We start from the raw sequence: 72,089 nt of genomic DNA, 5'->3' as shown, positions 1-72,089 counted from the left end.
ATCAAAAATTATAGATACGACGGAGACCTATCAACATCCCCAAGCTTAATTCATGCTCATCCTCGAGTAGGTAAATGATAAAAAAAGATAATTTTTTTGATGTGGAATGCTACCTAGCATAATCTTGATCATATAACCTAATCATGGCATGAATATTAAGACATGAGTCGTTCAAATCAGTAGTCTATCATTTGACATTAAGACAATGATACTTCAAGCATACTAATAAAGCAATCATGTCTTCTCAAAATATCATGCTAAAATAAAGTTATCCCTACAAAATCATATAGTCTGGCTATGCTCCATCTTCATCACACAAAGTATTAAATCATGCACAACCCCGATTTTAGCCAATCAATTGTTTCATACTTTAGTATTCTCAAACTTTTTCAACTTTCACACAATACATGAGCGTGTGCCATGGGTATAGCACTATAGGTGGAATACAATATGGTGGAGGTTGTGGAGAAGACAAAAAGAAGGAGATAGTCTCACATCAACTAGGCATATCAACGGGCTATGGAGATGCCCATTAATAGATATAAATGTGAGTGAGTAGGGATTGCCATGTAATGGATGCACTAGAGCTATAAGTGTATGAAAGCTCAAAACAACTAAGTGGGTGAGCATCCAACTCGCTTGCTCATGAAGACCTAGGGCAATTTGAGGAAGCCCATCATTGGAATATAAAAGCCAAGTTCTATAATGAAAAATTCCCACTAGCACATGAAAGTGACAATATAGGAGACTCTCTATCATGAAGATCATGGTGCTACTTTGAAGCACAAGTGTGTAAAAAGGAATAGTAGCATTGCTCCTTCTCTCTTTTCTCTCATTTTTTTGGTTTTCTGGTTTTTTTCTCCTTTTTTTGGTGGGCTTCTTTGGCTTCTTTTTTTCATAAAGTCTGGAGACTCATCCCAACTTGTGAGGGAATCATAGCTTCCATCATCCTTTCCTCACATGGGACAATGCTCTAATAATGATGATCATCACACTTTTATTTACTTACAACTCAAGAATTACAACTCGATACTAGAACAAAAGATGACTCTATATGAATGCCTCCGGTAGTGTATCGGGACGTGCAATGATCTAGCATAGCAATGGCATCAAAAACCATGAAAACACCATGATAGCTATCTTACGATCATGCAAAGCAATATGCAATGATGGTATGTGTCATAATAAACGAAACGGTGGAAGTTGCATGACAATATATCTCGGAATGGCTATGGAAATGCCATAATAGGTAGGTATGGTCGCTATTTCGAGGAAGGTGGGTTTAATGCACCGGCGAAAGTTGCACGGTACTAGAGAGGCTAGCAAATGTGGAAGGGTGAGAGTGCGTATAATCCATGGACTCAACATTAGTCATAAAGAACTCACATACTTATTGCAAAAATTTATTAGTCATCGAAACAAGGTACTACACGCATGCTCCTAGGGGAAGGGTTGGTAGGAATTAACCATCTCGCGATCTCGACCTCCACACAAAGGATGACAATCAATAAATAAATCATGCTCCGACTTCTTCACATAACGGTTCACCATACGTGCATGCTACGGGAATCACAAATTTTAACACAAATATTTCTACCAATCCACAATTACTCACTAGCATGACTCTAATATCACCATCTTTATATCGCGAAACTATTGCAAGGAATCAAACACATCATATTCAGTGATCTACAAGTTTTATGTAGGATTTTATGACTAACCATGTGAATGACCAACTCTTGTTAACTCTCTAAATAGATATAAGTGAAGCATGAGAGTTTAATTCTTTCTACAAAATATATTCCCACGCTCTAACAAATAAAAGTGAAGAAAAAGAGCATTCTACAAATGGCAGTTTTCTATGTGTAGAGAAACATGCAATCCAAACTTCAAATGATATAAGTGAAGCACATGAAGCATTCTATAAATCCATACTCAAAAGATATAAGTGAGGTGCAAAGAGCCTTATATAAATGAACCAAGGAATTTCTCATACCAGCATGGTGCATTATTAAAATAAAAATAAAAAGCACACGACGCTCCAAGAATTACGCATATCATGTGACGAATACAAATATAGCTCCAAGTAAAATTACCGATGGTTGTTAGAAGAAAGAGTGGATGCCTTTTGGGGCATCCCCGAGCTTAGTTGCTTGGGAGTCCTTGAATATTACCTTGGGGTGCCTCGGCATCCCCAAGCTTAGTCTCTTTCCACTCCTTATTCCTTCATCCATCGTGATCTCGCCCAAAACTTGAAAACTTCAATCACACAAAACTTAACAAAACTCTCGTGCGATCCGTTAGTAATAATATAGAAAATTACAACTTTAAGTATTATTTCCAACCAATTCATATTTTGTCTTTGCATTGTATCTACTGTAATATAACTTTTCCATGGTTTATACCACCGATACAATCGATAGTTTCATCAAAACGAGCAAAACAATGCATCAAAAACAGAATCTGTCAAAAACAGGACAGTCTTTAGTAATCTGTACGTTCACCATACTTATGTAATCTAAAAATTCTTAACAATTAGGAAGAAATAAAAAAATTGCATAGCAGTACTGTGTAGAAATTTCAGAAACTTTTGACATTCCGGTAAAAAATGTAAATTCACGCACTACAGCTAAAGTTTTTGTTTTTGCACTGCACACACCAAACAAGCAATATAATCATCCTAAAGGCAAATCTTGGCACATTATTTTTATAATACAATGGATTTATACAAGGGGATAATTATTTTTGTTGAAAAGTTTCTGTAATTAAGATTCACAAGGTTTCCATGGGCATGAACAAAGTTCAAGGCATGCTCCCATTTTTAACAATGCTCGTCTTTCTCAGTTTCACTTTTCTTTAAAAAAAAATTAGGTTCCCCTCTTTTTTAAAACTATATAAAAGCACACAACAGAATAAAATGACTCTCTAAAACTTCTGGGTTGTCTCGCTGGCAACGCTTTCTTTAAAGCCATTAAGCTAGGCATAAAGTGCTCAAGTAATTGATCCACCCGGATCCCAAGGTATATCAAAGCCAATTTTAATTAACAATGATTTGTAATTTAGTAGTGAGCACAAAGTAACATATATCACACAACAACAAAGTCTAAGTCTCTTCCTATGCATCGGCATGTCATACAAGAACAATTCATGCACACAAAGTAAAGGGCAATGCATAGTATAAACAATTTCTTGCAATTTTATCGTATTGGAAACATAGAGAGGCGGAGATGTAGTTCCTCTCTCATTATAATTGCAAGTAGGAGCAGCAAGCACATGCATATTATATCTATCAAAATCATCATGTGTAATAGTAAAAGGCAACCCATCTATATAATCCTTAATAAGTGCAAACTTCTCCAATATAGTGTAGTTGGGAGAATTCAAAAAGATAATAGGACTATCATGTGTGGGTGCAATAGCAACAATTTGATTCTTAACATAAGGAACTATAGCAAGTTCATCTCCATAATCATCATTCATATTGGCATCATGGCCACAAGTACAACAAGCATAAAGTTCATCAAAAAGGATATTGCAAATGAATCTAAGGGATCATAACAATTATCATAGCATTCATCCTTCGGTAAGCACGAAGGGAAATTAAACAATGTATGAGTTGAAGAGTTGCTCTCATTAGAAGGTGGACACGGGTAGCTAATCCACTCTTCCTCCTTGTGTTCTTCGATCTCCTCCTCATCTTTTTCATCCAATGAGCTCACAGTGTCATCAATTTCTTCTTCCATAGATTCCTGCAAAATATTAGTCTCCTCTTGGACAGCGGAGGAGTCCTCAATATATGGCTTAACATAAGCATTAGAAGCATAGTTTTCATAGCAATATTTAAGTATGGCAAAACTTTCAGATTTGTAAAGGGTAGCATCATACTTCTCAATCAAAGAAGCAATTTCATAGGCACCCTTAAAAGCAACAAATTCTTTAGTTTGCTCAATATCATAGTAATTATAAACACCCTTGGCATAATATGATACAATTCCATTATCCTTAAACTCACATTGATAGGGAAGGTGTTTTCTAGAGTCTTCAGAACAACAAGTAAAATCATAAAATTTGCATAAATTCCAAGCATAACATTGCAAACTATTAATATGATGCCATAAAAGTTTCCCTTTTGAGATAAGTGGTGTCGCACATAATAAGCATGCTCTTTTAATGATTTGCCCTCAACTAAGCTAGTTGGGGTTTCAGCACGAGCACAAATGGATCGAAGATGACCCAAGTAATATTATTCGGTGGTACGGCACACTAGAGGTTCCTCAACTTTGGGAGCAGCAAGTACATCTAATTTTTTTGGTATTTTTCATTTCCTACCCATATCTAAAGATAGAAAACAAGCTAAACAGCAAATAAAATCTACTTAGTGATAAGGCAAACAAGCACACACGAGAATATTCACCCCACGCTATTGCTCCCCAGCAACGGCGCCAGAAAAAGGTATTGATAACCCACAAGTATAGGGGATCAATTGTAGCCTTTCTCGATAAGTATGAGTGTAGAACCCAACGAGGAGCTAAAGGTAGAACAAATATTCCCTCAAGTTCTATCGACCACCGATACAACTCTACGCACGCTTAACGTTCGCTTTACCTAGAACAAGTATGAAACTAGAAGTACTTTGTAGGCGTGATATGATAGGTTTGCAAGAAAATAAAGAACACGTAAATAAAAACTAGGCGCTGCTAAGGTAAAGAAACAACTAAGTTGGTCTTAGTAGAGATCTTTTTGTCACACGAAGGTTATTTGTCCCTAGGCAATCGATAACTATACCGGTAATCATTATTGCAATTTTATATAAGGGAGAGGCATAAGCTAACATACTTTCTCTACTTGGATGATATGCACATATGATAGGAACTCTGGCAAGCATCCACAAATACTAAATATCATTAAGGTAAAACCCAACCATAAAATTATAAGGTATCAAGTCCTCTTTACTCCCATATGCATCAACCCACCTACTCGGGTTTATGCTTCTGTCACTCAAGCAACCCACCATAGGCACATCATGAACACATTGCAACACCCTACATCAGGGATCCCTCATGCTCGCGTGACACGGAGAGCACCATAGGACAGCACCAATAATAAAACAAGCAACTCAAACCAATCATGATCATCAATCAACCCATAGGACAAAACGGATCTACTCAAACATCATAGGATAGCCATACATCATTGGGAATTAATATATAGCATTGGGAATCATGGTTAAGTAGAGGTTACAGCGGTGAGAAGAGGTGTTAGACCGCTACATAGAGGGGGAGAGAGTTGGTGATGACGGCGGCGAAGTTGTTGGTGTAGATCGTCGTCATGATGATGGCCCCGGCGGCGTTCCGGTGCCATCGGGAGAGAGGGGGAGAGAGCCCCCTCCTTATTCTTCCTTGGCCTCCCCCTAGATGGGATGAGGGTTCACCTCTGGTCCTTGGCCTCCATGGCTGCGGAGGGGCGAGAGCCCCTCCGAGATTGGATCTCTCTCTGTATCGTTTTGTTTCTGTGTTCTTCTTCGTTCCCAGATTATGGCCTTTCACCGTTTCTTAAATTCCCGGAAATCCATAAGTTCGATAGAGCTGAAATAGTAACACAATTTTTATCCGGATATTAGCTTTCTTGCGGCGAAAGAAGGGCACCAAGCGCCTTACGGGGTGGCCACAAGACAGCCTGGCATGCCCTACACCCCACGTTGCGCCCCTCTGGCTTGTGGGCCCCTCGGGCACCGCCTTCTATTGATTCCACTTCCCAAAGTTCACATATATTCTAAAATAATCTCCGTAAGTTTTTATCCCGTTTGGACTTCGTTTGATATGGATTTTGTGCGAAACAAAAAACATGCAACACAAAGGAACTGGCACTGGGCACCGGATCAATATGTTAGTCCCAAAAATAGTATAAAAGTTGCCAAAAGTATATGGAAGTTGTTGAATATTGGCATGAAACAATCAAAAATTATAGATACGATGGAGACATATGATATCCTAACGACAAATTTACATGTTCATCGTGCTAGGGCGCGTGAGAGATAAATGAACAACGTAATTAGATTCGTTGGATTTTTCTAAGCAACTTTCATATATAAAATATTTGCATACAAGCTATGGATTATTTTATATGTTTTTACAAAGTTTTATTAATATTGCAAATTAAACAGTCTATTCTAATACAAAAAACCTTTTATTGCATCAGCATGACATCATGATGACATCATGTGTCAATAGTTAGTTGACTGGTCAAACTGACCAGTGGGGCCCAGCTGTCATAGACTTACGGTTAATTGAGTGTTTAAGTTTATCTAAAACAGATTATTTAGAAGGGGGTCCCACCTATCATAAACTTATTAAAAAAATAAAGTAATTAACCAATTTGGTTAACACGGGATTAGGGCGGGGGTGGCCCATGCTACCTCTTGAGCTTGCGTTGGTTTTTCCCTTGAAGAGGAAAGGGTGATGCAGCACAGCAGCAGTAAGTATTTCCCTCAGTTTGAGAACCAAGGTATCAATCCAGTAGGAGTATCAAGGCAATTATACAAAGTACGTGCGCAAAAACAAACAAGCTTGCACCCAACGCTATAAAGGGGTTGTCAATCCCTTCACGATTGATTGCAAGGTGAGATATGAAGGCGGAAAGTGCAACGAAGTGAATGTGTAGAGCTGAAAATATGATGTGAAGTAGACCTGGGGGCCATAGTGTTCACTAGAGGCTTCTCTCATGATAGAAAATATTACGATGGGTGAATGAATTACTATCGAGCAATTGATAGAACCGTGCAGAGTCATGATGATATCTAAGGCAATGATCATACATATAGGCATCACGTCCGAGACAACTAGACCGATACTTTCTGCATCTACTACTATTACTCCACACATAGACCGCTATCCATCATGCATCTAGTGTACTGAGTTCATAACAAACACAGTAACGCCTTAAGCAAGATGACATGATGTAGAGGGATAAATTCATGCAATAGATATAAACCCCATCTTTTTACCCTTGATGGCAACAACACGATGCGTGCATCGCTACCCCATCTGTCACTGGGTGAGGACACCGCACGGTATGAACCCAAAACCAAGCACTTCTCCCATTGCAAGAATTATAGATCAAGTTGGCCAAACAAAACCCACAACTCGAAGAGAATTACAAGGATACGAAATCATGCATATAAGAGATCAGAGGAAACTCAAATAATAATCATAGATAATCTCATCATAAATCCACAATTCATCAGATCTCAAGAAACACACCACGAAAGAAGATTCCATCGGATAGATCTCCATGAAGATCATGGAGAACTTTGTATTGAAGATCCAAGGGAGAGAAGAAGCCATCTAGCTACTAGCTATGGACCCGGAGGTCTGTGGTGAACTACTCACGCATCATCGGAGAGGCAATGGTGTCGATGAAGAAGCCCTCCGTGTCCGAATCCCCCCTCCGGCAGGGCACCAGAACGGTCCCTAGATGGGATCTTGCGGAGACAGAAGTTTGCGGCGGGAGAAAAGTATTTTCGTGGCTCTCTCTCGTGGTTTCAGATTTTTTGGGAATTTATAGGCGGAAGAAGTAGGGCAAAGGAGCTTCAGGGGGCACAAGCCTGCTAGGCGCCCCCCCCCAGGCCGCGCCTAGGGGGCTTGTGGCCTCCTACGAAGTCCTTTGCCTTGGTTCTCAAGCTCCCTGCGTATCTTCTGTTACGGAAAAAATCATTCTGAAGATTTTATTTCGTTTGGACTCCGTTTAATATTCTTCTCTCAAAAGGGTCAAAAACACGGAAAAAACAGGAACTGACACTTGGCACTGAGTTAATAGGTTAGTCCCAAAAAAGATATACAATGCATACAAAACATCCAAAGTTGACAAGATAATAGCATGGAACCATCAAAAATTATAGATACGTTGGAGACGTATCAAGCATCCCCAAGCTTAACTCCTGCTCGTCCTCGACTGAATTTTTGATGTGGAATGCTACCTAACATATTTTTCCTTTGCAACTTCTTTCATGTGACATGAATGTTCAGATCCGTAAGATTCAAAACAATAGTTTGCTATTGACATGAAAACAATAATACTTCAAGCAAACTAGCAAGGTAATCATGAACTTTCGAGATAACAAGGCCAAAGAAAGTTATCCCTACAAAATCATATAGTATGGCTATGCTCCATCATCCCCACACAACGAATTTAAATCATGCACAACCCCGGTATTGGCCAAGTAATTGTTTTCGCACTCTTACTTTCTCAAACCTTTTTCAACTCTCACCCAATATATGAGCGTGAACCATGGATATAGCACTATAGGTGGAATAGAGTGTGGTGGAGGTTGTGAGGCAAAAAAGGAGGAGATGGTCACATCGACTCGGCGTATCAAAGGGCTATGGAGACGCCCATCAATAGATATCAATGTGAATGAGTAGGGATTACCATGCAACGGATGCACTTAGAGCTATAAGTGTGTGAAAGCTCAAAAGGAAAATTAGTGGGTGTGCACCCAACTTGCTTGCTCACGAAGACCTAGGGAAATTTTGAGGAAGCCCATCATTGGAATATAGAAGCCATGTTATATAATGAAGATCCCCACTAGTATATGGAAGTGTCAAAACGGGAGACTTTCTATCATGAAGAACATGGTGTTATTGTGAAGCACAAGTGTGGAAAAAGATAGTAGCATTGTCCCTTCTCTCTTTTTCTCTCTCTTTTTTTGTTTGGGCTCTTTGGCCTCTTTTCATTTTTTTGGTGGGCATATTTGGCCTCTTTTTTTTTATTTCCTCACATGGGACAGTGCTCTAATAATGATGATCATCACACTTTTATTTACTCACAGCTCAATGCTTAGAGCAATGATGACTCTATAGGAAATGCCTCCCGCAGTGTACCGGGATGTGCAACGATCTAGCTTGGCGTGTGACGTTGAAACATCTCGCTAGCTATCTTACGATCATGCAATGGCAATATGAAAGTGACGCCACAAGTCATGAGACGGAACGGTGGGAGTTGCATGGCAATATATCTCAGAATGGCTATGAAAATGCCATAATAGGTAGGTATGGTGGCTGTTTTGAGGAAGGTATATGGTGTTGGAATTATGCCCTAGAGGCAATAATAAATATGGTTATTATTATAATTCCTGTATCAAGATAATAGTTTATTGTCCATGCTATAATTGTATTGAATGAAGACTCATTTACATGTGTGGATACATAGACAAAACACCGTCCCTAGCATGCCTCTAGTTGGTTAGCCAGTTGGTCAATGATAGTCAGTGTCTTCTGATTATGAACAAGGTGTTGTTGCTTGATAACTGGATCACGTCATTGGGAGAATCACGTGATGGACTAGACCCAAACTAATTGACGTAGCATGTTGATCGTGTCATTTTGTTGCTACTATTTTCTGCGTGTCAAGTATTTATTCCTATGACCATGAGATCATATAACTCACTGACACCGGAGGAATGCTTTGTGTGTATCAAACGTCACAACGTAACTGGGTGACTATAAAGATGCTCTACAGATATCTCCGAAGGTGTTAGTTGAGTTAGTATGGATCAAGACTGGGATTTGTCACTCCGTGTGACGGAGAGGTATCTCGGGGCCCACTCGGTAATACAACATCACACACAAGCCTTGCAAGCAATGTAACTTAGTGTAAGTTGCGGGATCTTGTATTACGGAATGAGTAAAGAGACTTGCCGGTAAACGAGATTGAAATAGGTATGCGGATACTGACGATCGAATCTCGGGCAAGTAACATACCGAAGGACAAAGGGAATGACATACGGGATTATACGAATCCTTGGCACTGAGGTTCAAACGATAAGATCTTCGTAGAATATGTAGGATCCAATATGGGCATCCAGGTCCCGCTATTGGATATTGACCGAGGAGTCTCTCGGGTCATGTCTACATGGTTCTCGAACCCGTAGGGTCTGCACACTTAAGGTTCGACGTTGTTTTATGCGTATATGAGTTATATGGTTGGTTACCGAATGTTGTTCGGAGTCCCGGATGAGATCACGGACGTCACGAGGGTTTCCGGAATGGTCCGGAAACGAAGATTGATATATAGGATGACCTCATTTGATTACCGGAAGGTTTTCGGAGTTACCGGGAATGTACCGGGAATGACGAATGGGTTCCGGGAGTTCACCGGGGGGGGCAACCCACCCCGGGGAAGCCCATAGGCCTTGGGGGAGACACACCAGCCCTTAGTGGGCTGGTGGGACAGCCCACAAGTGCCCTATGTGCCAAGGAGAAGAAAATCAAGAGAGAAAGGAAAAAAAAGGGAGGAGGTGGGAAGGAAAGGGGACTCCCTCCCACCAAACCTAGTCCAACTCGGTTTGGGGGGGAGAGTCCTCCCCCTTGGACTCGGCCGACCCCCTTGGGGCTCCTTAGGCCCCAAGGCAAGGCCCCCTCCCTCCAACCTATATATACGGAGGTTTTAGGGCTGATTTGAGACGACTTTTCCACGGCAGCCCGACCACATACCTCCACGGTTTTTCCTCTAGATCGCGTTTCTGCGGAGCTCGGGCGGAGCCCTGCTGAGACAAGGTCATCACCAACCTCCGGAGCTCCGTCACGCTGCCGGAGAACTCTTCTACCTCTCCGTCTCTCTTGCTGGATCAAGAAGGCCGAGATCATCGTCGAGATGTACGTGTGCTGAACGCGGAGGTGCCGTCCATTCGGTACTAGATCGTGGGACTGATCGCGGGATTGTTCGCGGGGCGGATCGAGGGACGTGAGGACGTTCCACTACATCAACCGCGTTCTCTAACGCTTCTGCTGTACGGTCTACGAGGGTACGTAGATCACTCATCCCCTCTCGTAGATGGACATCACCATGATAGGTCTTTGTGCGCGTAGGAAATTTTTTGTTTCCCATGCGACGTTTCCCAATATATGGTGGGTTTGTGCACCGGCGAAAGTTGCACGGCGCTAGAGAGTCTAGCAATGGTGGAAGGTGAAAGTGCATCTACACCATGGACTCACATTAGTCATGAAGAACTCATATACTTATTGCGGAAGTTTTATTAGTAGTCGAAACAAAGTGCTAAACGCATACTCCTAGGGGAAGGGTTGGTAGGTGTTAACCATGGCGCGATCCCGACCGCCACACAAAGGATCACAATCAATAAATCAATTATGCTCCGACTTCCTAACATAGCGGTTCACCATACGTGCATGCTATGGGAATCACTAACTTCAACACAAGTATTTATAGATTCACAACACTCTACTAAGATAACTCTAATATTACCCTATCCATGTCTCAAAACTAATTGAGAGGAATCAAACTTCTCTTCACTAATCGATGCACATGAATATGGAAGTTTTTATTGTATCCTCTTTGGATGCCTATCATCTTTAGAACTACTTTCATAGCACAAGCCAATTACCAAGTTACTCAGAGAGAGCACTCTCAAAAAGATATAAGTGAAGATCGAGAGTTCTTCTTTCTCCAAAATATGACACCTCCGTGCTCTAAAAAGATCTAAGTGAAGCACTAGAGCAAAGTTATCTAGCTCAAAAGATATAAGTGAAGCACATGCGAGATAAATTGCCTAACTCAAAAGATATAAGCGAAGCTCAATGAGTATTCTAGCAAAATCACGATGAGTGCATGTCTCTCTCAAAAAGGTGTGCAGCAAGGATGATTGTGACAAAAAAAGACTCCTATAATACATGACACTCCAAGCAAAACACATATCATGTGGTGAATAAAAATATAGCTTCAAGTGACGTTACCGATGGATTGAAGACGGAAGAGGGGATGCCTTCCCGGGGCAACCCCAAGCTTAGGCTTTTTGGTCTCCTTGAATTTGGCTTGGGATGCCTTGGGCATCCCCAATCTTGAGCTCTTTCCACTCTTTATCCCATTGTCCATGAGAACATCACCCAAAACTTGAAAACTTCACAACACAAAACTTAAACAGAAACTCGTGATATCATTAGCACAACAAAACAAACCACCACATCTTTAGGTACTGTAGCAACTTGATTTATATTTATATTGGTGTTATATTACTGCATTCTCACTTTTCCATGGCTAGTACCCCCCCTATACTATCCATAGTTTCATCAAAATAAGCAATCAACACAACAAAAACAGAATCTGTCAAAAACAGACCAGTCTGTAGCAATCTGTATACTTCGTATACTTCTTGTATCTCAAAAATTCTGAAAAATTATGACAATTAGGTAAATTGGCATATCAACCAGCAGCAAAAAGAATAAACTCAAAATCTCTTTCTGTATAGGAACTAAAAATAATTTCGTGAGCGCAAAGTTTCTGTCTTTTTCAGCAAGATCAAACAACCATCACCAAAACTAGTCATAAAGGTTTTACTTGGCACAAACACAAAAGTAAACACAAAGAACACAATCGTAACAGAATTATGATGGTGTGGACACAACAAAACAGAAAGTAAAAAGCAAAGATAAATTCATTGGTTTGCCTCCCAACAAGCGATATTGTTTAACGCCCTTAGCTGAGCATTGATAATTCAATGATGCTCACACAAAAGACAAGAACTCAAGCACAACGACAGCATCATAAAGCATGTGAAAATCACATCTAAGTCTAATATACTTCCTATGCATAGGCATTTTGTAGGAAAACAAATTGGCAAGACAACCAATAGTTACCAAATGCAAGGAAGAAGAAAGAGACAATAGCAATCTCAACAAAACGAGAGGTAATCTGGTAACATGAAAGTTTCTACCACAATATTTTCCTCTCTCACAGAAATTACATGTGGGATCATAATCAAATTCAACAATATAGCTATCACAAAGGATATTCTTTTCATGATCCACATGCATGCAAAGTTGACGCTCTTCAAAAATAGTGGGTTTATCATCAACTAAGTCATGACTTCTCCAAACCCACTTTCAATATTATTACAAATATCATGTTCATCATGAGGCTTAAACAAATTTTAAAGTTAATAAGAAAAATCATTGCCCCAATCATGATCATTGCAACAAGTAGTGGACAAAGCAAGACTAGCATCCCCAAGCTTAGGGTTTTGCATATTTTTAGCATGATTGACACTAATAGAATTCATAGTGAAACAATTGCAATCATGCTTTTCATCCAAGGAGCCCTCGTGAATCACTTCATAAATTTCTTCACCATGATTTTCAGATTCACGCATCTCGAGCAAAACTCCATAAAGATAGTCAAGTGCACTCAACTCACTAGAAATTGGTTCAACATAATTGGATCTCTTAAAGAGATTAGCAAGTGGATGAGGATCCATATCGATAGAATTTCAGCAAGCGAAGATGCAAGCATATTGAAGGCACATAGCACACAAGCAAACGAAAGGCAAACGAAAAAGGCAAATATTTTTGTAATTTTTGTTTTTCAGAAGTGGGGGAGAGGAAAACGAGAGGCAAAAGGCAAAAAAGGTAAATGCAAGAGATGAGTTTGCGACAGTTACTTGGATAAGATTCACTCAGAATAGTCCCCGGTGCCAGAAATTGACATGTTGAAGGAAGACTATTCTTGACTTGATACTCCCCGGCAACGGCGCCAGAAATTGGCACGTTAACGGGAGACTATTCTTGACTTGATCCTCCCCAGCAACGGCGGCAGAAATTCTTCTTGCTACCTCTTGAGCTTGTGTTGGTTTTCCCTTGAAGAGGAATGGGTGATGCAGCACAACAGCAGTAAGTATTTCCCTCAGTTTGAGAACCAAGGTATCAATCCAGTAGGAGTATCAAGGCAAGTTTCCAAAGTACCTGTGCAAAAACAAACAAGCTTGCACCCAACGCTATAAAGGGGTTGTCAATCCCTTCACGATTGATTGCAAGGTGAGATCTGAAGGCGGAAAGTGCAACAAAGTGAAAGTGTAGAGCTGAAAATATGATGTGAAGTGGACCCGGGGGCCATAGTGTTCACTAGAGGCTTCTCTCATGATAGCAAATATTACTGTGGGTGAACGTATTACTGTCGAGCAATTGATAGAACCGCGCAAAGTCATGATGATATCTAAGGCAATGATCATACATATAGGCATCACGCCCGAGACAACTAGACCGATACTTTCTGCATCTACAACTATTACTCCACACATCGACCGCTATCCAGCATGCATCTAGTGTATTGAGTTCATAACAAACAGAGTAACGCCTTAAGCAAGATGCCATCATGTAGAGGGATAAATTCATGCAATAGATATAAACCCCATCTTTTTACCCTTGATGGCAACAAGACGATGCGTGCCTCGCTACCCCTTCTGTCACTGGGTGAGGACACCGCACGGTATGAACCCAAAACCAAGCACTTCTCCCATTGCAAGAATTATAGATCAAGTTGGCCAAACAAAACCCACAACTCGAAGAGAATTACAAGGATACGAAATCATGCATATAAGAGATCAGAGGAAACTCAAATAATAATCATAGATAATCTGACCATAAATCCACAATTCATCGGATCTCAACAAACACACCGCAAAAGAAGATTACATCGGATAGATCTCCATGAAGATCATGGAGAACTTTGTATTGAAGATCCAAGAGAGAGAAGAAGCCATTTAGCTACTAGCTATGGACCCGAAGGTCTATGGTGAACTACTCACGCATCATAGGAGAGGCAATGGTGTTGATGAAGAAGCCCTCCGTGTCCGAATCCCCCTCCGGCACGGCACCAGAACAGTCCCCAGATAGGATCTTGCGGAGACAAAAGCTTGCGGCGGCAGAAAAGTATTTTCGTGGCTCTCTCTCGTGGGTTCAGATTTTTAGGGAATTTATAGGCGGAAGAAGTAGGGCAAAGGAGCTTAGGGTGGGGGGGGGGGGCACAAGCCTTCTAGGCGCCCCCCCAGGCCGCGCCTAGGGGGCTTGTGTCCTCCCCCGGAGTCCTTTGCCTTGGTTCTCAAGCTCCCAACATATCTTCTGTTATGGAAAAATCATTCTGAAGATTTTATTCCGTTTGGACTCCGTTTAATATTCTTCTCTGAAAAGGGTCAAAACACGGAAAAAACAGGAACTAGCACTTGGCACTGAGTTAATAGGTTAGTCCCAAAAAAGATGTAAAATGCATACAAAACATCCAAAGTTGACAATATAATAGCATGGAACCATCAAAAATTATAGATACGTTGGAGATGTGTCAGCCCATATGTGAGTAATTGACCATGGTCAACTGGTCAATAGGGGGCTCGTGGGTCCACCCGCAGTGACCCTCGGGGTGGCCCCGGTCCAACCTCGCTTGTAGGCGGCGCCGAGGCCGCTTCGTCGACCTCAAAGTGCGGTGGAGCGCTTGGCCAGATGTCGGGTTTTTGCTAGAGGGCACCATTTCGCGTGGGGTTGGTCGGAATCGAACGCACGGAACGACCCGCATCGACATGTGGTGGTGATCGAGGTTGCAGTCGACGGATTCATCGCGAGCGACAAGCCGAGCGGACATGGACGTTTGGGTGTGGTCCGTATCGAGGCTAGGGGCTCGGGAGGGCACATGTGTAGGTGCATTGGCTTCCTACGAGCTCCAAGAGCTCGATGTCGTGCTCGGACTGGGGTTGTGGTGGCTCTGGCTGCATCGACGGCGAGCACGGGCGACACAGAGCTTCGGCTTCGGCGATAGGGGAGCTACGGGGAAAGGATCACGTGAGAGAGAGGGGAGGAGGAGTGGGGGCTCGCCGGGTCGTGTAGGTGTGCAAAGCATGCTCGGGGAGGGCTCGGTGCGACGGAATTTGTCGACGGTGAGCGGCGGTGTCCGAGGAGGAAGAAGAGGGCGGTGGCGACACTCTGGAAGCTCCAGGCTCGATCTCATGGGTGAGGACGACGTAACACAGCACGACGGAGCTGGGCAGCACGATGGCGAGGCGTGGGAGGCTCGGCGGCTACGCGGGCGAGCAGGCGACGATGATGGCCAAAGCGGTCATGGCGTTAGGTGGGAGGAGGCGACACAAGGGGGAGAATATGAAGGGGCTAGGGTTCCTGTACGTCGGGGAGTGCCTTAAAGGTGCCGACATGCGGGCGGATGGCCGCCACGACGATGACATGGTTGGTGGTGAGCATCGGCTCTCCCACGTCTCCCCTCGGGAGAAGTGGGATTGGGCTGGCACGCACGCCTAAGTGCAGAGTGCACTTAGGCCTTTTTTTCCATTTCCTTTTTTGGGCCTTTTATTTAAAATTAAAAAGCCATTCTTTTGATTTAATCTCATAACCAAAATGACTTATCCAAAAATGGAGTATGCCCCATTATTACTAATGCAATAATAGGCACAACCACAAAAAGTTTGGGGGCATTTTGAAAATGTCTCCAATTTACATAAATTAAAAGGGGATATAAACAATATTTTGACCTCTCTTATTATTGTTTAGAGGCACTTAAACACGTTGTAAAAAGTTGGCTTCAATTTTATAAATGCTTAGGGAATATTTGTAACCCAACATTATTTTAGTTTTTAGGTTGCAACAATATTTAAACCACTTTTTAAATGAATTTTGAAAAATCATTAGGAAATTCCAATGATATATGATTCCATTGTGACCAAACATGGTTTAACAAAAGCATTAGCTTCACATCATGGTTTACTGTAGCTTAATTACATTCATCATTGTAGCTGAAATCCACTGGTGTTACAACACACAACCAAGAGCAAGAGTATTAAACCACTTCTTAGCATCACCCTTTAATTAGAAAGGAAAAGGCTTAAGTATGTAGGAGTAGCGGATTTTTTCTTCGTGAGCAAATAGGGTGGCAATATTATTTAGTTTGGTAAGGTGTGCCAAAATAGTTCCAGTTTCATAACCATGGAAAGGATCAAATTCTACCAAGGTAATTAATTCAGGATTAATAGAGAAATCATAATCCTTATGAGTAACACATATATGAGAAGTGGCAAACTTAGGATCATATTTCATTTTCTCCATCATAGATTTTCTTTCAGTTTACTCGGTAGTTTCTTAAGATCATCTCTATCATTACAAGCAAGAAAGTCTTTAGCTATATCCCTATCCATAACATAACCATAAGGTATTTTAGGCATATCAACTCTAGTAGGAGAGATAGGCATAATGGGTGGATCATAGTTCTCATAAATTTTAGTATTTCCAAGTTCTTTAGATCTAGCAATATGAGCATCAAGCAATTAACTTAGTGACACAATTTAAATTTCATCTAGAATGGTAGTGGCATAATCATGAGTTTCATCAATAATAGAAATAGTATCATCAAGCACTTGCGACATATCAGATTGAATAGCATATGGTGGTGTTGCAAGCTTACGTCAAATAGAAGGTGAATCAAGTGCAAAGCTAGACGACAGTTCCTTACCTCCCCTTATCTTAGAGGATACACTTCTAGTTGTGGAGTCATTCAGTCTATTCATAGTTAACAATATAAATCCCAAGTGACCTCAATAAATAGAGCTATGTGATATGTCTCCATCGTATCTACTTTTCCAAACTCTTTTGCCCTTGTTTTGGACTCTAATTTGCATGATTTGACTAGAACTAACCTGGACTGACGCTCTTTTCAGCAGAATTGCCTTGGTGTTCTTTTGTGCACAAATGAAAGTTCTCAGAGCATCCTGAAAATTTACGGAGAATATTTCTGGAAAATATGAAAAATACCTGCGCAAAGATCCACCGGAGGGGATGGGCCCGTGGGCCACAAGCCCTGTAGCTGCCACCCCCCTGGTGGCGGCTAGCAAGCTTGTGGGGCCCACGTGGCTCTGCTGCCCCCAATCTCAGATCTATAAATTCACTTTCATCCTAGAAAAAATAAAGAGAGAAGATTTCGTCACGTTTACGATACGGAGGCGCCGCGACATCCTGTTCTTCATCTGGAGGGCCGATCTGGAGTCCGTTTTGGGCTCCGGAGAGAGGAAATCGTCGCCATCGTCATCATCAACCTTCTTCCCTCTCCAATTCCGTGAAGCTCTTCGTTGTTCGTGAGTAATCTATTCGTAGGCTCGCTGGGCGGTGATGAGTAGGATGAGATCTATCATGTAATCGAGTTAGTTTTGATGGGGATTGATCCCTAGTATCCACTATGTTCTGAGATTGATGTTGCTACTACTTTGCCATGCTTAAAGCTTGTCACTAGGGCCCGAGTGCCATGATTTCAGATCTGAAATTATTATGTTGTCACCAATATATGTGTTTTAGATCCGATCTTGCAAGTTGTAGTTACCTACTATGTATTATGACCCGGCAACCCCGGAGTGACAATAACCGGAACCACTCCCGGTGATGACCATAGTTTGAGGAGTTCATGTGTTCACCAAGTGCTAATGCGTTGGTCCGGTTCTTTATTAAAAGGAGAACCTTAATATCCCGTAGTTTCCTTTTGTACCCCGCTGCCACGGGAGGGATGGGCAATATATGTCATGCAAGTTCTTTTCCCTAAGCACGTATGACGAAACACGGAATGCATGCCTACATCACATTGACGAACGGGAGCTAGCCACATATCTCTCCGTGTTATAACTGTTGCATGATGAATATCATCCAAACAAATCACCGACCCATTGCCTACGAGTTTGTCCTACTTCTGCTGTTACTTGTCTTGCTCTGCTGCTACTGATGTTACTTGTCTTGCTCTGTTGTTACTGTTGTTACTACTGTCGCTTGCTACTGCTGTCACTACTGTTGTTCCTTGCCACTGCTATTACTCTTTACACTGCTACTACCTGCTACAATTTTGGTACGCTGGTCGTTGACGGGAACACACAATTTCCGTCAATGGACAACTTATGGCGCCATTGATACAATCGTTAGGAATAGTCTGCCGTCAACTGATCGTTTCTGACACCGTTGTTATCATACTACTTTGCTGCTGACTCTTTGCTTGCAGATACTAATCTTTCAGGTGTGGTTGAATCTGACACATTCAGCTGCTAATACTTGAGAGTATCCTCTCACCTCCTTTTGGCATATCAACAAATTTGGGTCGAATACTCTACCCTCGAAAACTGTTGCGATCCCACGCGTTGGTGGGCCGTCAACAACATTCTTCTAGTTTCGTTGCCAGGGAGTGCTAGCAGCATTCTTCTGGTGCCGTTGCAGGGGAAGGTCTGTTGTCACAGAGTCAACATTTTTCTGGCGCCATTGCCGGGGACGTATTGCTATATTCTCTGAGTCACTTGGGATTTATATCTGCTGATCACTATGAAGAATCTGAAGGATCCGAGAACCAAAGTCTTGCCCTCAACTACGAGGGGAGGTAAGGAATTGACATCTAGCTTTGCACTTGATTCACCTTTAGTTATGAGTAAGTTTGCGACATCACCTCCTGATAGAAATCTTGATATGTCACATGTGCTTGATGATGCTTATGATGCTACTGCTAGAGATGCTATGCTTGATACTATGCCTGATACTGCTAAAGATGCTATGCCTGATACTGCTAGAGATGCTTTGCCTGATACTGCTAGAGATGCTTTGCCTGATACTGCTAGAGATGCTACTTTGCCTGATGTTCCACTAGGGGTGTTCCTTGATGCTCATATTGCTAGAGTTACTGACAATGCTTGTGATGCTTCTGAAACAGCCGATACTATTGAGATAGAACCTGCTTTTGCTCCTGCTAGATCTAGCTCTCCTAGATATGAATTGCCTGATATACCTGATGGTTACGTTATGGAGGGAGAGATAGCTGAGGATTTTCTTGCGTGTAAGGATGCCTATGACGCTGAGAAATTACTTCTCAAGTGGAAGGAAAAATCGCTGAAAGCTAGGATGAAATACGACCCGAAGTTTGCCACTTCACCTATCTTTATCACCGATAAGGATTATGAATTCTCTCTCGACCCTGAGATAATCTCTCTAGTCGAATCTGATCCTTTCCACGGTTATGAGTCTAAGACGGTCGTAGCCCATCTTACCAAACTACACGATATAGCCACCCTTTTCACTAGTGAGGGGAAGATCCGTCACTACTACATCCTTAAGTTGTTTCCTTTCTCTCTAAAGGATGACCCTAAAGCCTGGTTCACCTCTCTTGCTCCTGGATGTGTGAGTAGTCCCCGGGATATGGTCTATTACTTCTGTGAGAAATATTTCCCTGCCCATAAGAAGCAAGCTGCCTTGCAGGAAATATACAACTTTCCTCAACTCCAAGAAGAGAGTCTCCCACAAGCTTGGGGGAGGCTCGTCCCGCTACAGAATGCTTTGCCCGATCACCCTCTTAAGAAGAACAAGATACTTGATATCTTCTATAATAGACTTACTAATGCTTCTAGAGACCACCTAGATAGTTGTGCCGGTTGTGTTTTTCGGGAACGAACTGTAGAACAAGCTAAGACCCTACTGAATAACATCTTGATCAACGATAATGCTTGGACTATTCCCGAACCACCTCCTAAGCCAACTCCTAAGAAAAGAGGTATTCTATTCCTCAGTCCCGAAGATATGCAAGAAGCCAAGAAATCTATGCAAGAGAAAGGCATTAGATCTAAAGATGTAGAAAATCTACCACCTATCGAAGAGATCCATGGTCTCGATAACCCGATACAAGTAGTAGAAGTGAATTCTCTGCGTAGGTTTGACGAGAGTGATATTCCTTTTGACAAACCTGCTAGTCTATGCTTTGATGAATTTGACAACTTTGTTGCCAAACAACAGAGTTTCAATGATTATGTTAGCAGACATTTGGAACAAAGTGCTCGTATGCTTAGCCATTTAAGTGCTTGTGTAGACAGAAATGTCAATGATCTGAAGCTTCTGAGTAAACATGCCTCTATGATTACTACCGAGGTAGAACAAGTACTTAAAGCTCAGAATGACTTGCTCAATGAATTAAATGACAACTCTGTCAGAGTCATTACTAGAGGAGGCAAAATGACTCAGGAACCTTTGTATCCTGAAGGTCATCCTGAGAGAATTGATCAAGATTCTCAAGGAATTAATGCTGATACACCCAGTCATCCTAAGGAGAAGAAGAAGGATGATAGAAACCTACATGCCAGTTCACCAAATACTGTCACACCTGAAGAACCTAATGATATTTCTGCGTCTGATGCAGAAACACAATCTGGTGATGAACATGAACCTGGTGACAATATGGACAGTGATGTTCATAATAATGCTCAACTAGCAATGATGAGGATGTGGAGATTGAACCTATGGTTAATCCTCACAACCCACAACCTAAGAGATACGATAAGAATGACTTCACTGCTAGGAAGCACGGTAAAGAAAGAGATCCATGGGTTCACAGACCTATGCCCTTTCGTCCTAAGTCATCCAAGAAAAAGGATGATGAGGATTTTGAGCGCTTCGTTGAGATGATAAGACCCATCTTTCTGCAGATGCGGTTAAGTGATATGCTCAAAATGTATCTGTATGCCAAGTACATGAAAGATATCGTGACTAATAAACGAAAGATACCCGATCTTGAGATCTCCACCATGCTTGCCAATTACACTTTCAAAGGTGGAACTCGTAAGAAACTTGGTGATCCCGGAGTGCCCACGATACCTTGTTCCATTAAAGGAAACTACGTAAGAACTGCCTTATGTGACCTTGGAGCCGGTGTTAGTGTTATACCGCTCTCTCTCTTTATCGTAGACTTGAATTGTATAAGTTGATACCCACTGAAATTTCTCTGCAAATGGCTGACAAATCAACTGCTTTCCCTATCGGCATTTGCGAGGATGTGCCTGTTGCGGTTGCTAACACCACTATCTTAACAGACTTTGTTATCTTGGATATTCCCGAGGACGATGCCATGGTTGTCATCCTCGGAAGACCCTTTTTAAACTCTGCAGGGGCTGTTATAGATTGCAACAAAGGCAATGTCACTTTCCATGTCAATGGTAATGAGCACACGGTGCACTTTCCGAAGAAACGATATCAAGTACACTGCATCAATGCTATCGAAAAGACTTCATCGATTCTTATTGGGATCTTTGAATGCCCTATTCCTCGTGTCAAGATGAAGTATGACTTGCTTGTTGGGGAGATACATATCCCCATTGAGGTGACTTAGTGGCTATTTGAAAATTCTCCATTCTCTCTTGCGATTCGAGAAGGTTTTGTCATAAGGACTTGATCAATCCCATTGACGGATTTCTTTCGATGACCATGAAACGGATGAATCAGAGAGTCACATACCTCTGTTTTGAGTTTTCCTTTTCTGTTGCTTAGAAGAAAAATGATATAGTTAGTTTAGTATTTCCTGTTTTCTGTTTTAGCGTCCCGGAGAAAAATACCCCGAAAATAAAAATTCTCCGATGGTCCTGAAAATTTAGTATGATTTTTTCTGGAATATTTGAAAAATACTAGGCCTGAGAGCTGGCATGGGGGCCTGACCAGTGGGCCACAAGCCCTGCAGCCGCCACACCCCCTGGTGGCGGCTAGCAAGCTTGTGGGGCCACAGGGACCCCTCCACTCATTCCAGCTCCCATCCTCTCCTTCCACCTCCAGAAAAAATTGTTTCGCACCTCAAACCCGTGTTCTTGCTCATTTGGCTGTGATTTTCGATCTCCTTGCTCAAAGCACCTTTCTCCGAACCGTTTTGGGGAAATTACTCCTTGGTAAGTGACTTCTCTATTGGTCAAATTAGTTTTTGCTCTAGTGCTTTATCCGGCGCGTATTCTTGCTACCTTGGTGACCGTGTTCTTGAGCTAGAAATGTTGATTTTAGCTGGTCCCAAGTAGTTTTAGCGCGTGATACGGTCTCTAGGCACTAGTAGGAGTAGTTGCTACAAGGTGTGGTTGGTCTTCATTCACTTCTCTCTTGAACTTCAAAATTTTTAGCAAAAGGAAATTATGTCCAGAAGGAAGTTTCATGGTGGTTCCTCAAGTAAGAAGGGTCCCCGACTTTCTTTTCGGGAGCCCGAACCTTATCAACTAAGGGACGCACCGGTACAACCTTGTTAATGGCCTTCCGATGAATTCATGATCGAAGCGGGCTTCAAGGATGAGTTTGATACACTTGTCCGCAATGCCGGGTTAGAAGAATTCCTCTCAGATAAATGTGAACAGTATGCTATGCTCACTGCCTCTTTCGTGCGTAGATTTAAATTTTCAGTTGGCCGTGACTCATCCATACTATTTGATCTGTATGATAAATCCTACGCCTTGGATTTGGAGGATTTCAATAGGATTTGCAAGATACCCGATGGGGGTAGTATTAATGATCCTTCTAAGTCTTCGATCAGAGACTTTGGCTCTAGTATAACTATTGGAGAAACCAGAGATATCACGCAACCACCATAGGAAGCATCCATTTCCCTGCCTTGCACTACTTTGCCCTCTTCATTGGTAGGTGCATTAACGGCAAGGGTGCACATTGTCACCTATGTGCTTCCGACCTTAGTATCCTTAAGAGCGCAGTAACAGGTGACAAGAGCTTCAATATGGGAGTTATAATAGCAAGGAGGCTGAATAATAATACCATTGAGGGGGATTTATTTGGTGGAATTTATGCTACACGCTTAGCAAACTTTCTTGGAGTATCCATCCGTTCAGAAGACCCTCCTCTCCGTACAGCCTACCTTGATCGTGTCGCTCTAACACGCTACCAATTCCTTGAGAGAGATCATGGATCCCTCCTATACCGCTTGATATTAAATCGGCAGCGTGTTTTCCATATTACCCTTCCTGATCCTGCTTTCTTTGACTTTCAGGTAAAACGAAGATACTACGTAACCATAGGACAGGCAGAGAAGTATGAGAGGGCGGCGATGGCTGCTCGACTACGTGAGGCAACTATTCAGGCAGTGGTTGTAGCACTCCCGTATAACACCCATTATGATTTTGGGTTCCGCGAGGACCATCCTTGGGAGTAGACCAAGCTAGGCCAAAAGCCTAAGCTTGGGGGAGTACGTGTTCTCACCGATCTTACATTCATGCTTATGCTTTCACTTTGTTAGCCGGTGTTTACACTTTGCCACTGTATTATCCATGCTAGTTTATTTTCGTTTTCTTGTTTTGTGTCCTTCTGAGAAAACCCAAAAAGATTTTTCTTTCTTCTTTTGCTTGTTGGGAGCTTTCCCGTGTAAATAGTTTTCTTTTTCTTTGGGTCAAGGTAGAAGATATTGGTTACAATGTTTAGTGGTTCTTGCATGCTTACTTGTTTAGCTTTCAAAGAGCCATATTACTTTGTCTTCTCCTTTGTGTTTGCCTGCAGATTCAGCTTAGTCTATTGCACGAGCACGCTTATTATTGTTCACATCGTTCGATCGTGCAAGTGAAAGGTAATAATGATGATATATGATGAAGTGACTGAGACTGGAAAAGCTGGTATGAACTCTATCTATTTTGTTTTTGTAAATATGACTAGCTTGTCGTCCCAGATTAAGCTTTGTTGTGAGAGAACCATGTTTGCAATCACAACTTAGAGATCATAGTTTCTGATGCCATGCTTATTTAGCTAGGAGCTTATAATGGTTTGTCTTGAATGCCAACATAGATTTTGAGATGACTATGATGTAGTATGATAGGATGGTATTCTCCTTTGAATGATTCAAGTGGCTTGACTTGGCGCGTGTTCATGCATGTAGTTGAAACAAAATGAACATAGCCTCTATGATGTTCATGTTCATGGTGATTTATATCTTGTTCATGCTTGCATTCAATGTTAGTCAAACTCATTGCATCTTGATGACTGTTGTCGCTCTCTAGTTGGTCGCTTCCCAGTCTTTTGCTAGCCTTCACTTGTACTAAGCGGAATACTGCTTGTGCATCCACTTCCATAAACCCAAAAGTTTTTCCATGAGAGTCCACCATACCTACCTATTTGCGGTATCTACCTGCCGTTCCAAGTAAATTTGCATGTGCCACTCTCTAAACCTTCAAGAAATAATCTGTTTTGCATGCCCGAACCGCTCATGTGGTGACAGGGGGCTATTGGTATCTCCCATGCTAGGAGTGTTATCCTCGACATGTGTTTATTCACTGTCATTCACGAGAATGGGGCTGGTAATTGGAATGCCCAGTTCCACGCTTAAATCAAAAACATAACTGTAAAACAAGACTCCCCCCGGATTGATGTTAGTATGGACGGTACCCGAGGATTCGGCTAGCCGTGGAGTGTGATTGATTGGTGGTGGGGGAGTTAAAACTTTACTTTTCTGTTTGGGAACCACCTATAGCATGAGTAGCATGGAAGATATTGAGAACTCTTGGTCATTGCGTTGAGAATGAAAGCATGCCACCCAAAATTATTATCTCTGTTTTCAAAGCTTGAGCTCTGGCACCTCTACAAATCAATGCTTCCCTCTGCGAAGGGCCTGTCTAATTATTTTCCTGTTGAGTCATCATGTTCTTATATAAGCACCAATTAGAGAGCACCTCTGTCATTTTTATGCTTTGCTTTTGATTGATATTGAGTATGACTATGACTGGATCTTCGTTGCTATGAATTACAACGTTTAGTCAGCCCTTGATCTTTGAAAGTGCTCTGCATTTATGTTTTGCGGTCTCACAAAGAGCTAGCGAGATACCACCTATTCATATTGCTTCATGCTTGTTTTGATTGAAGTGTTGGTATTTGAAACTCATTATTGTTTGCTCGTTAGCTGATTATGCCATTGATATTAGTTTACCGTGAGACCTTTGTGTTACTTGCTTATGTGGTTAACTTGTGATCTTGCTGAAATTCTGGTTATGAGTTAGACATAGTTGCAACAACAAGATCAAACAGAGTTTGTCAAAGTTTTTCTTCCTCTCTCAGTTTGTCAACTGAGTTGCTTGAGGACAAGCAAGGTTTTAAGCTTGGGGGAGTTGATACGTCTCCATCGTATCTACTTTTCCAAACTCGTTTGCCCTTGTTTTGGACTCTAATTTGCATGATTTGAATGGAACTAACCTCGATTAACGCTGTTTTCAGCAGAATTCCCTTGGTGTTGTTTCTATGTAGAAATGAAAGTTCTCAGAACGTCCTGAAAATTTACGGAGAATATTTCTGGAAAATATGAAAAATACCTGCGCAAAGATCCACCAGAGAGGATGGGCCAGTGGGCCACAAGCCCTATAGCCGCCACCCCCCTGGTGGCGGCTAGCAAGCTTGTGGGGCCCACGTGGCTCTGCCGCCCCCAATCTCAGCTCTATAAATTCACTTTCGTCCTAGAAAAAATAAAGAGAGAAGATTTCATCGCGTTTACGATACGGAGGCGCCGCCACATCCTGTTCTTCATCTGGAGGGCCGATCTCGAGTCCATTTTGGGCTCCCGAGAGGGGAAATCATCGCCATAGTCATCATCAACCTTCTTCCCTCTCCAATTCCATGAAGCTCTTCGTTTTTCATGAGTAATCTATTTGTAGGCTCGCTGGGCAGTGATGAGTAGGATGAGATCTATCATGTAATCGAGTTAGTTTTGATGGGGATTGATCCCTAGTATCCACTATGTTTTGAGATTGATGTTGCTACTACTTTGCCATGCTTAATGCTTGTCACTAGGGCCCGAGTGCCATGATTTCAGATCTGAAATTATTATGTTGTCACCAATATATGTGTGTTTTTTAGATCCGATCTTGCAAGTTGTAGTTACCTACTATGTGTTATGACCCGGCAACCCTGGAGTGACAATAACCGGAACCACTCCCGGTGATGACCATAGTTTGAGGAGTTCATGTGTTCACCAAGTGCTAATGTGTTGGTCTGGTTCTTTATTAAAAGGAGAACCTTAATATCCCGCAGTTTCCTTTTGGACCCCGCTTCCACGGGAGGGATGGACAATAGATGTCATGCAAGTTCTTTTCCCTAAGCACGTATGACGAAACACGGAATGCATGCCTACATCACATTGACGAACGGGAGCTAGCCACATATCTCTCCGTGTTATAACTGTTGCATGATGAATATCATCCAAACAAATCACCGACCCATTGCCTACGAGTTTGTCCTACTGCTACTGTTAACTGTCTTGCTCTGCTGCTACTGCTGTTACTTGTCTTGCTCTGCTGTTATTGTTGTTACTACTGTCGCTCGCTACTGTTGTCACTACTGCTGTTGCTTGCCACTGCTATTACTCTTTAACTGCTGCTACCTGCTACAATTTTGGTACGCTGGTCGTTGACGGGAACACACAATTTCCATCAACGGGCAACTTCTGGCGCCATTGATACAATCGTTAGGAATAGTCTGCCGTCAATAGATCGTTTCTGACACCGTTGTTATCATACTACTTTGTTGCTGACTCTTTGCTTGCATATACTAATCTTTCAGGTGTGGCTGAATCTGACACATTCAGCTGCTAATACTTGAGAGTATCCTCTCACCTCCTTTTGGCGTATCAACAAATTTGGGTCGAATACTCTACCCTCGAAAACTGCTGCGATCCCACGCGCTGGTGGGCCATCAACAACATTCTTCTAGTTTCGTTGCTAGGGAGTGCTAGCAGCATTCTTCTGGTGCCGTTGCAGGGGAAGGTCTGTTGTCACAGAGTCACTATTCTCCCTGGCAACAGTGCCAAAAAAATGTCTTGATAACCCACAAGATAGGGGTCCGCAACAGTCTTTGAGGGTAGCATTTCCCCCAAATTTATTGTTCGACACAAGGGGAGCCAAATAATATTTATGAGTCTTAGCAGTTCAGTTGTCAATTTAACCACACCTGGAATATCTTTCTGTAGCAAAATGTTTAGTAGCACAACAACAATAGTAACAAGAGTGGTAACATTAACATTTTGTGATGTTTGTAAGAGCATCATTAGTAGTAGTAAATTAGCAAAGATCAATATGAGAAAAGCATAGGCATTGGATCAACGATGGATGAGTATGTTGGATGACATTCATCATGTAACAATCACAACCTAGAGCGACATTGAACTAGCTCCAATTCGCCAATGTAATGTAGGTTTGTATTCCCTATATGCATACGTGCTTATAATAAGAACTTGCATGCCATCTTTTTATCCTACCTTCCCGTGGCAGTGGGGTCCAAAGGGAAACTAAGGGATATTAAGGCCTCCTTTTAGTAGAGGACCAGAACAAAGCATTAACACATAGTGAATACATGAACTCCTCATACTATGGTCATCCCTAGAGATGATCCCAATTTTTGTCACTTTGGGGTCTACGGATCATAACATAATAGGTGCATATAAGTTGCAAGATCGGATCTAAAACAATCTCATATTCAAAGAATAAAAATAGGTCCAAATCTAAAATCATGGCACTAAGGCCCTAATGACAAGCATTAAGCATATCAAGGTCATGGCAACATCAACCTCGGAACATAATGGATACTAGGGATCAAGCCCTATCAAATTAACTCGATTACATGACAAATCTCATCCAACCCCATCACCGTCTAACAAGCCTACGAAGGAATTACTCACTCCCGGTGAATCCTCATGGAATTAGTTGGGGAGAAGGGTTTGTGATGATGATGGTGACGAATCCCCCTCTCCTGAGCTCCAAGCAGACTCGAGCTCAGCCATCTTGAGGAAGAACATGAGGTGGCGTCGGCTCTATCTCGTAAAACGCGATGAAAGTTTCTCATTGATTGTTTTCTCTGCATAACAGTACTTATGGAGTTGGATTTAGGGAAACCGGAGGCTCAAGGGGCCCATGAGCTCAAGAGGCGCGCCTAGGGGGTAGGTGCGCACCCTAGGCTCGTGGACTCTTGGTGGGTCTTCTCCTGGTACTTCTTGCGCCAATACTTTTTATATATTCTAGAATAAATATCCATTGATTTTCAGCCCAATCCGAGAGCTATTATTTGTGTAGAAAAATAACACAATGGTAGTTCAGCTGAAAACAGCGTCAGTCTAGGTTAGTTTCATTCACATGGACTTATCTAAAATAAGAGCAAAAGTGTTTGGAAAAGTAGATACATTTGGGACGTACCATGACATTTGGCTTGCTACTTATAAACTTCCAAAGAAGATTCCATTGGAAATTATTGTCATGGGCCACTCGAAAATTTGGATTCAAAGGGATAACAAGATTTTTAAACATGTCTCTCCAAGCACTGCATCATGGAAGACCCTCCTTAAATGGGATCTAAGTATTATTTGTTACAGAATAAAGGAGGGGAGCATGTAGACATCGAAAGATTGGATTTGTTAGAGCATATTTCTCCATATGTGGATTTGGTAATTGATGAAAATCCCTGTGGACTAATGGTTGACTTAAGTTATATTCAAAGGCTTTGTCCATAGGCACTTCTTGAAGTCCATCTGTTGGTTTCAAGGAGTTTATATGATGACCAAGGTAGTATTCAAAGTATTATCCAAAGATTGGTCATAAAGGCACAAGGTTGATCAAGATTAAGCAGAGAGTAAATCAAGATGATCAACACACAAAGTGTACAAGATGTACCGAGAAGGATCAAGTGATCCCATGGTATGGTAAGCATTGTCCATAACGCTTTTGTGTACTAACCCATGGTCTTCGTGAGAGTTCTTTTTGGGGTCAGGTATGTTTCCATAGGTTTGCGTCAAGAGGGAGATCTCATTCAACCTATGAAGGATGACATCAAGTGGTGATCATCATCAAGATTGTGGTGTGCAAGTTCAAGTGGAGCATCACGAAGATATCATGCTTGAAGCTTGTCGTCCATTGTGGTGGCAATGGACTTGTGAAGATGTGCTGAAGAGTGGCTCACCCATAGTGAGTATAGGGGAGCAATCAACTAGTCTTCATCAAACCAACACAATCAAGAAATGTGGTCCATCTTGAGGAAGCCAAGATCATCGTCATCTAGCTCAAGAGGACTAGGTGCAAGGTACATGTTTGCCCTTGATAGGTTTATCTATTTTAGGATAGATTGTCGTACTGTCAAGGGGGGATCTCAAGTGAATAGCTTTATCGTATCGTTCGTTGAGAGCTCAAACCATTTGCATCCTTGCATCATATTTATTGGTTCTTGTTTGGTGTTTCTCTTTGTGAGTTTTAGAGCTTATGGTCATCTTCCTTACAAGCTCGAGTTCATCGAAAACGGAGTCCATATGCATCTTCTATGATGTTTTCGATGTTGGAAGTTTTTGTCGGTTCTTCATTCATAGAGGTCTCACATCTCTATATCATTGGCATTTTCACAACTGCATGTTCTTAAGATTTCCATACTCACTGATGTTTTGATAGCTCTTGTCGTCCTAAATCCAACAAGCATGAGTTTGCTCGATTTGGAGCTCATATGCGGAAGTTATGACAGTTTCAGTATCCAACGGTAGTACAGCAGGTGCCAGCGATAGTACCGCTCCTGGAGCGGTAGTAGTTTTTTACTACCGCTCTCTGGTGGTAGTACCGCTCTCTGAGCGGTAGTAACTTTTTACTACCACCCCCTCGGACTTTGTTCGCATCTACAGCCTCAGTGGTGGTAGTCACGGTAGTAATATTTTACTACCGTGGTTGGTGAGCCTACCGTGTGGAAGTACCGCTCCTGGCAGCGGTAGTACCGCTCCTAGCAGTGGTAGTACCACTCTGCTCGGGCTGTGAGTGGGGGTAACGGTTGTATTCTTTCCCCCACTATTTAAAGGGGATCTTCTTCCCCATTGGACCTCATCCATCCATTGAGCTCGTGTTCTTCCCCCATTGTTGTCCTTCTTAGAGCTTGCTAACTCTCAATCCCTCCAATGATTCTTGCTAGTTCTTGAGGGAAAAGAGAGAGGAGATCTAGATCCACATCTCCACATCACTTTTCTCCTCTATGTGAGGGTAACCCCTTGGATCTTGATCTTGGAGTTCTTTGTGAGCTCCTTGTTCTTCCTCTCATATTTCTCTATACCTTTTGTTGTTGTGGAGGGATTTGAATGTGAGGGACTTGACCACTTTGTGTGTTCTTGCCATTGCATTAGTTGCATCGGTTTGAGTTCTCCACGGTGATACGTGTAAGTGAGAAGTTGAGAAGCTTATTACCCTTGGGTACTTGGTACCCATGGAGATTGTTCCTCGTGGATGCTTTGGCATCCTAGAAGCTTGGTGGTGCCTCGGAGCTCAATCATTGTGGTGTAAAGCTCCGGGCAAGCGTTGGGGTCTCCAATTAAGTTGTGGAGATTGCCCCGAGCATTTTTGGTCACCTAGAAGCCATATGCCATTGTGGTGAAGCTTTGTGGTGTTGTTGGGAGCCTCCAATTAAATTGTGGAGATTGCCCCAACCTTGTTTGTACGGATTCGGTGACCGCCCTCAAGGGTCCCTTAGTGGAATCACAACATCTTGCATTATGCGAGGGCGTGAGGAGATTATGTTGACCTTAGTGGAATCTTGGAGAGCATTGTGCCCCCACACCGCTCCAAACGGAGATTAGCATCCGCAAGGGTGTGAAATTTGGGATACATCATCGTCTCCATGTGCCTTGGTTATCTCTTACCCGAACCTTTTACTTATGCACTTTACTTTGTGATAGCCATGTTGTTTCTTGTTATATATCTTGCTATCAGTTAGTTGTTTATCTTGCTTAGCATAAGTTGTTGGTGCACATAGGTGAGCCGAGTTGTTTTAGGTTTTGTGCTTGACAAATTAAACATTAGTTTTATTTCGCATTTCTTCAATCCTAAACCGTAATTATTTTAAAGCGCCTATTCACCCCCCTCTAGGCGACATCCACGTCCTTTCAGGATTGGTAGTTTACTTTAACAAGATAAACGTCCTTAATGATGAGGACATGAATACCTTGGATATTATCACAATTTTTTCATATGCGTATTTATTTGAGGTGATTTCTGATAAAAGTCATGCAATAATTTACTTATGTTATCCGGAACAAAAATACTTCACCTATTTTTATTTCATGCCTAAATGCGGAATGGCCGAACACTTTTATGAACCACGTGTGATGACAAGGGAAGATAAAATGGTTGGGTGCTATTCAATAGGTCCTCTCATGTCAAAGGAAATAATTAGTTGTTGTTCAAGAAGTTCTCTCACGTTACTTTTAGCCCAAGAGAAGATAGAGTCCAAGTCTTTCATGTTTTGGACTCAGATTCGGACTACACAAACATGTGTGTACCAAAACGCAAGAACTTTTACATCTGGACTCCGAATTGGGTGATTCTTTTTGAGCTGCAAAGTAGATTATATGTGCTTTCAGGCTCAATTGGAATCGCCTTCAAATTCGTCCGGAGCGTGGAGATAGCGACCAAACAATATGATGTTGCACCAGAATCCGAGTCAAACAACAAGTCCAAAGGTGTTGCATCACCTCCACTTGGGCCCATAGGCCTTGTATGACCTAGGATTAGTTTTAGGTTGCCTTAGGACATCCTCCCACCTCCTTTGCCACCACCCTTGCTCCTTTATAAGTAGATCAATCTAGTAGGTTTTTTGCTTGGGTTTTGTTTAGATTACAAGTTCGCCATAGCTGCAACTTCGCGTTCTTCATTTGTGTTCCACGACCAGATAAAGGCGTCACAGAACACCAACTTCATCAATAAAGCTTTCCTCTTATATTCACAATAACTTTATTGCAATCTTGGTTTCTTGCTTGTTCTTTGTTTGCGTGCAGGAAACAGACCTTCGTGGTCAGGTTGATCGTGCTCCGGCGTGATCAATAACCTCTCAGAGTTGGTTTAGCGACTGCTAAGGCGCGGCGTCCTCACACGTTCGTAGTCGGATTGTCAAAGTCTACTCCTTCAAAACGATACCCACGATCTCATCGAAAGACACGGACAACTTCGCCTCTATCACTTAACGTTTCCAAGGCCAAGAATTGGTTAATCTATGTTTTTTATTTCCTCTTTTGACCTTTTTTGTTTTGTAAATAGTTAGTTAATTAATGCAAACATATTGTAGAACAATCCCTCTACAATGCTTAGTTTTTTAGAAGAAAGTGCCAATGGTATTAGATTTAATGTGGGCCCCACATTGATACAACTGAACCTTTACTTTTTGGTAGGGATGATATCACTAAATCTGCCACTTCCTTTGGTGAAAATAAAGGCATGTCCGTGATTACCCATTAGGGGGCAAGTAACAATGCCCCGGAATACACATGCCATTCAACAACGTAGGGAAAGGGCAGGTGAAGGGCCACACGTAGGACAACATCAACGAGAACTGTCTGAAATTGCTCCACCTCGAAGCCTCGCCACCAATAACCACCACCAATCTAGACTCTCAACCAAACACCGGTAGCATGGAGAAATACCGACAATCTAAAAAGGTACGAAACCATGGGATGAGTGATATTTTTACACTCATTTCACCTTTGTTTAAACCGAGATATTTCATCTTAAAAGAGATATTCGCTCCGATATTACTACTAATGACTAATGAATGCAAAGGATTCCACAAATCCTCTCTTTGATTTGTTTCCGCATGAAATGGGCTAAAAAGAAAAGAAATTACGCGTGGGAATGGAAAGGAGGAAAAATGAAGGAAGACATAATTAACAAGAGGCGCTTCTACAAAGATAGAACGAAAGACGGGTTTCCATATGTGCGCACACACCCATATGAGTGCCCATTTGGTGTGGATTTCGAGGCGGGTCGTCTACCTGGACAACTTTTTATAAAGGAGACCCCGTCAAAATGTCAACACAATGACGAGAATAGAAACCAGAACCTCTTCTTCATCATCATCATCCACAAAAACCAAGCCACCACCATTTCCATCTTCATAGCCATCTCCACCACGATAGTGCTCTTGCATCTAGTTCATACTTGTAATCGTGCGTCGCACAAGCATCCATTGTAGGACATATTGCAATCATTCACTCTCAAGATGTGTTCTTCAATGTTTTGTTCTCGTGATCTAACTCCATGTGTGAGTAGTCGGGCAAGGTATGGGTTAAGGCATGAGCCTTACAACCCGAATGATCAATGGAAGACTTTGACATAATGTCCCGTATGTGTGAAATATTTTTTTTCGTGAAGATGACTCTTGTCTTGTCCGTGATATTCATCCCTGCAGATACCCAGGATCATGGAGATCAAGCACCGGTGAGGCTAGGAGCAAGGGGACCGTGAAGTGTTTTACCGAACGCCGGTGATAGTAAGGTCCAGTAGGGTAACATAGATCATATCCTTGGGGATAGATGAGGTGTAGTCATTAAACACCCAAAGTTCTTGTCTGATTTTATTATCTCAATTATCAAGGCAACCCTGCTTGACGGAGAGGGCCTATGGTAGGACAACCGATTCTCTAAAACAAGCACATCTCAGTGGGTGAATTCTAGCGCACAAATTAATATCCTATTTGATCCCAACGCAAATACAAGGTTGTAAGCATTAAGACCTCATACTTGTACGTCTTTTATTATAAGTGTTTGAATCACTATTTGCTCGTTGATATGGTCAAAAAATGGATTTGACACTTTGACAAAAGCTTGCTAGAGACCATCACTTCATGGGAATCTTTCTCTAGTGGGTTCGATAACTCAGGGTCACCTCTGGGGAAATATGTGCGGAATACTCTTTTATGTTCCAATACCGGATCAATAAAAAGGAAGTATCACCATCTTTTTTAGCAGCCTTTGGGAACAGATGATCGAGAACTCGCTGACACCAAGGATATTGTAGATTTGCATGCATCGGAGAGAAAGCCCCTTGAACAGCGGGGGCCTTCCCGTGGAAGACGACCCAATACCAGGAACCTGCATGTAAAGGAGCAACACCCAATGACCACAACGTGGACCTCCAATAAAGGAGGTTGAGAGGGAAACTCCCTCAACACACAAATTCTCGAAACTCAAGCCGGAGAAAATGAAGTAGCAAGAAATTATCCCCAACTCAAGCAAAGAGATCAGATGCCAAACCAAATGAAGTAGAGAGTATGCAACGGATGTAGAGGAGTCCGCATAAGCCTTTAGGAAAGCAAGAGTGAAGCACAAGGACTCCAAATTAAGTGGTCTTTTTCAAGTCGGGTGACCAAATCGAGGATATACTCATAGGAGAAAGAGAGCAAAGAAAAGGGAGGCCAACCAACAAGATCCACAATGTAGCCTTCACCGACGATATTGCATCACCGTGATGCCATGCCTCAAAAGGGGATAAAATTCTTAGGATTGGGGATGAAAGAAAGGGAGGTTATTTATACCAGGAAGACTGAAGCATATCCAGGCATGGTTGTGATCGAGGAAGACATTGACAGAGAAACCAAGGATGGCCGCAAGCAATGACCGGAACCTCCAATCCGACGATGGCCCCTAGTTCTAGCCATATAAGGCGCAACTAAGGGTGGATTGGCAAAGGATGTGGTTGATCCGAGTCCCTCTCCCGCTTCTCTAGTTAGACGATCCAGTGGAGGAGGAGAGAGAGAGAGAGAGAGAGAGAGAGAATCGAAATCTATTGATACGTTATGCTTCCTAAATTTTAAGGCCTCATGGTCAATTGAGGTCAGTTGGAATCTATTTGACCGAGTCAATAATACCCTTTTTTTCTCAAGAAGCACTCTCATTCAACTCTTTTAGTTCACTACACTGTCTAGTTTTTGAGCTCTCTATTCGATTAAGGTATTCAATTTTGAATTTGGTTCATGCTTTTGAGCAGGTCAATTATTGTTCAAATCAATTGGCAACAACTAGCCTATAAAAACAATCAATCCCGCGAACTCTCTCACCAGCTAGGAAAAAATGTCAATATGTGATAATGTAGCATCAATATAGCACATATGGACACCGACACGGAAAATTTTCTCGGATAGTATGGATTGGTTACCAAAGAACACATAATCACACCACGAAAGGCCCACCAAGATACCGTGTTATATAAATAAAAATAAACACACTCCATCATGTGTCCAAAGTCCAAACCAAATAATCACTCAATTCCAAAATATAATGGGCATTAGGTTTTCAAAAGTCAAATTTCTTTAACTTCGCCTAAATTCAAAGCAAAAAACATGACATGCACAATACTAAATAAATAAAACACTCCCTCCATGAATTAATATAAGAACATTTAGATCACTATTTTAATTATCCAAACACTCTTATATTAGTTTATAGAGGGAGTATAAAACATATAAAACATTCATTTCATGATGAATCTAATGATACCGGTTTGATATATTCATCTATAAATTTGGTTAAACTTAAAGGGGTTTAACTTCTAAAAAAGTAACACACCTTATATTTTTAACAATGAGTCAAAAATGTATGAAAAGAATCAAGCAAAGCGCGCCCAACCCATCAAGTAAGTTTTACAATGCAAAGTGACTATAGTTTAAATGTTGGATGGAAAGAGAAAAGAAGACCCAACGCATAGGAAAGAGAGATCATATCAACTGTTTTGACCCCGCAAAAAAAAAACTGTTTTGAAAGTATAAAAAACATGCAGGAAAGATAAACGTTTTTAAGATGGAAGGGGAGTGCATCCGGCGGACCGCCACCTACCAGGTCACCAGACTATCGATGCACCGAATAAACGGTGGACAAAGATTGTTGCACACGTTGTTGGTCCTAGCCGAAAAAACAAACAAAGAAATAAAAAAGATGTCGACCGAGCATCCTAAGCTGGGAGTGGAGTCGGGAGCGCGTGGGCACATGACGGTGCCGCCGCGGTGGGGTCCGTCCACCCCGGGCCAGCCAGGGCCGTGGCAGCAGCAGGCAGCAGCAGCGGGCAGGGAGGAGTGACCGACCGTCAGGACGACCGCGCATTCAATGCGGCCCGCGGCTTGCTGCCCACTCCCCCCCACCACTTTTACCTTTTGCGTTTCCGCCCCCGCCTTCCCCCCGTCTCACCAGCCACCCCCGCCGCGGGGGTGCTTCTTGGCGCCTACGCGACGTCACCACGCGCTGTCTGAGCCACGACACCCCCCTCAAGCGAGAGAGCGAGAGAGAGAGGGGGAGTGAGTCCCACTCACGCAGAAAAGGCCACACGACGCGAGCGTAGTACGGGACGAGCCGGGGCTGCGACTGCAAGGGAGGGAGAAGAGGAGTCCGGAGGAAGCAACGCCCAAGAGCGAGGGAGATTTTGCTCCGCTTTCGCCCCGGCTCCAACATCCCCTTGCTCGCGCGGCTGCCGGGCGAGCACGGTCCGGCCCGATCCCCGCCCGATCGCCGCGGCGGGAGGAGCATTCGGGGAGCTGCTCGATGATGGAGTCGTACGCCGCGTCCCCCAAGGACGGCGGCGGGGGCGGCGCCGAGGGCGGCCGCGCCGACGCTGCCACCGGCCTGGAAGGTACGCGCTCAATTCCGACCCCGATGTTGCGCTCCGCGCGCGCAATTTTGGGCCGGCTGTTTCTGCGCGTGCGTTTTGGGAAAAAAGGAGGGGGTTTGTGTGTCGTTTGCTTGCTAGGGTTTTGGATCTTCGATGCTGCTTGATGCGTGCGAATGTCGCTGCGTGCCGCGGCCTTTTGTGTTCTCGCAGAGTCCATGTGGAGGCTGGGGCTGGCCGGCGGAGAGGAGGCCGCCGGGGAGGGGCTGCCGGAGCGCCCGGGCGAGGCCAACTGCGTCTACTACCTCCGCACGGGGGCCTGCGGCTACGGGGAGACCTGCCGCTACAACCACCCTCGTGATCGCGCCGCCGCGGTGAGCCGGACCGCTTCCCTTCTCCCAATTTTATTCCCCCCATCATGCTCTGCTTCACTTCAGTCTAGTTGGGACTTGCTACTTACGACTTGCCAGTCCCTGATAATGACCGACAGGTTCAATTACAGCTGGTTGGTGCGGATGGGAGCTTCCAGCTCAAGCCTCTAGCTGTGATTGAATTGAATTGATTCTAGTTATGGCTTAGGAGCCTGTCATGGAAGTGAAACTTGATTGTGCAGTCGTCGGTTGCTGTCGTTGATTATGTGATTGACTCATTCTATAATAAGGCTTGTTGTCTTTGTCGATGTTTTATAATTCAAAGCTCCACTTTCTGCTTACGCTGCCACTTGCTTATGTTGTAGGCCTGATCAGTCATATGGTCATATTTCTATTAGGATTTTTTTTACCTGACAGCTCAAGTAGATAGACGTGTTCACATGTTTCTAGTGAGTTGTTGTACAAGTGAGAACTTTACGCAGAGTATAGTAGCTATGAATTCCTGACGCTACATTGGGTCAAGGAGATTGAATTGAAGGTCTAAACATGTTTTGTGCTCTGTTTTTTAGTTTGATGGAGGCATAAGGACCACACGCACAGTGGAGTATCCAGAACGCCCAGGTCAGCCACCGTGTGAGGTAATGAAACTAGTCCTCATCTTGCCAAGAGTCGGAAACTCGCTCATACAGTGACAGGAAATTATGTGAAATAGAAGGTCTAAGGTCTTTCCTTTAGAAGCTGGTACATGATATTTCAGTCATCATACACGAGTTTTTTATATTTGGTGGATAGTTTACAGTTTCGAATTTTCACATTTTCTTTTGCAGTACTACATGAAGAATGGGACTTGTAAGTTTGGCTCTAATTGCAAGTATAATCATCCCAGAGAAGGCGGTTCCGTACAACCAGTTGTCTTAAATTCCTCTGGTTACCCTCTGCGTCTGGTGGGACTATTTGTTCAATCCAAATTTTGATGTACTCTTGGCACTTCTTTGTCCAATATCTAATGAAGATTATTTTCGTTATGCAGGGTGAGAAAGAGTGTTCCTACTATATCAAAACTGGCCATTGCAAATTTGGATCAACATGTAAATTTCATCACCCTGAAGGGCCAGAACTTGGTGTTGTTTCAGAGCCACCAAACATGTATCCACCAGTGCAACAATTGCCTGTCTCTTCCCCTCTTCCATATCCACCTCTAGCCAGTTGGCAATTGGGGAGGCCTTCTGTTCTGCCAGGATCATTTTTCCCGGGCTCTTATCCTCCAATGATGCACCCATCTGCAGTCATGCCAATGCAGGGATGGAACCCTTACATGGTAAGTTTCTAATACTGTATTCCTTCTCATTTTAAACTTTGTGCTACAAATAGTAGATCATTGAGCAAGGGTGTTTTATATAAAATGAATCTTTTAATCTGGACCAAAGTATTAAGAAAATAAATTTGGAAGGTCTCTTATTAATGACACACCGTTTACTGTCTAATTTTACAAACTCACAGTGTAGCAGGAGCATTTTGTTGTAAAAGAAGATTACAAAAATGACCCAAAACATGACTTTGTACTTTTGTGTTATGAAGATTGTGATGCATTGTCAGGAAAAAGTTTTTTTTTTACTAAACTGCCCTGATGACTTCATTCTCCTTTATTTTCTTAGTCACCTATGAACCAAGTTGCGCCAGCTGGGGGACAGCAAACTGTTCAGGCAGGACCATTGTATGGCTTATCACACCAAGGGCCTCCATCCGCAGTTGCTTATGGCAGTAATTATGCATCGTTGTCTTCTTCAACATGGCCTTCAAGTGACAAACAAGAAGTTGTCTTTCCAGAGCGGCCTGGGCAGCCTGAATGTCACCACTACATGAAGACAGGGACCTGTAAATTTGGATCCACATGTAAATACAATCATCCTCAATACCTGAGTACACCTAGGTCCAACTATATGCTGAGCCCTCTAGGTCTTCCAATTCGGCCGGTGAGTAGCTCTTATACATCAGCCTGATTTCTTACATGAAGTACTCCCTCCGTCCCACAATTCTTGTCTTAGCTTTGTCTAAAAATGTATGTATCTAAATATTAAAACTTGACTAGATACATTCATATCTAAACAAATCTAAGACAAGAATTTTGGGACGGAGGGAGTAATATATTATCTTCAAATGAAAGTTAATCCAAAAGCATACCACTGAATCATCATTCTGATGTTGTCCTTGATAAGATTGACATCACATATGATTGTTCTGATACTACGAAGTTGATAAGTGAAGTTTCATTTACTTGTGTAGTTTAGTCTAATTATTACAAATTGCATAGTTAGGGAAGTAGTGATCAGTTATCCAGTTAATTACACGTTTTGAGTGTTACTTTAGGACTTGAAAATAGTGCAGCTAGGTGGTATTCTGTCATAGAGGGATTATTGGTGAATGTTATGATTTTGGGTCAAACATCGATCAAGTAGCCATACTTTAAAGAGCGGATCCCATTGCTTTAGTTCATCACCAAATACACCTTCCATACACTTTGTGGAACTGTTGAAAGTTCTTTAGTGAACCATGTAATTGAACCTTCAAGTCTGAGGTTAGTCCATTGTATAGTCGACTAGATTGTGAAGCAAAGCCAACTATATAAAATGTCTGTTTTTTAAGTCCGTAGCAGAACATGTGCATGCAAGAGTGTCTATTCTGCTTCCATTGACCTTCTCTTCTAGTTTTTGTGTATCAAAGAATATTATGTGTAGGACAGTGGTTTGTTAATCGTCAACCAAATGCAGATCGGTGTTCATATTATTTATGTAGGAGGCATACGAGTTTTGACCTTGTGGTACTTATTTGATCTGCTTAAATTCAGTGTCCAGTGTACATTGTGTTTAGTGCAAGTTTAACGGTTTTCTTGCACCAATGCAGAAAATAATGATGGCAAAGGGTAGGGAAGAAACTTCTGAGCATTAGAAAATAATAAGATATGATTCTTGCTGCATTGCATGCTTTTAGAAACCACTCTTCTGGGTTTTGCATAACTTGTGTCTTTTGTTTATTGCTCACTAGCTTGACCAGGTGCTCATGCTTTAACTGGATTCTTGCTGCATTGCATGATTTGGGAAACCACTCTTCTGGGTTTTTGCATAACTTGTGTCTTTTGTTTATTGCTCACTTAGCTTGACCAGATGCTCATGCTTTAAATGGCTCTGCACCTGTGTACGATCTGACATACAATGTTTAAAATTGCAAACATATATCTGATGATGAAATCTCTTAATTCTTTGAAGATGAAGGCTTTTATTAATGGAACATAAAACACATCCATGATTGTGTTTGCACCGTGTTTATCCAATACTATTTTTTTTTTGTGGGTACTTCCTTGGGACAATCTCGTGTATATGTTCCATTTCTTCCTTTCCATATTTGCAAAACGAAATCACCTCCGACCTAGTCGCAAGTATCTTGATTCTTGACTAACTTAGGGATGGACGTTTGTTCTTATAGCATGCTAAAGCCCTTTGAGCCTTGTTACTGCATTAGCCTAAAATCTGACAAATAGAAAGTTTGTATTAGTGTACCTTGTCCTATCTGTGATTCCTTGTTAATCAGGAAAACCTTTCTTTTGCTTTCAAGAGAGCACATAAAAAATATCCCCCGAAGTGCAGGTTACTGGGAGGTTATTTCTGTATCTGATCAACAGTTGTCAGACATCCATTGGTGTGATGTGTTAGCAGTAGCACCTATCAGTATAGATTTCTTTTGTCTTAGCCGCTGTGGTTATGAATGAAATTGTGTTAACTTTAATTTCTTGCACATCGCAATATGTTCGTCGAAACTTCTCTTGGAAAGCACACTTCTCATAAATGTAATGTTCCTGTAGTAGTTCATTTTGGTTGCAAGTGATAAAATGTACAGTACTGCCTTTGATCCAAATTAATTGTCGCAGCTTTAGTACAATTTTGTACTAAAGCTGCGACAAGTAATATGGATCGGAGGGAGTAGAATTTAATTTGTTATTGGATTTCTTGTGACAAAACATGCAAATACACAAGCTAATCTGATAAATGGGACTGCAAATTGCATTTTTTTTCTCGTTTTGCACATAGAGCAAACTTATAATCAAGTTTCCTTTAACTTGCAGGGTGCTCAGCCATGTCTTTACTATTCACAGCATGGGTTTTGCAAATTTGGTCCGGGATGCAAATTTGATCACCCACTGGGTGCTCTGAGCTACAGTCCTTCAGCATCATCGCTTGGTGACATGCCTATTGCTCCATATCCTCTCAGTCTCCCTGTTGCTCCTATGGCCCCATCTCCATCATCTTCTGGTCTGCGGCCAGAGTACATTCTGGCTAAGGACTCTTCAGCAAATCAGCCAGCGTCACCTGGAACTACATTTGGACCTGCTGGACAGATGTCAAAAATCTATGCTCCACACATGCTTCTCCGTCCTCCAACTTCTGCAACCGGTGCCACTGTCACCATCCATGGCGGAGAGTTCTGATCCCATTCCTGGGATGAAAATGGATGTTCAAAAAGCTTCTCAAGATGTTTTTTTTTTTGGCGTAGGTGCGATGAGATCTCGGATCGTTTTTGCTCAGATTGGGTTCTACCACAAATCGGTTTCCACTTCCCGTCCCAGCACCTGTTCACTCAGAACCCCACCTAATGTGAATATGGCTGGAGCTGACATAGACAATGACGGCCAAGGTCGCAGCCTTTGCCATCTGAATAAATGCATAGATGGGGAGTGGCAAGCTCGTACCCTGCCATTTTTCTGTTCATTGCTGAATTGGAAGAGGGAGAATCCTGAAATCCACTTAACTGGTGCTCATTGTATCGGTACATAATTATCGAAGGAGGCCACAAGATGCATCATTACAGGGAGGTTTTGTACCTGAAAGCTATTGGGTTCGGCACTGTCGCCCAAATCTTTGCTCATTTAACCATCTCATATGTCTTATGCAACTACGAGTCTACAACTTCTGTAATATGTATATGTATATTCACAATGCGAACATAAGAAACTGCGTAATGGAACACTCGAACCCTCGATGGAATCATCTGCAGCTACGTAAGCTCAGTTGCTATTGTTCATTAGTACAAGTTTGAATCTGTCAGTAGGTAACACCAGTTGTGTGGCTCATTTTGTTCTTTTTTGACGGATGGCTCATTTTGTTCTTGCTGAGCAACTCCAACGGGGCGACCCATTTCGTTCGTCTCCGTTTGTTTAGGGCCGCGCGGACAAAATAGATGGTCCAACGCGTGGACGCATTGCCAAAACGAGTTTGTGTCGACCTATTTTTGGTTCAAATTTGGGATTGAAATGTGATTTTTGGTCCAAATTTGAGATTGAAATGCGTCGGATGTGTACGTCCTTTTGGTGTCCATCCCAACCATCCACGGTCAATATTATTTATGACGGCCGCTCTCCTCGGGTCCATGCGGTCGCGGTCGACCTTTCCTAATCCACCCGTGTGGTGCGTTCCGCATCGTTTGCTTTTAGATTCCATTCGTCCCCATCTCGCCACCTCGTCCGCGACCAAACTCTAGCCGCGTGCCATGGCCGGCTCCTTTTAAAACAAGGGCAAGGCCCCCCTCTACCCCCGTGCCATCTTCCCGTTGGCCTAGTGTCATTGCCTTATCCCGACGTCATCCTCCCGCACCATTGGCATCTGGATTTGGAGAGGATACCGGTGTCGGCCGTGCCACGGTTGACGTGGTTGCACGCGGAGGAGGTGAGTCGTCGTCGGCGTGTGCTGATGCCGGAGCAGCGGCAAAACCCTGCCTACGCGGTCGACTCCCCGCACTGGGAGCTCTGGTTCGCGGTCGAGCACGGGGAGCAGCGCCGACGTGGCGTGCGCGACGTGCAGCCAGGAGGCCCTCCGCTGCCCCGCCTGTCGTCAGCGAGGAGGACCAGGAGGCTGAGGCCGCCTACCATGCGGCGTTGGCAGCCGTGCTCCGCGAGAGCGAGGAGGAAGAGCGACGCAAGGCCGACGAGAAGGAGGCGGCGTGCCAGCAATGGCTCGCGGAGGCCATCACGCTGTCGCCTGCCGGCGACTGTGTCGTGCCACGTGCGTCGAAGACCGAGCCCACGGAGCCATGGGAGGTCTACCTGTGGACCAACTGCGTCCGTGAGTGGGTCAGTGCGCCGTCCATCTGACTGGGCGCGACACCGAAGCAGGAGCAAGCCTACCTCCAGTACTGAAAGACGGAGCACCTGCGGGCGGAGCGCGCCGAAGGCCGCCGGCTGATGGAGCTGGAGAAGGAGGCGGAGGAGGAACGACGGAAGATGGAGGAGGAGGAGCACACCCGTGCTGCTGCGCTGCCACCGCCACGAGCATAGCACGCGCCGGCGGGACAGACGACGGAGGCGCAGGCAGCTGCGCTCTGGAACACAGCGTTCCCGTGGGCCGACCGTGTGCCTACGCTGGTCGACCTCACCGGCCCCGACGACGATGCCGCCGCCGCCTAGGGTTGCCTCCTAGTTTAGTTTTTATGTTTAATTAATGTAATGGGGACGCATGGACTCTCGCCGGCCTTCGTGGCCGGCTTTTAATGTTTAATTATGCTTCTTTATTATTTTCGCAAATGCTTTATATTTTTTTCGCACGCCGGCAAAAATAGGTTAGGCCAGCGTTGGGCGCATGCGCTGTCCCAAACGTCGAAAACGTTGGTGTCCGCTGGGCCGACTCAAACGGACAAAAAACAGACAAAATGGCCATCCGTTTTAGTCGACCGGTTAGAGTTGCTCTAAGTTCTCTTTTGGACAAGTCCCCACGAGAGTGAGCACGTCCGTTTATACTTTTTTTTAGAAGGAGGGTTTTCTTCGGCCCGTGCATCATGATGATGCATGTAGCCACTTTATTTAAAAAAGCTGTTCAAAACAAGTACAGTCTCTAAAGGGTCTAAAAAGGTCTCACAAAAATAGAAAAAATTACATGTCAACATTGGCAAGATAATGATAGACTACGGTGACTAAACACTTAGCCTATTAGTGTGCTTCCATCCTTATCGGTTGAATATATGAAGTGCTATCGTCTCCTACCGGCTGCATCCAATAACCATAATCTCTCTGGACTCCGCAGTCGTGAGTAACGACCACATACGGATCCAAGCAGTAGCTCTGTAAATGATCTATAAAAAATTGTTGAATTTCTTCTTGTTAAATATCATATCATTTCTCCAATTCCATATTGCCCAAAGCATGTCACAAATTCCTATTCGAATGTGTCTAGCTGTGATGAGGTCCACTCCACTGAGCCACTTCTCAAATAATGTGTTCATACTCATTGGAGGAATAATGTTAAAAGCTATATGAATAGTACGCCCTAGAAGTCTTGCCAAAGAACACTCAAGAAAGAGGTGTTTAATATTCTCGTTATGATCACAAAAACAAAATCTAGTATAACCTACCCATTTTTGTTTTACCAAGTTATCCTTCGTAAGTATCACTCTTTTGTGAACAAACCACATGAGAATCTTCAGTGGTACTTTAATTTTCCAAATGTGTAGAGCAGTAGGTATTATTTTGGTATTGATAAGGTCCATATACATTGATTTCACTGAGAACCTACCACTTGTAGTTAATCTCCAATGAATTGTGTCTGTTTGGTCCGACAAATGAACTTCCATCAATCGGCGGACTAGATGGAACCACAAGTTACAACGTTCGCCACCAGAGATCTCCTAAATTGAATATTAAGAAGAACCGTTTGCATAATTGTAGCAACACAAGCATCCTTGCGTTGTATAATATTATATAAAGTCGGATATTGTGTGGCTAGAGGTGTCTCTCCTAACCACGTATCTTCCCAAAACTTGGTTTTGTTACCATTCCCAATATGAAACTTCACCTTGTGGAAAAAAGCTTCCTTTGTTTTCATTAAGCTTTCCAGAATGGTGAATGTGAAGGTTTCACTCTAACTTGAGCCAAGGTTTTGGATTGTAGGTACTTATTGCACAAAATTTGTACCCATGTACCTTCTGTCTCCACTAATAATATATATAGCTGTTTGCTCAATAGACATTTATTTTTAATTTGTAAATTTTCGATCCCTAACCTACCTTGCTCCTTGGGTCTGACATCATCTCCCATTTAGCCAATCTGTATTTCACTTTACTATCATCACTTTGCCAAAAAACCCTGGATCGATAGAAATCTAGTCTTTTTCTGTACCCCCACCGGTACTTCAAAGAATGATAATAAAAACATGGGAGAACTTGTCAATATTGAATTTATTAACACTAGCCGCCCTCCATAAGACATAAGCCCGCCCTTCGAGCAACTTACTTGTTTTTCAAACCGATCCTCTATACTCTTCCATTCCTTATTAGCAAGGTTCTGATGATGAATAGGGATACCCAAGTAATTAAACGAGAGAGAACCCATCTCACATCCGAATAATTGCTTGTATGTATCTTGTTCTTCCTTGTCATGTCCAAAGGAGAACAATTCACTCTTTTTAAAATTAATTTTGAGTCCCGATAACTATTCAAAGAGACATAGTATCAACTTCATATTTCTAGCTTTGTTAAGATCTTGTTCCACGAAAAGAATCGCATCGTCCGCATATTGTAGGATGGACACCCCCCATACACAAGATGTGGAACTAGCCCTCCTACTAGATCACCCTCTTTAGCACGACCTATGACAACTATGAGCATATCATCTACAATGTTGAATAAGAACGGGGACATAGAATCTCCGTGTCGTAATCCTTTGTGGGTTTGAAAATAATGACCCATATCATCATTCATGTTAATCCCAACATTACCATTCTTAACAAAGGAATCCACCTGAGTCCTCCAAGCCTCATTGAATCCTTTCGTTCATAATGCTTGTTGGAGGAAAGACCATTTAACTTTATCGTATGCTTTTTAGAAATCCACCTTGAAGATAACTCCATCGAGTTTCTTGGAGTGGATTTCATGAAGTGTCTCATGTAGGACAACAACCCCCTCTAGGATGTGTCTACCCGACATGAATGTTGTCTGTGTGTGTTGTACAACCGAGTGGGCTATCCACGACAACCTATTCGTTGCAAATTTAGTAAAGATCTTAAATCTCACGTTCAGCAAGCAAATTGGCGTGAACTGTTCTATCCGGATGGCTCACTCCTTCTTTGGTAGTAATGCAATTGTTCCAAAATTTAAGTGAAATAATTGTAGCTGTCCGCTAAACAAGTCATGAAACATGGGCATCAGATCATCTTTAATAATATGCCAACACCTCTTATAAAACTCAGCTGGGAAGCCATCTGGTCTCGGGGCCTTGTTTTGCTTCATTTGCATAATTGCTTCAAACACCTCTTTCTCGGTAGATGGGGCTGAGAGTACCTCATTCTCTTCATCATTGAGTTGAGGGTTGGCCTCTATTATGTTCTCATCAAGCGGTACAGAGCTAGCTTCATGAGCTCCGAGTAGTTTTCTATAATATTCAGATATATACAATTTAAGGTTCTCATGTCCTACAATTGTACCATCATCTTGTTCAAGTTGAATTATCTTTTTCTTTGTGCGTTTTCCATTAGCTATCATGAGGAAGAATTGTGTATTTTCATCCCCTTGGACGACCGTAGACACTTTCACTCTTAGTGCCCACTTAATTTCTTCCTCTCGAAGTAAATGACGAAGCCTCTCCCCAGCATCATTCTTCCTACTCTGATCACTATGGTTAAGTACCGTTGCTCTAGCCTTCAACTCTAACTCATCTATGAGTTGAATAAGCCTTCCTTTTTCCACTCTGTATGCACCACTCTGATTCTTGGCCCAGCCCCTCAAGAACTGGCGTACACATCTGATTTTATTTTTCCATCTATCCATATTTGTATTACCTCTAGTTTCTTCGGCCCATTCATTTGCTATTAGCTCTATAAATCCTTCTGGCTCGAACCAAACTACTTCGAAGGAGAAGACATTTTTATTACCCATATGTGTCGCCTCCCCTGAGTCAACAAGTAAGGGGGTATGATCTGAAATTGCTCTCTATAGAGCCTGGACCGTAACAAGAGGAAATTTTTGTTCCCACTCCACACTGGTGAGCACTCGATCTAGCTTCTCATAAGTCAGATTGGGTAGGGAATTTTCCCACATAAATTTCCTACCCGTAAGATCAAATTCTTTTAGGTCGAGACATTCTATAATCATGTTAAACATGAAAGACCATCTAGCATCGAAATTATCATTATTTTTCTCTTATTGTCATCGAATGATATTAAAATCTCCGCCAACTAAAATAGGCAAACCTTCATTTCCACATATCCTCATTATATCTGAAAGAAATTCAGATTTGAGCTCTTTATGAGCTGCTCAATAAACAACCACTAAAGCCCACCAAAAACCATCAACCTTGGACCTCACTCAAAATTTGACGGTAAAGCCCCCATATGTCACGTTAATCACTTTCAATGTTTCGCATTTTACACCCAATAGTATCCCTCCGGATCGACCCCTTGGTGGTAAACAATGCGAATCGAAATCTACCCCACTGAAATATTTCTTAAGAATTGTGGAGTAAAGTTATCTCTACCCATTTCTAGTAAAGCCATAAAGTCTAATTTATGCACTATCGATGCCTCCGCGAGGAACCCCCGTTTAGCCAAGTCTGCAAGACCTGTGCTGTTCCAAAAGATTCCTTTCATATTTTGTCATATTTTTTTTATTTTGTTTCACTCGTGCACTTCTGCGAAACGCCGACACCAGATAAACTTTCCTCTTGCCAGGACGCCTTGGTTTATCCTGCATTAGCTCTTGAGTCTAATGACCTCCACCCGAGACTGAAAACTCCGTTGGGTTAAGAGGAGCCACATACCCCTCATTAACCAACTCCCTATCCTCTTCCCCTTCCTCCTCCATTCCGGACCGGGGAACTAAATATTCACACATGCTTTGTAACGTTGTTACTCCCAAGTTATTAATTTTTGATTCATCCATTGGTTTCACTTATCCTAAGTTTCAAATTATGTCTAAAGCTCGATTAGTTTCTAGGTCTAGAAGTTCATTAACAGATTTTGCTAGTTCTTTGGCATTATTACCAAGAGAGATCCCTATATTGCTGGCTTTATTAATGATATCATGCTCAGTAGAATGTAAGATGGAGTTGCAAGTATTGATGGAGATACTCGTAGTTGCTTCAACATCTTGAAGCTTGGTGGCCCTCGTAGCACACCTCATCTGCAAGTCATCCACGTTAACCTCACCCTGAATCCGTTGACTGATGCATCTTTCTCCGGTACTTGGGTGTGCAATCCCGCCAAAAGTGATCACCTCATCCGTGGTGAAGCTAGTTGGAGTTTGGCCACCTACCATGCCCCCAACTGTACCAACAAAAATCCTCTCTTGTTCTTGGAAATGTGAAGCCATCCCATCATAATTTGTGCCATGTTGTGTATAGCTCGCCGGTGGGTGTCCTGCCGGCGATATTAGTGTGATCGGCTGGACGATGGCAGCCTCCATGGCCACATCCACCTCCTTAGTCGTTGCCAAGCAACCTGGCACGTGAGGCACCTCTGTCCGAGCTGAATGAGCCTCCTACTCGCGGTCCTTGGACTCGTCTCCATATGGCGGGCTCCAAGGCCGCGGTGATAACGCGACGCGTTGGAGAGCCTCTCCTCCCATGCCATCCTGAACTGTCAAGTCGAGGGAATGTTGTTCATTCTCAACTTCGACTCAATATCCCCGAGGCGGCTTGGCACTGACATCGCCTGGAAGGAACCGAAGCATAAAGTGGCCATTGGAGTAGCATTAGAGCTCGACCCTCTAGGTGTCTGTGCCTCGATTTGCTGATTAGGCTGTTTTTTCGATAGTGATGTGCCTCCATCCGCACCCCACGATCCGTCTAGCCCCTCGTTACCATCCCCATCACCGTCATCAGTCGTGTCAACATCAGTGATTTTGTCTCGCGACTCCTCCACAGGAATCTCCTCAATTTCCACCTGTAAGTCATAGAGTGACCCGTCATAAGTCCATGGAATCTCGTGAGGCACATATTCCACAATCTCGCAATCCCATGTGTTTGGGTGAAGGGCATATCCACTTTCACCATTTTACCAAGTAAAGATCCCAAGCTCCAAACCATGAGCATATAATTAAGGGGCACCCCTGTGAGACGTACCCATATCTGATGTAAGTTCCTCCCTGAAGGTGATGGCTTCTTGCATTCATCAAATTCAAGGATACAACTTGCTGTCGGGACCTTACTAAAACCGAATTTCAGCAATCTATCAAGATCCTCCCTCTCGGGAAACTCCACCCAGTTGAAAGGACGTGGATGTCGCCTAGAGGGGGGGGGGTGAATAGGCGCTTTAAAATAATCATGGTTTAGGCTTGAACATATGTGGAATAAAACTAACATTTAATTTGTCAAGCACAAAACCTAAAACAACTAGGCTCACCTATGTGCACCAACAACTTATGCTAAGCAAGATAAACAACTAAGTGATAGCAAGATATATAACAATAAATAATATGGCTATCACAAAGTAAAGTGCATAAGTAAAGGGCTCGAGTAAGCGATAAAACTAACCGAGGCATGCAGAGACGATGATGTTTCCCGAAGTTCACACCCCTGCGGATGCTAATCTTTGTTTGGAGCGGTGCGGGGGCACAATGCTCCCCAAGATGCCACTAAGGCCACCATAATCTCCTCACGCCCTTGCACAGTACACGATGCCGTGATTCCACTAAGGTACCCTTGAGGGCGGTCACCGAACCCGTACAAACAAGGTTGGGGCAATCTCCACAACTTAATTGGAGGCCCCCAACAACACTACAAAGCTTCACCACAATGGCATATGGCTTCGAGGTGACCTCAAATGCCCGGGGCAACCTCCACAACTTAATTAGAGACCCCGAAGCTTGCCCGTTGCTTTACACCACAATGATTGAGCTCCGAGGCACCACCAAGCTTCTAGGACTCCAAAGCATCCACGAAGAACAATTTCTAGGGGTACCAAGTACCCAAGGGTAATAAGCTTCTCAAACTTCACTTCCACGTATCACCGTGGACAACTCAAATCGATGCAACTAATGCAATGGCAAGAACACACGAAGTGGTCAAGTCCCTCACACTCAAATCCCTCCAGAACAACAAAAGCTATGGAGTAATATGAGAGGAAGAACAAGGAGCTCACAAAGAACTCCGAGATCAATATCTAAGGGGTTCCCATCACATAGAGGAGAAAGTGATTGGTGGAAATGTGGATCTAGATCTCCTCTCTATTCTCCCTCACGAACTAGCAAGAATCATTGGAGGGATTGAGAGTTAACAAGCTCTAATAAGTTCAACAGTGGGGGGCAAGTACGACCTCAACAGATAGGGACCATTGGGGAAGAATACCCCCTTAAATAGGTCCCTCGAAATCTAACCGTTATGCACTCAGCCTGTGCACAAGAGGTAGTACCACTCAAGCGAGCGGTACTTCCGCTGGAGCAAAAGTTTGAAGGAAAAACGTGCAAACAACAAAGATCTCGGGGTGGTAGTGCTGCTGGAGCGGTACTACCGCTCAAAAAGGAAAAAGACCACGAAGATGCCAGAAGAAAAATATAAGCGGAAGAGAGGCCGACACGGAAGGCCCGTAGTACCGCGAGAGCGGTACTACCGCTCTGTCCGAGCGGTACTTCCGCTTGACAGAGATATCCTGCCCAGAACCGATAACTTCCACATACGAGCTCCGAATTGAGAAAACTCAAGCTTGTTGGATTCAGGACGATAAGGGCTATCCAACAGGGACCTCTATGAATGATATAGAGATGTGAAACCTCTATGAATGAAGAACCAACAAACACTCCAATCATCGAAAACATCATAGAAGATGCATTTGGACTCTGTTTTCGATGAACTCGAGCTTGTCATGAAGATGACTATAAGCTCTACAACTCACAAAGAGAACCACCAAACAAGAACCAAAAAATATGATGCAAGGATGCAATTGGTTTGAGCTCTCAACGAACGATACGATCAAGCTACCTAGTTGAGAGGCCCCCTTGACATTACAACAATCTATCCTAAAATAGAAAACCCATCAAGGGCAAACCTATACCTTCCACATAGTCCACTTGAGCTAGAATATGACGATCTTGACTTCCTCAAGATGGACCACCTTTCTTGATTGCGTTGGCTTGATGAAGACTAGTTGATTGCTCCCCCATACTCTACTATGGGTGAGCCACTCTTTAGCACAACTTCACAAGTCCATTGCCACCACAATGGGCGACAAGCTTCAAGCATGATATCTTCGTGATGCTCCACTTGAACTTGGACACTGCAATCTTGATGACGATCACCACTTGAAATCATACTCCATGGGTTGTATGAGATATTCTTCTGGACGCAAGCCCATGGAAACACGCCTAACTCCACATAGAACCCTCACGAAGACCATGGGTTAGTACACACAAGCGTAATGGACAATGCTTACCATACCATGGGATCACTTGATCCCTCTCGGTACATCTTGTATGCTTTGTGTGTTGATCAACTTAATTTACTCTTTGACTTAGTCTTGATCAACCTTGTGTATTTATGACCAATCTGCACCGACTGCTGCTTGAAGAAAAACAGTCGACGCCAAAGATCCAGACATGGCTCGATCCCTAGGAAACCCTCGCAAAGGTGACGTAGGCCGCCAGCTATAGCACGATGTTCGCCGCAAGATGGTGCAGTTGTAGGCCGAAGTGCGCCAAGAATTTGGAGAAGAAGTCGCTCGCCGGCAGCCCAAACCCGCGAGCGAAGTGTTCAGTGAACACCACCACCCCGCCGGCTCTCAGGGCCAGAGAGCCCTCTCCCCGCGGGATGCGTGCGGCGGCGAGCTCCGTCGGAGGTAGCATGCAGCGATTGCGGAGGTAATCGATGTGCCCCTCACCAACGATGCTGCCTTCCCAGGTCCTCAGGCTCTCGCCGTTCTGGTGGTGGCTCGGGACATGGCGGGGGGGGGGGGGGGCAAGATGCTGAAGGTACGCCAAACGTCGATGGTGAGCGGCTGCGAACTAGCGACTGACGACTCTCTCTCTCTCTCTCTCTCGCTTCGGGAGAGGAGGGGCGGTGGAGCAACACGAAGACGGGGGTGAATGGCCTCTTCGGCCTTCCCGCCTGCCCATTTAAACCCCGAGCAGGGTAGTGGGGAAGGGGATCCGGTATGCACGATCCCCGTTCCCACCGCGCTACGCGGAGATGTTAATGCGCTCCGGGACGCCAACCTCCACCCCGTATCCACAGAAGATCCTCGAGGGCGGGCCGAGGCCGTGGTGTGGCAGGCCCCGTCATGCAGGCCCGGTCCTGTCACACGCATTATCTATCAGGGCACAATCCCCGAAGCCCGACGCATGGCACACCGCCATGCTTAATGGAGAAGCCGAGGCGTCTCGCGGAAGCCGGCCAGCTACCTGCCCGGTCTTGTCCAATCCCTGAGTTCACCAACCGCGGCTCCCAGGACTGCGAGCATAACCGCCAAGCCGGCGAGGCCCTCCGCCCAGAGCCGGCAAACCTTCCCTTCTTCAGGGACTACTAACGGGGGGATAACCCTGGGGTAGGCTCACCAAGTGTACTCCTTCACGTTTCAGCATAAAGTGGGGCGAAAGCCTAACTTACATGCCGGCTCCTCCTGGGTGGCTGCATGGCGTTCGCCGGCTAGGAGCATTGCCGTGTACTCTCTGGCCGGATGGCTAGCCGCCAGCCGGCTGGGGAGCACCCGTCGCATCAGCCCTATGATGTGACAGAGGCATTCGATTAAAGGCGAAAATACCTTAGCTCTGGTACGACAGAGAGGAATACGCGTGGCTACAATGGTGGTGGCCATACCGCTGACCAGTGTCGGCTGCGACCCGTCAACCGTGTATAGTGCGTGCACGCCACCACCCACTCCATTACCTGGACCGACATGGCTACAGTGGAGGCAGCCGTACCACTGAATGGTGCCGGATTCCGCAAGACGACAACCATCGTACCACTTGCGCCCCGCGTGGGGAGCACACACCAATCCCACAGGACAGCCGGTGGGTCACAGAGCCTGATGGGACCGTGCAGCCGGCGGACCCCGCCAGCGACAAGACTGAACAACAATGGGTCCTCTGACTAGCCGTAGAAGTAGCTAGTCGGGCCCCATGTTGTACCTTATATCCATTTTGTAGGCCGGGGAGTTCGTCTATAAAACCCCCTGGCCCCCTCCATGTAGAGGGTCAGCCATTCTTACACACACACACACACTCACACAAGAGAGGTATACCGCGAGCCGACTGCTCTTTCTTCCTCCTCCGTCGAACAACTCAAGGAGCACCTTGTAGTTCCATTGATATGAAGGAAATATCAAGCACAATGGTCTACCAAGAATAATGGGACATGTCGGATTGCAATCAATATCAAGCACAATGAAATCTACGGGCACATAGTTCCTATTTGCAATAATAAGAACATCATTGATCCTTCCCATAGGTTTCTTAATAGTAGAATCCGCAAGATGCAAATTAAGAGAGCACTCATCAATCTCATTGAAACCTAGAACATCACATAAAGATTTTGGAATTGTGGAAACACTAGCACCCAAATCACACAAAGCATGGCATTCATAATTTTTAATCTTAAATTTTTATAGTAGGTTCCCACTCATCATGAAGTTTTCTAGGAATAGATATTTCCAACTCAAGTTTCTCTTCAAGAGATTTCATCATAGCATCAACGATATGTTTGGTAAAAGCCTTATTTTGGCTATAAGCATGTGGAGAGTTTAGCATGGATTGCATCAAGGAAATACATTCAATCAAAGAGTAACTATCATAATTAAATTCCTTGAAATCCAAAGTAGTAATTTCATCACTATTCAAAGTTTTAATATCCTCTACTCCACTTTTACTATTTTTAGCATCAAGATAAATAGACTCCGAATCATTGGGGTGTTTCTCAACCAAAGTGGATTCACATCCAGCCCCATCATAATTAAGATTGACATTAGAAAACAAGGATTCAACAAGAGTCACACCAAGCACTTTAAGATCTTCGTGATTCTCATCACGAGAACACGCCTTTTTAAGCCATTCATGTCTAGCACGAATTTGGGCGGCTCTTTCTTTACTCTGATTCATGGAAACACGCATAGCTTTCAAAGTTTCATCCATATTAATCTTGGGAGGAACACATCTCAATTTCAAAGCATCAATATCAAGAGACATTCTATCAACAGTCCTAGCCAAGTCATCAATTTTAAGCAGTTTTTCTTCTATGGAAGCATTGAAAATCTTTTGCGAATTAATAAACTCTTTAATATTACTGTCAAGATCAGAGGGTATTTTATTATAATTTCCATGAGCATTGTTGTAGGAATTGCCAAAATTATTAGAGGGATTACTAGGAAAAGGCCTAGGATTAAGGTTGCCTCTATAAGCATTGTTGTTACCAAAATTATTCCTACCAACAAAATTAACATCCAAATTTTCATTGGTATTCTCAATCAAGGAAGATAAAGGCATATCATTTGGATCTAGAGGAGCACTTTTACTAGCAAACAACTTCAATAACTCATCCATCTTAGCACTCAAAGAGTTAATTTCTTCTATAGCATGCACTTTTTTACTAGTAGGTAACCTTTGAGTGTGCCATTGAGAATAATTTGTCATGATATTATCTAAGAGTTTTGTAGCTTCTCCTAGTGTGATTTCCATAAAAGTTCCACCAGAGGCGGAATCCAAGATATTTCTAGAAGCAAAATTCAAACCAACATAGAATTGTATAATCATCCAAAGACTTAGGCCATGAGCGGGACAATTTCTAATCATCAATTTCATTCTCTCCCAAGATTGTGCAACATGTTCATGATCTAGTTGCTTAAAATTAATGGTATCATTATGGAGAGAGATAATCTTAGCAGGTGGAAAATACTTGGAAATAAAGGCATCTTTACACTTGTTCCATGAATCAATACTATTTTTGGGTAAAGATGAAAACCAAGTTTTTGCTCGATCTCGTAATGAGAATGGAAATAGCTTCAATTTAATCATATCATTATCCACATCTTTCTTCTTTTGCATATCGCATAACTAAATAAAGGTATTAAGATGGGATGCGACATCTTCACTAGGAAGGCCGGAAAATTGCTCTTTCATAACAAGATTCAACAAGGCAACATTAATTTCATATGAATTCGCACTAGTGGCGGGAGCGATTGGAGTAATAATACAATCATTGTTATTAGTATTAGAGAAGTCACACAATTTAGTGTTTTTAGACATGGTGACTTAGCAAGCAGACAAGCACACAAGCAAACAGAAAGCAAGCAAAAGAAAGGGCGAACGAAAAAGGCAAATATTTTTGTAAATTTTGTTTTAGAAGTGGGGGAGAGGAAAACGAGAGGCTAATGGAAAATAATGTAAATGCAAGAGATGAGTTTGTGATAGGTACTTGGTAGATATGCTTCACATGAATACTCCCCGGCAACGGTGCCAGAAATTCTTCCTGCTACATCTTGAGCTTGCGTTGGTTTTTCCCTTGAAGAGGAAAGGGTGATGTAGCAAAGTAGAGATAAGTATTTCTTTCAGTTTGAGAACCAAGATATCAATCCAGTAGGAGTATCAAGATGAGGCACCAAGGCACCTGCGCAAAAACAAACAAACTTGCACCCAACGCGATAAAGGGGTTGCCAATCCCTTTACGATTACTTGCAAAGTGAGATTTGATAGTGATAATAGGTAAATATAAATAAATAAATAAAAGTGCAGCAAGGTATTTTTGGTATTTTTGTATGTAGATCTGAATATATAATGTGTGAAATAGACCCGGGGGCCATACTGTTCACTAGAGGCTTCTCTCATGATAGCAAGTATTACGGTGGGTGAACGAAAATTGATAGAATCGTGCAAAGTCACGATGATATCTAAGGCAATGATCATACATATAGGCATCACGCCCGAGACAAGTAGACCGATACTTTCTGCATCTACTACTATTACTCCACACATCGACCGCTATCCAACATGCATCTAGTGTATTAAGTTCATAACAAACAGAGTAACGCCTTAAGCAAGATGACATGATGTAGAGGGATAAATTCATGCAATATGATATAAACCCCATATTTTTACCCTTGATGGCAACAACATGATGCGTGCCTCGCTACCCCTTCTGTCACTAGGTGAGGACACCACACGGTATGAACCCCAAACCAAGCACTTCTCCCATTGCAAGAATTATAGATCAAGTTGGCCAAACGAAACCCATAACTCAAAGATAATTACAAGGATACGAAATCATGCATATAAGAAATCAGAGGAGACTCAAATAATATTCATAGATAATCTGATCATAAATCCACAATTCATCGGATCTCGGCAAACACACCGCAAAAGAAAGTTACATCGGATAGATCTCCATGAGGATCATGGAGAACTTTGTATTGAAGATCCAAGAGAGTGAAGAAGCCATCTAGCTACTAGCTATGGACCCGAAGGTCTATGGTGAACTACTCATGCATCATCGGAGAGGCAATGGTGTTGATGAAGAAGCCCTCCGTGTCCGAATCCCCCTCCGGCAGGGCACCAGAACGGTCCCCAGATGGGATCTCGTGGAAACAGAAGCTTGCGGGGGCGGAAAAATATTTTCGTGGCTCTCTATGTTGGTTTGGGGATTTTAGGGAATTTATAGGCGAAAGAGGTAGGGCAAAGGAGGCATAGGGCCCACGAGCCTGTTAGGCGCACCCCCCGGGACGCGCCTAGGGGGCTTGTGGGCTCCTCCGTGGCCCTGTGCCTTGGTTCTCAAGTCTTCTGAATCCCTTCTGTTATGGAAAAAATCACCCCAAAGGTTTTATTCCGTTTGGACTCCGTTTAATATTCTTGTCTGAAAAAGGTCAAAAACACGGAAAAAACAGAAACTGGCATTGGGCACTGAGTTAATAGGTTAGTCCCAAAAATGATATAAAATAGCATATAAATGCATATAAAACATCCCAAGTTGATAATATAATAGCATGGAACAATCAAAAATTATTGATACGTTGGAGACGTATCATTCAATAACCACTCCGGCAGGACTAGGGGTGTTACCTCCCACGGAGGTCCCCGAACCTGGTTACGTCGTGCGTCTTGCATCGCTAGTTACCAATCCCGTTCCCGGAGCCCACCGGCGTCCCTTCTGTCCCAACCACTCTCGATAAGCCTACCCATGACATATGTCGTGACAAAACGATAACATCCAAGTACCTATAAAAGGTTAGATTCATTACAGGGGAGCATAGTTTTTCCAAGTTATAAGATAATGTCATCTCAATGGCATCATGGAATAGTCAAGTAAGCTCATGCCCTTGCACGCATCCGAGTGAGCCTAGATTAAGTTTGAAGCATCAATGATGTTCAACTCACTTCTCAAGTGACAAATACTTTCTCATCAAGTGGCTTGTCGGTACGTTTTTTGTCGGTACGAACATGCTTGAGATCGATATCTCCATTGCCAATATGATCAGGAATGCAATGATGACGAACTTGAATATGTTTAGTTCAAGAATGTTGCAAGGGATTATAAGCAATCGTAATAGCACTTTCATTGTCACACAACAATGGAACATGTTTCAAGTGTATTCCATAATCCTTAAGAGTTTACATCATCCATAGCAATTACGCACAACATGATCCGGCGGAAATGCATTCCACTTATCGGTAGATGGAGATACCGAGTTTTGTTACTTGGATGACCAAGACACAAGAGATCTCCCAATAAATTGACATGTACCCAAGGTGGATTTTATATCAACCTTGTCTCCTACATAATTTGAGTTGGAATAAACAACAAGATTAAAAGAAGATTCCTTGGGATACCAAATGCCAAAGTTTGGTGTATGTATCAAGTATCTCACAATTCTTTTTGAGGCCTTTAGATGACACTCCTGGGGTGTCGGTTGATATCGATCACACATGCACACACTTAGAATGATATCGGGACATGAGGCACATAGATATAGCAATGAATTGATCATTGATCGATAAACCTTTTGATAAACTGGTTTGTCCTCCTTGGTGTGGTCAAAATCTCCACTCGTAGGCATGTGAGTTTTCATACCTTTGCACTTTTGCATGTTGAACTTCTTGATTAAGTCCTTGGTATACTTGGGTTGACAGATAAATGTACTTTCTCTCATTTTCTTTATTTGCAAACCAAGAAAGAATTTCATCTCACACACATGGACATCTCATACTTCTCGGACATCAACCTTCCAAACTTTTCACTAAAATGTGGGTTAGTAGATCCAAAGATAATATCATACACATCAATTTGGCACACGAATAATTCACCATTAACTCTTTTAGTGAACAAGGTCACGTCAATTTTACTAATCTCCAAACCCTTTTCCATAAGAAATTTTCTTAAGAATTTGTACCATGCTTGAGGGGATTGTTTAAGACCATATAGAGATTTACAAAGTTTATAAACATGAATAGGTCTCTTAGGGTTTGCAAAGTCAAGAGGTTGTTTGGTAAAGAGTAATATCATGGTGATAGGCATAATCAAGAAGAATACGAATGGCTTCAAGTCAAGCAATGGGGGCGTATGTCTCACCCTAGTCCATACCTTCGACTTGTGTGTAACCTCGTGCTACTAGATTCGCCTGGATGTTTACCACTTGGCCATCTTCATCTTGCTTGTTCTGAAACACTCATTTTGTACCAATGATGTTGTGCTCGTCCTTCGTCTTCTTCACGAGTGTCCACACTTCATTCCCCTCAAAGTTGTGTAGCTCTTTGTGCATGACATTCACTCAATCCGGGTCTTCAAGTGCTTCCTCTACCTTCATAGGCTCAATGCTAGAGATAACTGAGTAATGCTCACACAAATTAGCTAATCATGTTTTAGGGCGAGTTATTCTCTCGGCTTGTAAGTCACCAAAGATTTTATCTAGCGGATGATTCTTGTTCACTCGTGTTCGAACTCGTGGTAGCCTTTGCTTGTTCGATGGTGGAGCTTCCTCATCATCTTCTTCTTCTTTGTTGTTACAAACGGTGTCATCTCCTTGAGGTGGTGGTGAAGGAGGTTGAGGTGGATCATCATGATGTACTTCCTCCTCCTCTTGATCTTGTCGTGTACCGCTTGTGGATGCCTCCATGTCGTTTTATGGTTCGCCTTGGCGCCAAGTAGGAGCTTCCAGTTGTGTCGATGAAGTACTTTACTTCACCTCCTTGGGACAAATCTTGCCGATAGACAAGTCTTGAATGACTTCCGAAGGTTCCTTAGCTACTACATCATTTGGAAATTGTTGGACTTGCGAACCATTAGATTCATCAAACTTCACATCTACCGTCTCTTCAAATTTTTGAGTGAAGTTGTTGTAGACACGGTAAGTGTGAGAGTTTGATCCATAAGATTTAGGAGCAAATTTAGATCAATGATGCTTATCTAGAATGTAGCACTTTGAGCAGAATACCCGAAACTATCCAACTAGGGGTTTCTTACCGGTGAGGGATGTCTACACAACTTGTTCTTGTAGACTGGTGTTGGGCCTCCAAGCACAGAGTTTGGTAGGATAGTAGCAAATTTCCCTCAAGTGGATGACCTAAGGTTTATCAATCCGCGGGAGGTGTAGGTTGAAGATGGTCTCTCTCAAACAACTCTGCAACCAAATAAAACAATGTCTCTTGTGTCCCCAACACACCAAATACAATGGCAAACTGTATACGTGCACTAGTTCGGCGAAGATATGGTGATACAAGTTTACTAATGATAGTAGATATTGATTTTTGTAATCTTAAATTATGAAAACAGCAAGGTAGCAAGTAACAAAAGTGAGCATAAACGCTGTTGCAATGCTTGAAAATGAGGCCTAGGATCCCTACTTTCCCTAGTGCAATCTCTCAACAATGCTATTATAATTGTATCACATAATAATCCCTCAACATGCGATGAAGAATCACTCCAAAGTTCCTTTCTAGTGGAGAACACAAGAAGAAATTGTTTGTAGGGTATGAAACCACCTTAAAGTTGTTATTTCCGATCAATCTTTCCAAGAGTTCGTACTAAGATAACAAGTTATCCTTTCCGATCGATCTATCAGAAGTTCGTACCAAAATAACACCATAGAAATTCAGATTCATAATACTCAATCCAACACAAAGAACTTCAAGGAGCACACCAAGATTTCTATCGGAGAACATAGTATGAAAACATGCAATCAACCCCTATGCCTATATTACCCCATTGTCAGCTCGGGAATCCGAGAGTTGATGCCACAACATATATCAAGTGAATCACTTGAATACCCCAATGTCACTATGGGTATCCGCATGCAAGACATATATTATGTGCTCTTAAACCTGAATATTCAACCCAATCATAACGAGATCTTAAAGTGAAAGATTCAATTCATCACAATAATAGCATGGGACAAACACCATATGGTACAACTATATTAACAACGCCCGTGATATATCAAGATATTGACATCTCAAGAACATCAGAGAGAGAGAGAGATTAAACACATAGCTACTGGTACAACCCTTAGCCCCGAGGGTGGAAAAATCCCTCCTCATCATGGTGGCCACTGGGACGATGAAGATGGCCACCAAAGATGATTTCCCCTCTCCGGAGGGTACGGGAACGTCTCTGTTGACTGGATGTTAGCGCCAACAAAGTCGTGCAACAAGTAACAGCGGAGTAGCAAGGAACAGTTGTTGCAGCAGCAGCAAAGTAACAAGTAACAACAGTAGCAGCAGCAACAAAGTAACAACAGTAGTGACAGCAACAAAGTGGCCCAATCCCTCTTGTAGCAAGGGACAAGCCTAGACAAAGTAACGTAGCGAGGACCAGTAGTAAAAGAATCGTAGGCAGTGGATCGGTGATGGATGAGTGTGATGGATGTGATTCATCATGTAACAGCTATAACACGGAGAGATATGTGGCTAGCTCCCGTTCATCAATCTAATGTAGGCATGGATTCCGTATGTAGTCATACGTGCTTAGGGAAAAGAACTTGCATGACATCTATTGTCCATCCCTCCCGTGGCAGCGGGGTCCTAATGGAAACTAAGGATATTAAGGTTCTCCTTTTAATAAAGAACCGGACCAACACATTAACACGCAGTGAATACATGAACTCCTCATACTATGGTCATCTCCGGGAGTGGTTCCGGCTATTGTCACTCTGGGGTTGCCAGGTCATAACACGTAGTAGGTGACTACAACTTGCAAGCTAGGATCTAAAACACACATATATTGGTGACAACATAATAGATTCAGATCTGAAATCATGGCACTCGGGCCCTAGTGACAAGCATTAAGCATAGCCAAGTAGTAGCAACATCAATCTAGAACATAGTGGATACTAGGGATCAATCCCCGTCAAGAACTAACTCGATTACATGATAGATATCATCCAACTCATCACCGTCCAACAAGCCTACGATGAGATTACTCACGAACGATGAAGAGCATCATGGAATTGTCGATGGAGGAAGGTTGATGATGACGATGGCGACGATTTCCCCTCTCCGGAGCCCCGAACGGACTCCAGATCTGCCCTCCACATGAACAACAGGATGTGGCGGCGCCTCCGTATCGCAAAACGCGATGAAACCTTCTCTCTGATTTTTTTTCCAGGCGAAACGGAAGACATAGGACTGAGATTGGGGGCGGTGGTGCCACGTGGGCCCCAAAAGCCCTCATGGCGCGGCCATAGGGGGTGGCCGCGGCCCAGGTGCTTGTGGCCCACTAGCATGCCCCCTCACGTGGATCTTTGTGCAGGTATTTTTCTTTTATTCTAGAAAAATCTCCGTAAATTTTCAGGACGTTCCGAGAACTTTCATTTCTGCACAAAAACAACACCATGGCAATTCTGCTGAAAACAACGTCAGTCCGGGTTAGTTCCATTCAAATCATGCAAGTTAGAGTCCAAAACAAGGGCAAAAGAGTTCAGAAAAGTAGATACGACGGAGACGTATCAACTCCCCCAAGCTTAAAGCCTTGCTTGTCCTCAAGCAAGTCAGTGAAAAACTAAGAGAGACAAAATAAAAACTTTGACGAACTCTATTTGATCTTGTTGTTGCAACTATGTCTAACTGACAGCCAGAATTTCAGCAACATCACAAGCAAACCACATAAGCAAATGACATCTAGGTCTCACGGTAAACTCATATCAATGGCATAATCAACTAGCGAGCAAATAATAATAAGCCTCAAGTGTCAACACTTCAATCAAAACAACATGAAGCAGTATGAATAGATGGTATCTCGCTAGCTCTTTCTGAGACCGCAAAACATAAATGCATAGCACCTTAAAAGACCAAGGGCTCACTAAACATTGTAATTCATGACAATGAAGATCCAGTCATAGTCATACTCAACACAGTTAAAAGCAAAGCATAAAAATGACAGAGGTGCTCTCTAATTGGTGCTTTTGTAAGAGGAGGATGACTCAACAGGAACATAAATAGACAGGCCCTTCGCAGAGTGAAGCAGTGATTTGCAGAGGTGCCAGAGCTCAAGCTTTTAAAACAGAGATAATAATTTTGGGTGGCATGCTTTCATTGTCAATGCAATGACTAAGAGTTCTCAACATCTTCCACGCTACACATGCTATAGGCGGTTCCCAAACAGAAAAGTAAAGTTTTGACTCCCCCACCACCAATCAATCACACTCCACGGCTAGCCGAATCCTCGGGTATCGTCCATACCAACATCAATCCGGGGGGAGTTTTGTTTGCAATTATCTTTTCGATTTGAGCATGGAACTGGGAATTCCAATTACCGGCCCCTTTCTCGTGAATGATAGTGAATAAACACATATCGAGGATAACACACCTAGCATGGAAGATACTAATAGCCCCCTGTCACCACATGAGCGGTTCGGGCATGCAAAACAGATTATTTCTTGAAGATTTAGAGAGTGGCACATGCAAATTTACTTGGAACGGCAGGTAGATACCGCACATAGGTAGGTATGGTGGACTCATATGGCACAACTTTGGGTTTATGGAAGTGGATGCACAAGCAGTATTCCCGCTCGGTACACGTGAAGGCTAGCAAAAGACTGGGAATCGACCAACTAGAGAGCGACAACAGTCATCAAAATGCATTGAGATTAACTAACATTGAGTGCAAGCATGAGTAGGACATAAATCACCATGAACATGAACATCATAGAGGCTATGTTGATTTTGTTTCAACTACATGCGTGAACATGCGCCAAGTCAAGCCACTTGAATCATTCAAAGGAGGATACCATCCTATCATACTACATCATAGTCATCTTAACATTCATGTGGACAACCAAGACAAACCATTATAAGCTCCTAGCTAATTAAGCATGGCATAAGCAACTATGATCTCTAAGTTGTCATTGCAAACATGTTTCTCTCACAACAAAGATGAATCACGCATGATGAGCTAGTCATATTTACAAAAACAAAATAGATCGAGTTCATACCAGCTTTTCCACGCTCACTCACTTCATCATATATCGTCATTATTGCCTTTCACTTGCACGACCGAACGATGTGAACAATAATAAGCGTGCTCGTGCATTGGACTAAAGCTGGAATCTGCAGTCAAACACAAAGAAGAAGACAAAGTAATATGGCTCTTTGAAATCTAAACATGTATGGATGCAAGAGCCACTAAACATTGTAACCAATATCTTCTACCTTGACCCAAAGAAAAAGAAAACTATCTACACGGGAAAGCTCCCAACAAGCAAAAGAAGAAAAAGAAAATCTTTTTGGTTTTTATCAAACTAGACAGACACATGAAAAGAAAACGAGAAAAAGAAAATAAACTAGCATGGATGATACAGTGGCAAAGTGTGAACACAGACGAACAAAGTGAAAGCATAAGCAAGAATGTAAATTCGGTGAGAACACGTACTCCCCCAAGCTTAGGCTTTTGGCCTAACTTGGTCTACTCCCAAGGAGGGAAGTAACCAGCTCCTGGGTAGTCCGAAGTGGACTGTGGATGCCACTGCTGTGTGAGCTCCTCTGGCTCCCACTGATAAACTAGCGTCTGGTACTCGACTGGCGGCTCGGGCACGGGCACCTGTGGTTGGGCCAAGCCCCAATATGCGTAGATGTCCAAGGGCATAATAGTGTACCTGCCTGCATGAAGATTGAACAAAGAAGGAGCAGGCAAAGTAATAGTCTCATGAGTACCCTGACTAAATACCAGGTTATAGATCATCCTTCCACCTATATCTCTATCAAGAAAGTCATGGTGAACCATGCTATCGTAATCTAGATATCTCTTGGGAAGAAGCATCTCTTTTTCTTCCTCCAGTCTAATGGGTATCTCAAAGTGTCTGGCAAGACGGGTAGCATAGATACTCCATAGAAAACACCTTTAGAACGGTTAAGGTTCAACAGTTGAGCTACTATAGCGCCCAAGCTATAAGTTTTATTGTTATAAAGGGCTTCGCGCAAGACCGCAAGATCTAGGGAACTAAGTGACCCAGCTTTCCCATGGCCAATCAAACATTTTCCCATGAATAGTGAGAAGTACCGAAGCACGGGAAAATGAATGCTAGCAGCTCTAGCGCAAGACACTCCTCTCTCCTCTCCTACAACAATTGTACCGATGAAAGCTTCCAAGTCCCGTGGACGAGGTTCATGAATATCCCCAACGTAAGGTAATTTGCAAACATTGCAAAAATCCTGGAGTGACATGCACTGGGGGACATCATGAAGTTTAAACTCAACCATAGGAGGATTCTTCCTCGGATAGAAGTTAAAGCTTTGTACGAAGATATTAGTGAGGATTAGGTATTGCGAACACTTATCTTCAACGAAGGCGGTAAGGCCTGCGTTCTCCACCAAGTGATAAAAGTCCTCATAAATTCCAGCGGCGCGTAAGAACACGTCGCTTGGCCACTCGCACGCTCGAACTTCCACGACTCAACGGACCGGATACTTGGTCTTCTTCTCACTCCCATCATCCTTGGGGTCACGGCTTGACGAGCCTCTCAAGAACCTCCTCATCTTTTCCCTTTTCTATCTCTGAAAATTTCTTAAATTTTTAGTGATTCTAAGGAAAAGTGAATAAGGCTCAAGGAAACTCATAGCAACTACTCCAACAAGTGCCTAGAGACCATATTACACATCAAAACTACTTGGGACCAGCTAGAATAAGCATACAAAGCTCAAGAACATGGTCACCAAGGCAGCAAAAATACGTGGAGTATAAGGCACTAGAGCAAAAACTAATTGGACCAATGGAGGAGTCACTTACCAAGGAGTAATTTCCCCAAAACAGTTCGGAGAACGGTGATTTGAGCAAAGAGATCAAAAATCCCAGCAAGAGGAGCAAGAACACGGGTTTGAGCTGCGAAATGATTTTTTCTGGAGGTAGGAGAAGCGGATGGGAGCAAGAATGAGTGGAGGGGGTGCCTGTGGGCCCCACAAGCCTGGGTGGCGCCGCCAGGGGGGTGCCCGCGCCCCTAGGGCTTGTGGCCCACTGGTGTGGCCCCCAGACAGACTCTTTGTCCTAGTATTTTCCAAATATTCCAGAAAAAATCATACTAGATTTTCACAGCGTTCGGAAAACTTTTATTTTCGGGGTACTTTTCCACCGGACGCTAAAACAGAAAACACGGAAAACTAAACTAAATCTATCATTTTTCTTCTAAGAGACCAAAAGTGAAAGCTTGGAACAGAGGTTTGTGAATCCTTGATTCATCCATCTCATGGTCATCGAAAGAAATCCGTCAATGGGGTTGATCAAATCGCCTTGACAAAACTTTCTCGAATCGCAAAAGAAGACGGAGAATTTTCGAATAGTCACTAAGTCACCTCAATGGGGATGTGAATCTCCCCAACAAGCAAATCATACTTCATCTTGACACGAGGAATAGGGCATTCAAAGCTCCCAATAAGAATTGATAAAGACTTTTCGATAGCATTGATGCAATGTACTCGATATTGTTTCTTCGGAAAGTGCACCGTATGCTCATTACCGTTGACATGGAAAGTTACCTTGCCTTTTTTGCAATATATAACAGCCCCTGTAGTGTTTAAAAAGGGTCTTCTGAGGATGACAGCCATGGCATCGTCCTCGGGAATATCCAAGACAACAAAGTCTGTTAAGATAGTGGTGTTAGCAACCACAACAGGCACGTCCTCGCAAATGCCGATAGGGAAAGCAGTTGATTTGTCGGCCATTTGCAGAGAGATTTCAGTGGGTGTCAACTTATCCAGTTCAAGTCCACGATAAAGAGAGAGAGGCATAACACTAACACCGGCTCCAAGGTCGCATAACGCAGTTCTAACGTAGTTGCCTTTAATGGAGCAAGGTATAGTGGGCACACCGGGATCATCTAGTTTCTTAGGAGTTCCACCCTTGAAAGTGTAATTAGCAAGCATGACGGAGACCTCAAGATCAGGTATCCTCCTCTTATTAGTCACAATATCTTTCATGTACTTAGCATACGGAGACATCTTGAGCATATCCGTCAAACGCATCTGCAGAAAGACAGGTCTGATAATCTCAACGAATCTCTCAAAATCCTCATCATCCTTTTTCTTGGATGGTTTGGGAGGAAAGGGCATAGGTTTGTGAACCCATGGTTCCCTTTCTTTACCATGCTTCCTAGCAGTGAAGTCATTCTTATCGTATCTTCTATTCTTAGGCTGTTGGTTATCAAGATCAACACTAGGTTCAGTATCCACATCCTTTTCATTGCTAGGTTGAGCATCTTCATGCACATCACTATTGATATCATCATTAGGCTCATGTTCATCACCAGATTGTGTTTCAACATCAGAGATAGAGGCATCGTTTGGACTCTCAGGGGTAGCAGCAACAGGGTTGCTAACGTTCAAGTTCCTATCACCTTTATTCTTCTTTCTAGGATGACTAGGTGCATCAGTGCTAACTCCTTGAGATTCTTGTTCAACTCTCTTCGGATGACCCTCAGGATACAAAGGTTCCTGGGTCATTCTACCGCCTCTAGTGACGACTCTGACGACATTGTTATTCAACTCATTGAGCAAGTCATTCTGAGCTTTAAGTACCTGTTCTACCTGAGTAGTAATCATAGAAGCATGTTTACTCAGAAGCTTAAGATCATTGACATTTCTGTCTACACAAGCACTTAAATGACTAAGCATACGAGCATTCTGTTCCAATTGTCTGCTAACATAATCGTTGAAACTCTGTTGTCTGGCAACGAAGTTATCAAATTCATCCATGCATAAGCTAGCAGGTTTATCAGAAGGAATATCACTCTCATCAAACCTACGCAGAGAATTTACTTCTACTACCTGTATCGGATTATCGAGACCATGGATCTCTTCGATAGGTGGTAGATTTTTGACATCTTCAGATTTAATGCCTTTCTCTCGCATAGATTTCTTAGCTTCTTGCATATCTTCAGGACTGAGGAATAGAATACCTCTTTTCTTCGGAGTTGGCTTAGGAGGTGGTTCGGGAATAGTCCAAGCATTCTCATTGCACAAGATGTTATTCAGTAGAATCTCAACTTGTTCTACGGTTCGTTCCCTAAAAACACTACCGGCACAACTATCTAGGTGGTCTTTGGAAGCATTGGTAAGTCCATTATAGAAGATATAAAGTATCTCGTTCTTCTCAAGAGGGTGATCAGGCAAAGCATTCAGTAGCTGGATAAGCCTCCCCAAGCTTGTGGGAGACTCTCTTCTTCAGCTTGAGCAAAGTTGTATATTTCCTGCAAGGCAGCTTGCTTCTTATGGGCAGGGAAATATATTTCAGAGAAGTAGTAGACCATGTCCTGGGGGCTACGCACACAACCAGGAGCAAGAGAAATGAACTAGGTCTTAGCATCATCCTTTATCGAGAAAGGAAACAACTTGAGCATGTAGCACCGGCGGATCTTTTCCTCACTAGTGAATAGGGTGGCTATATCGTGCTGTTTGGTAAGATGGGCTACAACCGTTTCAGACTCGTAACCGTGAAAGGGATCAGATTCGACCAGAGTGATTAACTCAGGGCGACAGAGAATTCATAAGCCTTATCGGTCAGAAAGATAGGCAAAGTGGAAAACTTCGGGTCGTATTTCATCCTAGCGTTCAGAGATTTTTCCTTCCACTTGCGCAGAAGTTTCTCAACATCATAGTTATCCTTAATCACAAGAAAATCCTCAGCTATCTCTCCCTCCATAACATAGCGCGTATCAGGCATAACAGGCAATTCAGGCATAGTAGCAGGTTCTACTTCAATAGTATCAACAGTTTCAGAAGTATCATCACATCTAGCAGCAGCTCTAGCAATATGTGCATCAAGGAATGCACCAAGTGGCAAAGCAGCATCAGGCATAGCAGGCATAGTATTTAGCATAGCATCATCAGGCATAGTATCAAGCATATCATCATCAGGCATAGTATCAAGCATAGCATCATCAGGCATAGTATGAAGCATAGCATCATAAGCATCATGGCCAGCAGAAGTAGCATCATCAAGCACATGCGACATATCAAGATTTCTAGCAGGAGGCGAAGTCGCAAACTTACTAAAAACTGAAGGTGAATCAAGTGCAGAGCTAGATGGCAGTTCCTTACCTCTCCTCGTAGTGGAAGGTAGGATTTTAGTTCTTGGATCATTCATAATCCTCATAGTGATCAGCAGACGTCAATCCCAAGTGACTCAAAGAATATAGCTGTGCCTCCCCGGCAACGGCGCCAGAAAAAGCCTTGACGTCCCACAAGCTTATGGGATCGCAACAGTTTTCGAGGGTAGAGTATTCAATCCAAATTTATTGATTCGCTCACAAGGGGAAGCTAAAGGATATTCTCAAGTATTAGCAGCTAAGTTGTCAATTCAACCACACCTGAAAGATTAGCGTCTGCAAGCAAAGTATCAGTAGCAAGGTAGTATGATAGCAACGGCACCAGAAAAAGCTTTGGCAATCCCCGGCAACGGCGCCAGAAAAAGCCTTGTTGACAGGATGTTAGCGCCAACAAAGTCTTCCAACAAGTAACATCGGAGTAGCAAGGAATAGTAGTAGTAGCAGCAGCAAAGTAACAAGTAACACCAGTAGCAGCAGCAACAGCAAAGTAACAGCAGTAGTGACAGCAGCAAAGTGGCCCAATCCCTTTTGTAGCAAGGGACAAGCCTAGGCAAAGTAACATAGCGAGGACCAGTAGTAAAAGACTCGTAGGCAGTGGATCGGTGATGGATGAGTGTGACGGATGTGATTCATCATGTAATAGCTATAACACGGAGAGATATGTGGCTAGCTCCCGTTCATCAATCTAATGTAGGCATGTATTCCGTATGTAGTCATACGTGCTTAGGGAAAAGAACTTGCATGACATCTATTGTCCATCCCTCCCGTGGTAGCGGGGTCCTAATGGAAACTACGGGATATTCATGTTCTCCTTTTAATAAAGAACCGGACCAACGCATTAACACGCGGTGAATACATGAACTCCTCATACTATGGTCATCTCCGGGAGTGGTTCCGGCTATTGTCACTCCGGGATTGCCGGCTCATAACACATAGTAGGTGACTACAACTTGCAAGATAGGATCTAAAACACACATATATTGGCGACAACATAATAGGTTCAAATCTGAAATCATGGCACTCGGGCCCTAGTGACAAGCATTAAGCATAGCCAAGTAGTAGCAACATCAATCTAGAACATAGTGGATACTAGGGATCAGTCCCCGTCAAGAACTAACTAGATTACATGATAGATCTCATCCAACTCATCACCGTCTAGCAAGCCTACGATGAGATTACTCACGAACAACGAAGAGCATCCTGGAATTGTCGATGGAGGAAGGTTGATGATGACGACGACGACAATTTCCCCTCTCCGGAGCCCCGAACGGACTCCAGATCTGCCCTCCAGATGAAGAACATGATGTGGCGGCGCCTCCGTATCGCAAAACGCGATGAAACCTTCTCTCTGATTTTTTTTCCAGGAGAAACGAAAGATATAGGACTGAGATTGGGGGCGGTGGTGCCATGTGGGCCCCACAAGCCCCCATGGCGCGACCATAGGGGGTGGCCGCGGCCCAGGGGCTTGTGGCCCACTAGCACGCCCCCTCACGTGGATCTTTGCGCAGGTATTTTTCTTTTATTCCAGAAAAAATCTCCGTAAATTTTCAGGACGTTCCGAGAACTTTCATTTCTGCACAAAAACAACACCATGGAAATTCTGCTGAAAACAGCGTCAGTCCGGGTTAGTTCCATTCAAATCACGCAAGTTAGAGTCCAAAACAAGGGCAAAAGAGTTCGGAAAAGTAGATACGACAGAGACGTATCAGTCTCCAGTTTAGTTTTTTTGGCTACCGAGGTGTGCGGCGGCGAAACTCGTCTAGGCTAATTTCTGGAGGTTTCTATATTTATAGGATTTTGGGCGTTGGAATAACGCCAAGATGGGCCACGAGGTGCCCACTAGATACGAGGCTGCGCCAGGGGGCTGGCACGCCCTGGTGTCTATTGGGAACTAGGAGGCCCCCCTCTGGTTGTTCTTTGCTCCAGTATTTCTCGTTTCCTCCAAATAAACATCAAAAAATTTCGTCCAATTCCAAGAACTTTTATTTCTACACAAGACACAACACCAAGGTAGTTCTTCTGAAAACAATGTCAGTCCGGGTTAATTCTTAATAAATCATATAAAGTGCAGTAAAACCATATAAAAGTATTGTAAACATAGGCAAACATGGCATGAATACTTCATAAATTATCGATACGTTGGAGATATATTGATACGTCCATTTTGCATCATGCTTTCATGTTGATATTTATTGCTTTTTGGGCTGTTATTTCACTTCACGGTACAATACTTATGCCTTTTCTCTCTTATTTTGCAAGGTTTACATGAAGAGGGAGAATGCCGGCAGCTAGAATTCTGGCCTGAAAATGGAGCAAGTTTGAGATACCTATTCTGCGCAACTCCAAACGCCGTAAAAATCAACGCCGTAATAATGGGCCGAAGAAGTGCCAGTGGGGCGCCAACAGGTGGCCACAAGACTGCTAGGCGCGGACACCCCCTGGCCGCGCCTAGGGGGCTTGTGGGCACCCAGCTCGCCCTCTGGCTCCCCCCTTTTTCTACAAGAAGGGTTTCGTCCGGAAAAAAATTCAGAAGGAGGCTTTTTGGAGGATTCACCGCTGCCACAAGGCGGAACTTGAGCAGAACCAATCTAGAGCTCCGACAGGACGATCCTGCCGGGGAAACTTCCCTCCCGGAGGGGGAAATCGTCGCCATCGTCATCACCAACACTCCTCTCATTGGAGGGGACTCATCACCATCAACATCTTCATCATCACCATCTCATCTCCAAACCCTAGTTCATCTCTTGTAACCAATCTCCGTCTCGCGACTCCGATTGGTACTTGTAAGGTTGCTAGTAGTGTTAATTACTCTTTGTAGTTGATGCTAGTCGGATTACTTGGTGGAAGAGTTTATGTTCAGATCTTTGATGCTACTCATTACCTCTCTGGTCATGAATATGATTATGCTTTGTGAGTAGTTACTTTTGTTCCTGAGGACATGGGATAAGTCATGCTAATAGTAGTCATGTGAATTTGGTATTCATTCGGTAATTTGATGTGTTGTATGTTGTTTTTTCTCTAGTGGTGTTATGTGAACGTCGACTACATAACACTTCACCATTATTTGGGCCTAGAGGAAGGCATTGGGAAGTAGTAAGTAGATGATGGGTTGCTAGAGTGACATAAGCTTAAACCCTAGTTTATGCGTTGCTTCGTAAGGGGCTGATTTGGATCCACTAGTTTAATGCTGTGGTTAGACTTTGTCTTAATTCTTCTTTCGTAGTTGCGGATGCGTGCGAGAGGGGTTAATCTTAAGTGGGATGCTTGTCCAAGTAAGGGAAGTACCCAAGCGCTGGTCCACCCACATAT

At 43.2% G+C, this 72,089-nt stretch overlaps 1 protein-coding gene across 1 annotated transcript; it reads left to right on the top strand.

Moving 5' to 3' along the window:
• Positions 1-36,603: 36,603 nt before the first annotated feature.
• LOC123443412 (zinc finger CCCH domain-containing protein 5-like) lies at positions 36,604-42,356 on the top strand. Its single transcript, XM_045119764.1, has 7 exons — positions 36,604-36,970; positions 37,160-37,320; positions 37,887-37,955; positions 38,145-38,261; positions 38,348-38,635; positions 38,973-39,290; positions 41,435-42,356. Exons 1-7 carry the CDS (start codon positions 36,883-36,885, stop codon positions 41,795-41,797), a joined length of 1,404 nt encoding a protein of 467 aa, XP_044975699.1. The 5' UTR covers positions 36,604-36,882; the 3' UTR covers positions 41,798-42,356.
• Positions 42,357-72,089: the final 29,733 nt, after the last annotated feature.

The sequence above is a fragment of the Hordeum vulgare genome, chromosome 3H (genome assembly GCF_904849725.1).
Source record: "Hordeum vulgare subsp. vulgare chromosome 3H, MorexV3_pseudomolecules_assembly, whole genome shotgun sequence".
Taxonomy (NCBI): Eukaryota; Viridiplantae; Streptophyta; class Magnoliopsida; order Poales; family Poaceae; genus Hordeum; species Hordeum vulgare.
Note: the sequence above shows the minus strand (reverse complement) of the source record. Positions and strands in the feature narration are given on the sequence as shown.

Excerpts from the sequence above, each read along its gene's own strand:
- LOC123443412 (XM_045119764.1), top strand. The coding sequence starts at position 36,883 with ATGATGGAGTCGTACGCCGCGTCCCCCAAGGACGGCGGCGGGGGCGGC. Across the intron at positions 38,636-38,972 it reads AGGGATGGAACCCTTACATG|TCACCTATGAACCAAGTTGC; the intron begins GTAAGTTTCTAA and ends TTATTTTCTTAG. Across the intron at positions 39,291-41,434 it reads TAGGTCTTCCAATTCGGCCG|GGTGCTCAGCCATGTCTTTA; the intron begins GTGAGTAGCTCT and ends TTTAACTTGCAG.